Genomic DNA, 72,089 nt, shown 5'->3' with positions numbered 1-72,089 from the left:
GGCACACATAGTCCTTTTACAGGAGTCACACACAACGAGGGAGGAACTAGGGTGCATGCATAAGCGCTGCAGGGGCATCATACAAAGCACTACCTACTCTGTATATCTAAAGGGTACCATGGTCTAGATTAGGCCTGGAGTCCCTTTTCAAGAAACAGACACAATCATAGACAAAGACGGTAGGTACATGCTCCATGAAGGCTGCCTAGACAGCCGGCCCATATTCATAGGGAGCATTTAAACTCCCAGTGTGGATCCAGGAGCCTTTTGGGACACCCTTTCCAGCCAACTAGCACACAAGACGCTGATGCCTGGATACTGGGGGACAACTACAACTGCATATTGGATCCAGACTTAGATAGGTCTCACCCTCCTTTACCGTGCTCCCCCCTTATTCGCAGGCCGATCGCCTTCGGAGGTTGGCATCCCAGGGCCAAACTCTACTTCTTTCATTCAGTACCCCATAACCTCTCTGAACACCTGAACCGCTTCCTCTGCTCCACTTCCTTGGTACCCCTTGTTCGTCAGTCAGACTATTTGGGGCATATTACCTCAGATCACAATGCCCAGGTGGTGGATCTGTGATGGCTGCCCCCACACCATCCAAAACTAACATCCAAAACTAACATGGCGGTTCTCGGGTGACTGCCTGGAAGACCCTGTCTTCCGTGAGGCGCAGAGACTCAAATCCGGTGATATTTTGCTGAAAATCATAATAGGGCCTCTACCTGGACCTTTGAATGGGACGCCTTAAAGATTGTAACAAGGGGTGGCTGTATGCAGGACATTGTGGGCGCTCGCAGGAATTTAGACCAGGAAATACCGGAAGCTGAATGGCTTCCTGCTAAACTGTGGAAAGTGGCAGACCATGACCCCACAACTTTTGCAAAATTTGTAGAAGCAAAAACTAACTACACAGCTCTTCTGGAGGATTTGAGGCGATTTATCTTTACGGCCCACAGAGCCAAAGTACATAGAGAGGGGGATAAATTGGACGGCCTCCTTGACTGGCTGATTAGACAGGAGGCCTCTGTCAGCCCCCTCACAAGCTCAGGTGCCATAGTGCGCAAACAGAGCGAGATACTACAAGCGTTCCATACATACTATTCCTCCATCTACCAAGCACCACTGGACACCTCAGTGGAAGCATTGTGCACGTTTTTGGCTAATTTTAACCATCCACACATGGCCGACATGCTAGAATTTCCCTGGATGCTAAAATCACAACGACTGAGGCAGTGCAGGCAATCCCGGGAACTGGCCTGCAACAAAACTCCAGGCCTGGATGGGTTGACACTAGAGTAGTACACTACTTACTCAATGATCCTAGCTGTCCGTCTCACTGAGATGTTTTAAGCAGCCTCCCACATTGGCAAATTCCTGCAGTCGCTTTGGAAGTCCCTTCTAGGTCCTGTCCCCCAAGCCCAAAAGGGAGCACACACCATTGGGGTCCTACCAACTTATACCCATCATTGGTGCGGATTATAACATTTTGGAAAAGATTCTCACCACGGTCCTCCCAGAGCTTATACGTGCAGACCACAACAGGTTCGGCCCAGGCTGAAGTACATCCCAGAACATAAGGCTCTCTTATACAGGGACGATTCCTGCACCTACCGGCCTCAAATTAAACCTGGCGAAGGTGTTTGATACATTGACGTGGGGATTATCTTTCCCTGGTACTGGCCTGTATTGGCATCATGAAGAGGCTTCTTGCTTATACCCGACTGCTCTACACCAAGCCATCGTATCGGATTCACATGGGTTGAATCGTTTCTGCTCCCTTTATGGTAGGTCGAGGTACCAGGCATGGGTACCTGCTTTCCTCCTGCTCTCTGCCATGGCGATGGAGCCCCTAGCTGTTCGGTAGCGCAGAGAGGGCGGGAGTGGAGTACACCCTGGGAGGACAGGACACAGGCTGTACGTTTATACACAGACTATCTCCTTTTATATCTATGAGATATAACATCTGATCTCTCCCCACACCACGTTTCCCTGACCACATTTGCCGGAGTAGCAGGAATCCAGGTAAACTGGGTAAAATTTGCAATCTATCCCCTTTGCCCCGGTCAGATGCCACAAATTATACACATTGACGAGGGGCAGCTTTGCTGGTGAGGGGAGGCGAACTGCTACCTGGGGGTCCGTCTTTATCATGCCCCAATCGATCTCTACGAGGGGAACCTCCAAAAGGCCCAAGCTGGCATCAGGTCGCAAGTGCACTTTTGGTAACTCTTACCCCTGGCAAAATAGCATTGGCAAAAATGGTAGATGTACCTTGGCTTTTGTACTGCTTTGCAAACCTACGTGTCACCCCACCAAAGTCATTCTTCAATTAATTGAACTCCCTTTTATGTACACTTATCTGGGGTAGCAAACGCCCTTTGAACTTGCATCTCCCAATGGGCAGAGGAGGGCTGAGCGCCTCCTCCTTTAAAGCGTACTATCTGGGAACACAGCTGCAATGGGTGTCGCGCTAGTCTGCTGGACATTACATGGGAGAAAAAAGTGATGAATGAGGGGTCCTGCCGGTGGTCACGATGCAGGGCTTTCTCCTCCCGAAGGTTTTACCCTCGATCCCTTGGCCATTGCAAGTGGTGGTGGCTCACTCCAGCATGGACCAAATACCCCGTCTCGCTTGTGGGATGCCCGTGTATGTTCCTGACTTCCCCCTAATCGGCCTCCAATGTTTCCCGGGTTTCTATTCATCCAGGGACATGAGAACCGCTATGGAAAGGTCGCTTATCACGTAGGATACTTGTTCTCCAATGGTCAGTCCCTCACCGTCGACTTACTGACTTCAGAACACAGCCTTACACCAGGACAGTTCCTTATTCACCGGCAACTTCACATTACTTTCGGATTCTTTAGGGTGTGTCAGAGGTGGAACCTGCCACACACCGGTACTGCAGGCCATGCTTACTGTGGGCGAAGATTGCCACCTGATCACATGGCTGTAAAAGGCCATTTGTGAACTTGCAGATATTCTTCTTACAGCACTGTTGCGAAAATGGGAAGATGACTTTGGGAGGGCACTCCACGATAAGGAATAGGAACAAGTGTTAGAATTCCCCAGCAGGTTTCCTGGAACTCCTTGTATAAAACTATTCAGTTCTATATGATACACAGAGTGTACCTTACCCCTGCCCAATCAAACCTTTACTTATCAGTCGCACAGATCTGCTGTCCACGATGTCATACCCTGACGCAGATCTCACACATATCATATGGTCTTGTCTGGTCATGCAAAGTTATTGACAGTAGGTACACACCACTCTTCGGGAAGTCATGGAACTGCCTGATCTCCACACGTGGGTAGCATGTGCCCTGGGCATCTCTGAGCGCAAGAAACAATGCAAAGTGTGCACATGGTTCATGGCCCTGATGCTCCTTTCTCGCCAAACGTGAGCTCACTGTCCACCGGTGACGGCTTGGCCCGGGGAGATGCACAAGTTGGGGGACAGAGGAGGAGGAGGTCCAACACCTCTGCAAGTAGCCAGTCTCTCCTCAGCATGCTAGCCTTCTCACACAATTCCTGCAAGGGATGGAAAATGAGATTATCTCCCCATGAACTATGCCGGGCAGCCCAGTGGTCCCCACCTAGGATGCGCATGGGTGGGGAATCCCCATCTGGAGACCTAGACTGATACTGTAATTCCTGTCCTCCCCTACTGGCTTATTGTACTGTATATTTGTGAAGCAATCATTTGAAAAAGACTATACAGGAGAAGATAAATCACCTTATAGACTTTGAAATGATCAATCATTCTTATTTGTTGTATATGTGGTGAGCATTTGTTGTTCATATTCATTCATTTTCCCTAGTTTAGGATGGCATCTCTTGGCAGAGGCTGCTTACAGGGAGTGCACACAGCAGAAGGTACACTTTGGGAATTGTAAACAAACATTGTCAGAGATTATGGTATAGGTGTGGCACACTTTTTGGGTCCTTTGCCACCCTTCTTATAATATAGCAGATTATTGTTTGTTCATATGATGTACTGCTAGTGAGCTTCATATTAGAATGTTCATGTGAACTCTTAGAGTAGAATGTCAGCGAAGAGGAAAGAGAAAGCAGTCAACAGTTGTGTTAGAGGACTCTATCTGCAATAGAGCAGTTCTTATCTTAATACTGTGTGAATCGTTCAACAATTTGGCAACGAGGGTGGGATCTCGAAAAAGGAAAGAGTGGGAAATCACCAGAATACATAAAAGAAATGGTATGACAACAAATAGGGAGTGATGAGATGTGAATGGAGCAAAGAACAGTGAGTTGTAACAAATTAACATTTGTGCTAATATTACTTCTGGGAGTTGATGACAAATGTTATCAGACAGAACCATTGTTGTTTATGTACTCTATGATACCCAGCTTCTGAGAAATACAGGGTTACCCGATTGATGCTTAACTTTTAAATTCTAATTAAGCAGGCTACAGTAAATTTGAAATGAACCTACTAATCAAGCAAATCTGCTAAACTACCTACCCTACCAATATGTCTCTTTTTATGAATTATTTTGTATCAATTAGTTTTTACATATGTCTTTGTAACCCAGGGTGTTTGGTTTGCAATGGTTTTATTAACCAAACTATTAAGTATAATTGTATTATATAAATATTAATTCCAGAGGTTAAACCTTCACACGCCAACTTGTAATTCAAAGTCAGTACGGAGGCACAGATTATGCTTCTCATTTCTTTACTGGTAGTTTTTTCAGCAGCCAATAAAAATACAGTAACCAAAAATACTTACTTTCTCATGAGTATACTACATGTCACATGACCAACTATAGCTGTAACCCCTATATAAACACTAGTCTTGATGACAGCTTCCTCTTTCTTTGCTGCTCCACTGCCAGTTTGGTGCATTCCTTTTTTCCTATATTGGTATTTCTGCTGTTTGATTATTTATTGTCTTTTTATGCTGATTGTTATCGTTTCAGCTTGCTGTGTAGCACGTTTCTATTGCTTGGGCCTTTTATGCTGCTTGCTATCGTTTTTCAACTTGCTGTGTAGCGCGCTCCCATTGTTTGTGCGCTTTGCGCTTCTGCGCGTATTTTTCAGCCCAAGTGCATTATTCTGTGCCTCTGCTTCATTGTACTGGTAGCGCTCGTGTCTTGGGAGTGCTCCAGCTCCCCGTTCCTCCGCATTTGCGCCGCCCATGTGTTGTCTTGGTGGAGAGGGAGATTAGGGGGCGAGGAAAGGCATCGCTCCGATGCGTAATCCTCATTCTCTGGTGTCGGGCTGCCGGTACTGCGCATGCCCGGCGGCCATTTTGCCTGTTTATTAAAACGTTTGTCTGGCTTGAGTGAGAGCGAGGGCAGCGCTTTCACTGCTCTTTTTCCCAAAGGCTCCCAGTTACGCCCTTCCTTATTGTTGAGTGGGACTGTATAATGTGTGCATAGGCTCTGCCTAGAGTGGTTCTGGAAAGCCCTCCCTCCACATTTTAATCATTTTTACACCGTTTTTAGGTCTCTCCTAGCTATTGCGTAAGCAATCACTATGCAAGAGATATAGAGGTGCTCCAGGAAAGCCTACCAAGAGGGTTTTGGAATGCGGATTATGAACAGTGCATGTGCTCCGGCCGCGCGCTCGCCATTTAGTCCCCCGCCCCCCCCTCATCAGACTTGAAAGGAAGCCGCTTGCACACCACCATTCCACCATTTGTCTGAGCCTTGCATCACTTTAAAGGCTGCCGCTCCCCCGCTCCCACCCCATCAGACTTCAAAGGAATGTGCTCCCGCCCCCGCCACAGCTGTACCTCTGCCTCAATCTGTTTCTTTTCTATCACCATGTTTCCCTTATCACCGTAGCATTCCACACATTTCCCCCGTTTCATTTCCACCATTTACCTTTGTACCCCGACCATTATGATTTAGTTTTGCCTGCTTCACGTTCTGATTTTCTCTTCGTTCTGCCCATCGTTCACGTTGCCGGATTATTTTTGGGACATCTTGCCTTGTATCGCGTTCTCATCATAATAACCTATTATGCCTGTACCGCCGATTTAGTTTAGATTCAAAATAGTTTCTTTGAAAGTCACTTTGGTGTGCTTGCTGCCGCTTGTTTCTTCGTAGCAACGCAGCCCCTCGCATCTGTAAGATCTGCACGTTGAATCCCGCTTTTGAGTGCCTATGCCTGTACCGCCGATTTAGTTTAGATTCAAAATAGTTTCTTTGAAAGTGTTTATCGTTGAAGCTCTCTTTGGAAGGAGAACTGCCCACTTCAACCTCAAGATATCCCACCCACCACAGCATCTTCTTTAAATGTATTTATTTCACTACACAAGCTCATAACAGGCTTGAGAAACACACACCACACACAGAAGCTCCACGTTGCACACGTGGGCAATCCCACACAAACACCCAAGTCTCCTGAAACACGAATTTCCAGCACGTACACACAACCCATCTCACACAAATGCCGCGTACACAGCTCTCGCCTACGTTCACGCACATATACACACAAGCAGCCTTCCACACATACAAGCACGCGTACACACATGCCCCTCGACATAAAAGAAACACTACACACACACACACAAACTCCCGCTGACAAACTATACACCTAGGCGCATCCTGTTCCGCACACACAAACACACGCCAGCATCTATCTATCCACAGTCACATTTTTCACACAAGTAGTCTCACTTGCGCACACAACGAACACTATGCATAAAAACACCATTAACTCGCTATATAACTTGCTACATAGAAACTCAGGCACACATACCCACGATCCCTATATAGACTAGGCATGGGCGGAAAATCCGTTCCGCTCGCGGATTTTGCGGATTTTCGGGAAATCCGCAATCCGCGAGATTCGCGAATCTCCCGCAAAATCCGCAAATCCGCGAGCAGCGGATTTTGCTCGCACTGCTCGCACTGTTCGCGTGAGTTCGCGCCCCGCGAATAAGTGCAAAATTGCAGAAATACGATCTTAGCAAAACTGAAAGTAACTACTTACCAGGTTCAAAAGTTCAGGCTCATCATTAGTAGCCATTTCCTGTAGTGCTTCCTGAGGGGCCCCTCCAGAGTTCAGTTGCCAGTTGAAACTATTATGTGACCCTGCTCTGAACCTCAGAATAGTTACACATATGCCACAAAGGTCCTGAATTACAGCTAAGGGAGACAAGCAGGAGCCAGGCTGGAAGTTAAAATCCATTAATCAGCCCCTAATTCATTATTGTCAGTTGGGGCAGGGCAGGTGTTGTAACTAATTTTGCAACAATGAAAACACTTAGCAAGTGCAAAAGATCACTAATCAGGGCGCACTAAGGAAGCAGGTGCCAGATAAAAAAATATTCTGTGACACATTAATCAGCCCCAAATTAATTCAGGTCACTTGAGGCAGGGAAGGTGTGCTTTGCTTTGCCGAAAATAATGTGCACTGGACAACCAGAGGGTGTGGTGATGAAACAGAGGGTGGCATGGGTGGGCCAGAGGGTGGCATGAGTAGTCAGAGAGTGGCAGTGGTGACAGAGAGTGGCAGTGATGAAGAAGAGTGTCCCAAACAGGCTGGAGACGTAGAAACAACAAGTTCGCAAAACTTGCGACCCGACAGGTAAGTTCGCAAATTGCGAAATTGTAAAAACCCTCGCGAACTGGCAGAAACACGGGCGAACACAAAAAAAAAAAAATCCGCAAATTCGTGGGAATTTGCGGATTTTGCGGATTGCGAATCCGCAAATCCGCAAAATTCGCGAACGCGAGATCCGCAAAATTCGCTCATCTCTAATATAGACACCCAAACACACGCTTCCAGACACACAAAAAAACACATGCGGACTACCTACATATCCAAACACACACAACACCCCATAGACACACCTGAGCACACCACACGCACACAACATGTGTGTAGACACCTAAGCCCACGTGCAGACACACCCACAAATGCTCCCGCGCACCCCCCACACACACAAACTCTCTTTCAGACATCGAAGCCCACACGCACACACACGCGGACACACAATCCCTAGGAGTGGTTTTGATTTACTTCCGGCTGCGCAGCCTCTCTCTCCGTTGAGCCCTTGTGCAGCAGAACAGCCAGAAGGAGCCTGCCCACTGGAGGAGTTCTCTCCAACTCCACCCTCCAACTCCAACTCCAGGGAAGTTCAAGAAATTGTGGAGCCCCCAGCAATAAGGTGGGCAATTGGTGTGCCTCCAAAACAGGAATCCGTCAGTATAAATTTCAAAGCTGGCCGTAATGAAAACATATCATCCGATTTTTTCGGATTCTCCTCTTTCGCGTGAGCACCAACTTTTTCACTTTTCTTTTCACCCCTTGAAAGTAACCCCCCCTTGTTTTGAAGAAAAAAGTATGTCTTGAACTAAATTATGGATGTTTGCCTATGAATAAATTAATGTTTTCCGGCATAACTATATCAGTGGGTACTGTTTCATTATCAAGGAATGCATTTTGGATGTGTTTCTCTTTCCTATTTTCAGGATTTAATCGTTTTTTGAAGAAAATTATCAGTATCGATTCTAACATTTAATAATATTGTCTAGGACCTATTGTTTTCTGTTCCAATTGATACCCAGGTCATTTGATTTTTTTCTGGGTCACCCCATTTATATTAATGGTGAGACAGGAGTGCACCACTCAGGAAATAAGGCCGTGGTGAGGTCCATGGAAACATTAAAGCGCCATTTATGCAATTATGCCCAGCAGCAGGGCTGGCTCCCTGTTCAGGCAGTAGCCCTACCGCCGGTAGGAAAGGGTCCAAGAATCTCCATGCGGCAGACTTCGCTAAGCTGGCCAAAGCGATGGATAATGACCATGATTATGACACCTCCAACAAGGAGGCAACCATCACTGAGTTACCTCAGGGTGATGGGGATGATACCTCCTCAGACCAAGCATCTGGCCAGGAGGAGGCCCCTAGACCCTCCAAAAAATCAAGGAAAGACCGTTAAGTAGAAGCTCCATCTCAACCCAAACTTCTAACCTTTGAGCCGGAGGAGATAATTCATCCCAACTCCACTGCCTGGCTTCCGCCTCCTGAGGTGGCTGAGTATGTTCAGACTCACCTTCGGTAGACATTCGATAAAGATGTAAGGGCGTGGCTCCAATTTGAGTGCTCAAGGCCTGACCTGACAGATAAGGTGGTGACCACGCTGGAGGTGGATACTTCCATGCTCACATATCTTAAAAAGTATTCCAAGGATCCTAAAAAAGGCATTGACCGGGCATGGAGGTCATCCCAGGATAAACTTTTAGACTTGACAGGTCCCCTCTCTAAGATTTTGGAGTTGGGCTTTCGAGCCAAGGAGTCCTCTATGGTTATTGATACGGAGAAATTGATTGGCTGGGCGCTGAGAGCGATTTGTCAGCTGGGAAATGCAAACTGCGCAATGTCCAGTGAGCGACGTCGCTCTATTCTTTTGAAACTCAATCCCAAATTGGTGGAGCTCGCCTTGTCAGAATCGGGTACCCTGGTCCAGGGTCTGCTCTTCGGCCAACCTTTACTCAAGGAGTTGACGAAGTTTGTCGCCACATTTAGTGGTCTAGATAAGGCTCAGGGATCTCTCAAACTGGTTCTCCGCCCGGTTTTTGGAAGGACCAGGCGATACGTGGGCGGGCGTTCAGCCATGGTTTCAACCAAGGCGCCCCAAGGAGTCAGTACCAACAGCAACGAGGAGGTTAAGAGGACTCAGGTTACAAAAATAACTCCTTCTATCCAACCCGTCGAACCAGAAACAGATTCCGGAAAGGCCAATATGGCGGCAATCAGGACAGTCAACAAGATTCTGGAAATTCAGGTGAGACTGATTCCGTCTACGGAAGTAAGGTTGGGGGGCAGACTACAGTTTTTTCTACACAATTGGTCTATGATCATGCAGGAAGCATGGATCCTAGAGACAGTGCAGGGTTACAAGATAGAGCTTTACAATTTCCCCACACAGGTTTATCTTTCCCACCAGATGTATTTTTCCCATCATGATCAGGCTTTTATCTCCGAAGAAATAGATTATCTCTTAAAGAAAGGGGCCATAATAGTCACGGATCCTTATCCCTGAGGCTTCATCAGCAACATCTTCCAAGTCAAGAAGAAGGGGGGTGGATCCAATCTAGTTTTAAATCTAAAGGATTTCAATGGATGGGTAGTATATCGTCATTTCAAGATGGAGGGCATCCATCTTCTATTCGACCTCCTTCAGGAAGGGGACTGGATGGTCCGTCTGGACCTGAAAGATGCGTATCTGTCTGTTCCCATTTACGAACCGCATTGACGTTATCTTCAGTTCCACTGGCAGGGAGTATGGTACGAGTACAAAGTCCTTCCCTTCGGCCTCTCGTCAGCACCTTGGTGCTTCACGAAACTCCTGTGGCCAGTAGTGGAATCATTGCGAGCACTGGGGGTTTGTCGAATTATATACTTGGACGACATCATCATCATGGCTCGTTGTCCTCAATTAGTGATTACCCACCTGGAATGGGCGATTAGCCTTTTTACAGAGTCTCCGTTTTATTGTAAATCCCCAGAAATCAATCCTAGTTCCAACTCAATCGATCAAATTTTTGGGTTTTTCGATCGACTCACAGAGTTGCCAACTCTTCTTGCCAGCTCAGAAGATCAGGTCTATCAAGAGAGAGTTGAGATTAATTTTGCGCAAGTCGAATGTGTCATGGAGATCTGTAGCCCGGATCGTAGAGTTGTTATCCTCCTCCATTCAGGCGATCTTTCCGGGTCCCCTTCACTGCTGGGCGATTCAACGGCTCAAGATTCAACATCTCCAGAAAGGCCTCGGAAACTCAAATCAGATTCCTCTCTCCGGGGAGGCGAGGTTGGAGATGTTGTGGTGGGTGGACCACATGGAGGCCTGGAATGGTGGAGCCCTCTTCGGATCGACCCCGGATGTGGTGATAGAATCCGATGCCAGCCGGTGGGGATGGGGAGCCCGATGTGGCCAGATTTCCACGGGAGGTCGCTGGTCTCAGGAGGAACTTGCATTGCATATCAATTGCCTGGAACTCCTGGCAGGCTCCTTTGCGATCCGCTGCCTTTCACCCCGAAAGCGAACTGTTGTATCCTGCTTAGCATGGACAACGTGTCAGCGGTACGCTATGTGAACAAGTTGGGAGGACAAAATCCAAGATTTTAGGAGAGATTGCCAAGGATTCTTGTCACTTTTGTCTCCAAAACAAAATTTCGGTGGTAGCAGAGTACCTTTCGGGCTGCAACAACGAGATAGCCAATTGGCACTCCCGTCACCTACGGGATTTCAGCGATTGGAGACTCCATCCTTTGGTTTTCCAGTCTCTGACCCGTCTTTGGGGAACCTGCCTGATAGATCTGGCCTCAACAAGCAACTCCCAGCATTTTACAGCTGCTGTCCGGATCCATGGGTTCTTGCCACAGATGCTTTTCTACAGGACTGGCCAACATCTCTGTGTTATGCCTTCCCGCCATTCATGATGATTCCCAGAGTTCTGGCACGAACCAGGCGTCATCAATCAGAGTTGATTCTTATCACTTCATTATGAAGAGCGCAAGCATGGTTCCCAGTACTTCTGGAGATGCTTTGTGCCCTGCTGATCCTTCTCCCACAACGGTGGAACCTGTTGTTAGACCCTCTGCAGACTCCGCATCCTTTGATAGAATCAGGACAACTCCTGCTGGTAGCCTGGTGGGTTTCAGGGATAGATGTAAGATCCCAAGCCTTTCGCGAGACGCTGACAGATTTATCAGCGAAGAATGGTCATCCAACAGCTACAAGTGATATTCCTTGGTTTGCAAACAATGGTGTAGTTGGTGCTCTCAACAGGATGTGGATCCTGCTACAGCACATGCCTTCTTCATTGTAAACTTTATGGCTTCTATCGCAGCTTTGGGCCTAGCATATAGAAAGGTGAATAGTTTCCGGTCTGCCATCTCAGCAAGTCACGTATCATTGGATGGCAAACCGGCAGGAGAGCATCCTTTGATATGTAAATTGCTCTGGGGTATCTGATTGGTCAAACCCCCTTGTCCCAAGTAATCAGAATTATGGGATGGGTCCTCCATTCTGAGATTCTTGGAGGCTTGGCCTTCCAATAAGTATTTGTCAAGAAAACATATTTCTGCTAAATTGACTATGCTACTCTGCCTAGTATCTTGCAAAAGGGTCTCCGATGTTTGTGTTTTAGATCTTGCAGGTCGTAGGTTTTCCCCAGAAGGTGTAACTTTTGCAATTACAAAATGTACTAAATGTAATACCTCTTCGATAGCTTACCCAGCTTTCCCTAGCAATCCTAAACTCTGTGTAGTACAGTGTAACAAGGACTATGAGGTAAGTACTGCTCAGTTTCGGCAAGACATGAGGGGTCCGTTGTTAATTGTGCTGAAAAAACCCTTTTAGACAGTGACTCCAGCTACCTTGTCTAGATAGGTGCGTTGGCTCATGGGCGAAGCGGGTATCGATGTCTCAAAATTTGGAGCACATTCAGCTCATGGAGCTATGGTATCTAAGGCCTGCCTTCTCTGTAGGGGTCAGCCTAGCGGATATTATGAACGCAGCTGATTGGTCAACTGAAACAATGTTTAAATCCTTTTACTATAAGCCTATTGTGGATGTAGCATCAGTAGTGGTGTCTAAGCTTTAAACAAGCATAATTGGAGCCTCCGGTCCTGACATAGAATTCAAAATTTGGGATCATACGTGACATGAATTTTCAATTCTATTAAGGACACGGAGGCGAGGATTATCCCACCCACAGACATGTATTGCATATTGTGAATTGCATTGTATGTTTTTTTGAGTATCTTCATACTGCATCTATGTTGTTATGTTTCCCTTCTATTTCTGATGTATTTGTGAGATATCAGAGGGCGAACGATGTTACGGTGTTATCCTTTGCATTCCATGTGCTGATCTCAAGTAGAGCACGATGGTCCACGCTTTTGGATGGTCTTCGCGATTTCCAGGAAGTTAATGCGACACGTTGGTTCAGGAACCAAGGGGCTGCAGGTTATCGCTGCTAGAGTAGATTCTTCTACGTTCAAGATGGTTCTTCAGGATTCAGTTGTTGTTTATGGACTTAACTGTTTAATGTTTGTCAAAGAAAGAGGAAGCTGTCATCAAGACTAGTGTTTATATAGGTGTTACTCTCTATGGTTGGCCATGTATCATGAAGTGTACTCATGGGAAATGAAGTATTTTTGGTTACTGTATTTTTATTGGCTGCTGAGAAAATTATCAGTAAAGAAATGAGAAGCATAATCCTCGCCTCCGTGTCATTAATAGAATTGTGAGTTAAATGAAATGAATAGTAATCAAAGTTTTTGCAATCCAGATGGATTGCAAAATCTTCGATTACTATTCATTTCATTAAACTTATAATTTAAAAATCCTCTATTTTTTGAGAGGCGAAGATTGTGCACCGGGGATCCAACCCACTGTGGGCTGGACTACAGATTCAGATTCTCCACGCTCTCGATCAATGAGCGATATCCCAATAGCACATCAAATTCAGATCAACTTCTTAACTAAATATCTAGAAAAATAAGGCTGTGCACATGCACATATTTCTGATTCTTAATAGAATTCAAAATTTACGAACATAAATGACAAGAATTTTCAATACTATTAAGGACACGGAGGAGAGGATTATGCTTCTCAATTCTTTACTATGAAATGCTAAGCAGCCAATTAGATTACAGTAAGAAAAATAACAATACTACAATACCCATGAACACTCTGGGTATCACCTGACAAACCATAGAGAATACCCTACAAAGGGACCATAAGAGAATACTACATCCTCTATCTTTGGTGAGTAACAGTTAATGGAAGAAACACAGTCCAACATTTGAAAAACTTGTAGAACCCAACAGTGCGATAACGGAAGCAGCAGACCAACAGGATGGAACAGAAGAGTCGATGCGTGCATCAGGAAAAGAAACAGGAACCTGTAGGCATCCAAAAGACAGTCCATAGAGGTAGAACAACTCGCCTCACTTAGGATCAGAACCTGAAAAGAAATATAAAGCAATAATACACCATTCCTTCATGGTAGAAAAATAATAGTAAGGGAGGGAAAAGAAGGAATACACCCATAGTACATTGCATGTATATATACAATAAAAGCAGACAATGCAAAAAATCATATGAAATACAGAAGCCATGGGTGGGATAATCCTCGCCTTTGTGTCCTTAATAGAATTGAAAATTCTCGTCATGTATGTTCGCAAATTTTGAATTCTATGTCAGGACCGGAGGCTCTGATTATGCTTGCTCAAAGCTGCACCACCACAACAGATGCAATATCCACAATTGGTTTATAATAAAAAGTCTTAAACATAGAACCAGTTGACCAATCAGCTGTCTTCATAATGTCAATTAAACTCACTCCCATAGAAAAAGCTTTGGAAGCCATAGCTCCACGCGCTGAATGTGCACCAAATGTGGTAACATCAATACCAGCTTCAGTCATGAGCCATCTTACCCATCTTGCCAACGTAGCTGGGATCACTGGGCGAAAAGGCTTTTGCAAAGCAATCAACAATAGACTGTGTATATCTTGTCGAAATGGAGCAGTACTGACCTCATAATCCTGAATACATTGTACCACACAAAGGTTCGGATTATTGGGAAAACTCAGGTAAGTAACAGAGGTAGTATTACACTTAGTACTCCTGGATATAGTAAAAGTAACACCCTCAGGTGAAAAACTACGAACTGCAATATCCAGAGCACGGATATCAGAAACGCATTTGCAAGAAACCAGGCATAATAACATAGTCAATGTTGCCGAAAGCTGTTTGCGGGATAAACAAACATTGGAGGGCCAAGACTCCAAAAATCGGAAAACAATAGAAACATCCCTTAAAGCAATATACTTCGGACAAGGTAGTTTTACCATCCTGATACCCCTGAGTAACTTAGAAACCAAGGGATGCTCACCAGCAGGTTTGCCATTGATTGTTATATGGCCTGCGGAAATGGCAGATCGAAAATTATTAACCGTCCTATAAGCGAGACCAGAAGAAGCAATGGATGCCGGAAATTTTACAATCAAAGAGACATCTGCCGAAGCAAGATCCACCTCCTGTTGATCACACCTACTACACCATCGTTTCCAAGCTGTGGCATAACGTTTGAGTGTATTAGGAGACCAAGCCTCGCTGATAAATCTGGTAGCGTCTCGCGAAAGGCCTTGGATTTGCCAGCGATCCCCGAAACCCGCCATGCAACCAGAAAGAGTTGACCTGACTCTATCAGTGGATGCGGGTTTTTGAGAGGGTCCAGCAATAGATTCCATCGTTGGAGAAGAAGGACCGGCACTGCACACATCATCTCTAGAAGAACTGGGAACCAAGCCTGAGCCCTCCAAAGAGGAGTGATCAGAATTAAGTCTGACAGATAATGCTTCATGCGGGCCAAGACCCAGGGGATCATTACAAGTGGGGGAAAGGCATAACACAGGTGAGACGGCCAGATCTGCAGAAATACATCCGTGGCCAGGGCTTCCGGATCCGGACGCCAACCGAAAAAACAGGGAAGCTGGGTGTTGAGGCGAGATGCAAACAGATCGATCTGCCACTGACCCCATAACCGGGAGAGGTACCTGAACACACGAGGATGAAGCCTCCAATCGCTGAAATCTCGGAGATGGCAAGAATTCCAGTCTGCAATCAGATTGTTGCGACCTGAAATATACTCCACAATCACTGTGATGTTCCTCTGAAGACAAAAGTGCCAAAAATCTTTGGCGATTTCTGCCAGAAGTTTGGACCTCGTCCCCCCTAATTTGTTGACATACCGAACCGCTGCTACATTGTCAATGCGGAGGAGTATGCAACAGTTTGTCATGCACGGAGACAGACAACGATTGGTAAAAGATCCTGCCAGAAGCTCCAGACAATTTATATGGAGAGACAGTTCCTCCAGCGACCACCGGCCTCCCGTGGACATCTGACCACAACGGGCTCCCCATCCCCACCGACTGGCGTCGGATTTTATCATCACTTCCGGGGACACTCCGAACAGGGCTTGCCCATTCCAAGACTCCATGTGTTCCAACCACCACAACATCTCCGCCCTCGCCTCCTCGGAAAGAGGAATCTGATCTGAATATCAGAGGCCTTTCTGGAGATGGCAGATTTTGTGTCGCTGAAGCGCTCGGTAATGGAGAGGACCCGGAAAGATGGCTTGTATCGGGGAAGCTAACAGATCGACAATCCGAGCTACAGACCTCAACGACACAATCTGTTTGTGTAAAATCTCAATTCCCTCTTGATCGATCTGATCTTCTGATTGGGCAAGAGGAGCTGGCAAGAGAGGGAATTGACGAGAAATCCTAGGAATTCCATTGATTGAGAACCAGCCTGGAACCGCCCCCTTTTTTCTGGACCAGAAAGACGTTGCTGGAGAAACCCTGAGGATGACGAGCGGTCCAAACGATGGCCCCTTTTTGCAGAAGAGAGTCTATTTCTGCAGAAATTACAGCTTGATTCTGAAGGGAAAAGACCAGGGGCGCAGGAGGGTGAGGTTGGGTTGGAAAACTGAAAAACTCTATTTTGTAACCTTTGACAGTCTCCAACACCCATGCATCGCTCAAGATCATTTGCTAGTTTGGAAGAAAACATTGAATTCTGACCCCTAAAACAACCACTGAAGCTGATATTAGGCTCAACTGAAGCTGAGGAATCATGATGTCCTCCTTGATTGCCACCATAGCGTCCTTTCTTGAATTGGTTTTGCCCTTTGCGAGAGGGGTGGAAGGAGGATTTATTGTTGTAGCCTGAGTCCTGATTGCCGCCACGAAGGGACTGGTACCCACGCTGGGTGTTTTGGTTAAAGCCACGGCCGAACTATTGTCCCCTATATCGTCCGGCCCGTCCAAAAACCGGAAGAAAAGCCTGTCACAGGGAGGACTGAGCTTTGGAAAAGTACATTGAACGTGGCAACAAATCTAGTCAATTCCTTAAGAAAAGACTGTTCGAAAAACAAACCTTGAGCCAAAGCACCAAATTCAGAAGTGGACAGTTCAGCCAACTTAAGGTCTAACTTCAAAAGAATAGAGCGTCTACGCTCACAGGACATTGCACAATTTGTGTTTCCCACCTGACAAATGGCCCTCTGAGACCACCCTATCAACTCATCGGGATCAATGGCGACGGAGGACTCCTTAGCCCGAAAACCTAAGTCAAAGATCTTGGTGAGAGGACTCAGTAAATTCAGCAATTTATCTTGACAGGAGCGCCAGGCTTTATCAATACATTTTTTAGAGTCTTCAGCTTATTTTTTTAGATAAGGAATCATAGTTGGGTCCACCTCCGGAGTGTCAGCCAATTTGTCTGCTAAATCGGGACGAGGACATTCAGACCGCAGTCAGGTCCGCACCTCTTTGTCGAACGGATGACGAATATGCGTCTGGACATATTCAGCCACCTCCGCAGATGGGAGCCAAGAGGAAGAGTTAGGATGCACAATGTCGGAAGGGTCAAAAGTAAGGAGTTGGGGATGTGTAGGTGCGTCCACAAAATGCTCCTTACGAGCCTTCTTGGAAGGAGGAGGAGAGACGTCATGATCAGCGGCGAGGCAGAAGTAGTGTCACCATTGTCCGCCTGTCGAGATTGAGAGGACAAAACCTCCTTAGAAGACCGACCATAGGCGTGGTCATCAGAGAGAGCCATAGCCAATTTCGCAAAATCACATTTGTGAGGATTCGCACCTTTGGCAACATTAGAAGAACATCCCGAAGACGAACGTAGCCAGCCCTGCTGCAAAGGGTAACTAGAAAGATGACGTTTCAAGGGCTCAATAGCGCGGACCAACGCTTTATTCACAGAGTGTTGAACACCCACGTCAAGAGCCTCAACTAACTCTTGTTCCATGGAGCCAGACGCTCCCTCATCATAAAAATATTCATCCTCATCATAATATTCAGACATAGTGACACTAACAGGTCAGTAACGCCCACAAGAGGATTTAAATACACTGTAGTCAAGAGATATGCCAAAGGCAAATGAGAGGGGGAGTGGCAACCCCAGGCATGCCAAAAATACAGGCACAAAGTGACCAGTATATATAACAATTGAAAGTAGAGGGAAGGGTTGCCAGAACAACCACTCTAGGCAGAGCCTATGCTATTATTATGCAGCCCAAACTCTTAAATGCAAAATGTGGGCGTAATTTGGGGTTCAAGACAGGCTTGTGGGCACTTAGCATTTAAACGCTGCTCCCGCACTCGAAAATGAGATATGCGCACAAAGTAAACACACAAAATGTCCGCCGTGCATGCGCGGTAACGGCTGCCTGCCAGAAACTATGCGAGACAGACTTACGTAGCCCTTTCAGCCCGCACTCCCTCTCCACGGGCGCAAAGCGCCCGAACCGGGGAGGCGGCACACGCGCTCCCAGCAACGATCGTAAAATAAACAAAGGAACGCGACCAGCGCCGCACGGCTATAAAAGCCGAAAGAAAAAGGAATAATGCCACAAGCGCAGCACGGCTGAGCCGAATGAAAAGCCAGGAATCAAGTAGTACCAAAGCAACGCGCAGAGCCTGCAGAGCACCAACACAGGTACAGTCAAAATACGAAACATATGCAGCAATTGATAAATGAATAAAGCGAGCAGCACGCTTTAAGCAAACAGTAATACAAATATGGAAATAGAGCAAAGCACTGGAGCAGCAAAGAAAGAGGATGTAGTATTCTCTTATGGTCCCTTTGTAGGGGATTCTCTATGGTTTGTCAGGTGATACTCAGAGTGTTCATGGGTATTGTAGTATTGTTATTTTTTTTTACTGTAATCTAATTGGCTGCTGAGCATTTCATAGTAAAGAAATGAGAATCATAATCGGAGCCTCCGGTCCTGACATAGAATTGAAAATTCTTATCACTTATGTTCGCAAATTTGGGATTGTTTGCTAGCTTTAAAGCCCTGATGCCTTCAACATTTTGTGTAACGATACATTATGCACTGTATGCGTTGTATGTGCATGTCTTTTCCTTTTAATTAACACATGAAACCCCCAAACTAAACTTTTCCACTGCTTATTCTTGTGCAGGTGTCGACCTAAAAATACCTACCATGTTGGTGAAGTACTGACCACGTGGCCACTACCGTTAAGGGTGATCGTGATACCGATATCAGCGTACACCCTCTGGCATTTCTTTTGCAGGGTTATGAGCGCGTTCTGTTGCACCAGAAAATGTATTCTAAAGTAGTCTAAAATTCGTACGAGAGTCTCTTTGACCGAACTGCACTACTTTTGTAAATGTAATTTAAACTGGCGTTCTGAATCTGGCACAACTAAGCCGCACAGTGAAACCCGACTCGTAGACACGTACTTTGGATCATGTGGCAGCTACACGAAGCCGGTACAAATATAAGAAGCTTTTGCTCAGCCGCAGCGCATCAAGCTTATTGTGTATGGCCCTCGTCAATAGCAAAATGACTATATATTAGATATTTGAAATGTATTTCGAACACGATGTTAAAGTTGGAATTTATTTCGCAGGCAGGTGGCGCACTTGACAAAAAGGTACCGCTCACACGGCAATTTTGCGCGGTTCTAACACTTATGGTGGGCTTCTCACAGCGAAACAATACACACAACGGAGACAATTGTTCACATTACGCCCACGCTTTGCTTTCAGTAAATTAAAATATTCAACAACGTCGCCCTTTATCCTCTTCTTGGACATGAATGACGGACTTCCACTAGCTGGACAGGATACTGCGAGACTGTAGCGGCCCTCTTGAAGTGATAGGTCTAGAGGTAGGTGTAGTGCAAAGCCAGACAGGACAATGAAAAGAGGCACGAAAAAGCTGACGTGGTGCTAATCTTTGCATTTGAACTTGCAAACACTTTATTTTACTTTAATACTGTAGTCAATGGCGCCCTGATACAATATGCAAGAGTTTGTGAATGCCGATCCCAAGCCTGGCCCAATACAAATTCTCACATTAATATGTAGAGTATTTTGAGTTGCTGTTTTTCCCGAGCTGTTCAAAAGCCGCATCGTTTACATTCACATGTACGTAAACTTTGGCATTCGAAAAATGCACCTGATGAGATGAAAGGTGCAAGAAGTTTTTTGGAATCACAGGGAAATAATTGTTTACGGTATTTTATTTAAAAAATGTATTCCTCGAGACTTCAAAAATATTTTTTTTAACTGTTGTGTTTTCTAAAACTTACTTTCAAGTAAATATACCAATCACAATTTTCAAGATGGCCACTGTGCTTACTTGTGCTCAGTGATAGTGCGTCCTGCGTACATTCTTTTCGTCTGCGGATTTGAAGCAGTCTCGGGCTCCTAGTTTTTTGTCCTGAGCTGCGACGTCAGGGTAGCACTTTATCCAATTCAAAAAATAACCACTTTTCAACATTGCTTACAAATACTTTGTGGGAATTAAAACGTTCTCCAATTCCACTAAACGATTCCACTGTTGATGACGCTATAAGGGACACCGAGAAGCAAATCATCCAATGGGCGGCTGAAGCAAATGGCGAAACGTTGGCGGGTGTTGGCTTAATTCTCGCCTCCGATTGGCTGGTGTCCTCCCCCACCCATAAAAGGATATTTACACCGGGTTGAGATAGCGTCAGAAATAGAAGGCGCAGAAGGAGGCAGAGCGGGTAGAGCTCTGATACACTCCCAGTTCCACTTGAAAGAAGCTGTGGCTGTCCGCCACCGCTGACTTGTTTACCAACTGCATAGAACAGAGGAGCAACCTCATATGCGTCATACCTGCGCTCATCATTAAAATAACTGGAATTAAAGGAATCCCTTATTCACTGTTTATCAGCCTCGTGACCGGCAAGAAGGCGTGTTACAAGACTGCGTGGGCTTCCTGTACTGGACAAGTGTGTGTAGAGGTCGGACGTTCTTGTTACCGTGAAGCAGTTCCAAGTTAATACTGTGTGTGTTCGTTCTCGTAGTCTTCGGTGTCTGGTTGATTCAGAGTTTACTTGTGCATTCTGTGACGTTCGGTGCAGAAAACCTGCCTCCCACAGAGACACGCGTCATTTTCTGCGCTGCTGTGTATCAGGGCTACGCCTTCCAGTGCATCTAAACCTGAGCTCCATTCAGCGGCCCTCTCAAGTGCTGAGCTGCTCACCCGGCAAGCATGGCGATGGATTTCTTGGCTGGCTGTGCAGGAGGTAAGGGCTGCGCTGCAGCGTTGTGTACGCTTCTCTCATATTGGCAGCAAAAGAAGGCGTTTATGGACTATTCTGGATGTGTGCAAGTATTTGCAGCGTTTGGCGTCCTGTATACATTCCGACACACGTACTATATACGTTGTTTTTCTTCGATTTTATTCAAATACATGTTGTGCTGACATGGAGCTAAACCTGGCCCTTTTGCACCAGGTATGATGATGTTTCATCCTCTTGATTTTTTATGCTATATGTCGTGCTCAATTCTCGTTCGTTCCTCCTTTAGGACGCATGGCCTTGGTGAGAGTTATGCAAAAATCAGTATTACTGGAGAGTAAACCAGAGACTCGGAACTGCCTCTTAAAACACTCCACTATTGTACTGGGTCATATGTATATTTTTAGTAGTTTATAACGCGTTGGAAATTGTGTATTGTACTGAGCCACCTTGAGTTTACTGCTCATCAGCGTGGTTAAATGCTGTGCTTAATTTACTGACATGCTGTCCCCACTAATACTTCCTGAGCAGCATTGTTTTTGTGCGAAATGGTCACCAGGCCTGGGATGGTAGTGGTATACGTGGCTGTCCAGTAGCAACGTGATTACTTTAGGCAGTGGGAGATAGTACAGCACCCCAAGGAGACTAATCGGGGATTGAGTAGTTTATGATCCATTTCGTTGCTCGATTGCTTTTGATGTATAGAAGCAAATATGCATTCACATTTGTTGTAGAAGCTTCACTTTTTGAAGCAGTGGTGTTATATTGCTGTACAGCACTGTTGTGTGCCTCCGCTGAGCTGCCAAGCACATGAACACAGTTGTTGTACAGCTATCCACCTTTCAACAATTACGGAGGGGTTTGGATCACGCTATCACTCGTTGGTAAACTTTATAATAAGTGGCAGATGATCATCCATCTCCATGACAAACATTGGGGTCCAACTTCTGAGTGCTAGACCTTCTTTCATAGCCCCACCCCATTGGCGATACTCCAAAAGATGTATTCCCACTCTGTTAATAGGAGGACGCCGATCATGTGCCAACTTCTGAAAGATAGCATTTATTCTTTTAATGAGTTGACGTAACTCTTTGGGGTGGTTTTTGGACTGCCACCCCCCTCAGACACTTGCAAATAGCGGGAGAGCTACCACCTCCCTCACCAATCTACTGCATACAGCCTTGGTCTTCCATCTACTTTGTCAAGAGCTTGATTGTGGAATTCAAAACTCGTGTTTGTATAACTAATCCCTTGGGGACAGATGTGTGTTGTTTCAGTGCACCTTCTCTTCCCCATTGTGGTTGGCCCGCTCAACTCCTAGCTGGATGCCTGCATGGTGGGTTGTTATGTTAGTGTTCTGGAGTGGATGGTAGCCTTCACTATACATTTTAAACATGCAGGGGGGTTCTCGTTCACATTGATAATTGTTAGGTTAGAGCAAGTATGTTTTTATCCATTTCCAAAACACTGTGGTATAGTTACTACACCTCCATTTCCTCCACCAAGTCCCGTAGGCTCTCAGTGCCTTTTCTAATCTATAGGTCTTGCAGATGTGACTTGTTTTCCTCGCTTCAACTCTTTTAGGTTACCACGCTTACAAAACCCAATTAGGGATTCCTGGCAAATTAACCACTTCTTTCTAGTTGGCCGTATTATATTCCACAATCCTTTTGACACTGCTTGTAGTGCTTCAACGACTTGATTAGTCTCCTGGAGACTGGTAGCCTTCCATTCATCTCATTACCAGTGGAGATGGGTGGTAATACAACCTACACTTTATCGGCTGGTTTGAAAATGAAATGGTTATTGTAATGTAATTTCTTTCAACTTATCTGTATCAAATTGAACAGTAGTATCGTTTGTACATACCATACCTCCTTTGTCTTTCTCTGTTGGTATTGCTCCTACCTCAACATCATCTCCTACGCTGACGACACCCAGCTGATCCTCTCCCTCACCAACGACCCCTCCACCACCAGAACCAGCCTACACGAAGGGATGAAAGATGTCGCCGAGTGGATGAAGAACAGCCGCCTGAAACTGAACTCAGATAAGACGGAAGTCCTCATCCTGGGATCATCGCCCTCCGCCTGGGATGACTCCTGGTGGCCCCCTGCCCTGGGCACCACTCCCAAGCCAACGGACCACGCACGTAACCTGGGCTTCATCCTGGACTCCACCCTCTCGATGACCAGACAAGTCAACGCCGTCTCATCATCATGCTTCAACACCCTGCGCATGCTCCGAAAGATCTTCCGATGGATCCCCACCGAAACCAGGAAGACTGTCACCCAGGCCCTCGTCACCAGTCGTCTGGACTACCGGAACACCCTCTACGCCGGAACCACAGCCAAACTCCAGAAAAGACTCAAGCGCATCCAGAACGCCCCAGCCCACTCATCCTGGACATCCCGCGCCGCAGCCACATCTCTGCCCACCTGAAAGACCTGCACTGGCTCCCCTTCAGCAAGAGGATCCTGTTCAGACTCCTCACCCACGCACACAAGGCCCTCCACGACATGGGTCTGGAGTACCTCAACAGCCGCCTCACCTTCTACACACCCACCCGCCAGCTCAGATCCGCCAGCCTCGCCCTGGCCTCCGTCCCAAGAATTTGGAAATCCACCATCGGAGGAAGATCCTTCTACCTGGCAGCCAAGACATGGAACTCCCTCCCCACTCACCTTCGGCTGACCCAGGATCACCTCTCCTTCAGGAAACAACTCAAGACCTGGCTGTTCGAGCAGTAGCCCCCCCCCTCCCCAGTGCCTTGAGACCCTTATGGGTGAGTAGCGCGCTATACAAATTTTGTGATTGATTGATTGACCTTAATTCCACCGATTACTTGAAGACCTATTCCTGGCTGAAATGCATACTTGTTGCCAGCCCCCTGGAGGTGATTGAGTGGTTTCCACTGACCTGGCCACTCATTGCGTCTGGTTGGCGAACTACATTGACTTGACCAAATGTTCTGATTTAGCAGTTCTGATTCTATCTACTTCCCACACACTTTGGGTCCTCTGGCCAGCCTTTCCATTGGTCTGTGAGGACAGCCGACAGGCATACATCTACTTCAGTGGATTTTAAGAGTTGGTTGGTAGCCCCCATTCACTTCATCAATCACTTTGAGATTGCTGGTAGACCCACTTCAACAAGAACCGGGAAATGGCTGGTAAGTTTGCATCCTTTTTTCCACCTCACTGGAGCCAACTGAATGTCTTCCACACCTGTCGTCCGATTATGGCAGACATGTTTGTCTCGTTCCCACTAATATATTTGAGTTTTATATATATATATTATAAAATATATATGACCCCCTGCCATATGTTTATAGGGATATTGCAAGTCACTAGGAGTTCCAATACTATCTAGAGGAACGAGGCCGAAGGCAGCGTTCTTTTATATGGTTATCAATCTCCAAGGTGACTTGCAGTATCCTTATAATGTACCCCAGGGGGTACTTTATACCATATAACGCATGGTCACATCATCACCTTTCTCATAACCCACTTAAACCCTTGGTGTGTAGTTCCTTCATATGAAAGAGCGACAGATTTGCAAAGACTAAGAATAAAAAGTAAAGCCTCTAGTGAAAAATGAACTCCTCAAAAAACCTGTTAGTTATTTGTTGGAAGCAGATATTAGAAGTAAAAAAAAAATAACACCGTAGCACGGAACTTGCAGAAAGATTCTAGAGTTTCTCTAAGGGGTGCAAAAAATAAACACATTCTCTCTGCTTGTCATTGTAAGCCATTAAAATACAGCGAAAGAAAAGCCACGTTCCCTTTTTCATTGCTAAACAGCTGCTTCAATTATATATGACTACCAATTTGACACCTTCTCTCTATCTCCGTTGACAAAGTCATTCCTTCCACTGACCTATTAATCTCCCCCACTTCTTTAGAGTAGTTGTTAAAAATTCTTTGTTTGGGGGGCCACTGACTTCTAAGAAAGGTGTGACAGACTAGCGCCTCCTGGAAAATAGGATTCTGGTAACTTTTTTCTGCATGGGTAGTTTATTGTCTGGTAGCCAGCTTCTACTGCACTTTCATTTACATACTCTACACCGTATGAGCACCCACCCTATCCTTGTTTGGTATGGGTTGCCTGCTCTTGATTTTTTTTTTTTTTTTTTTTTATGAATTCTCTATTTCCTTTGTATCTGGCAGGAAGGCCATAAGCAACTTATGTATGTAGTTAGACAGCCATTATATAGTTGTGTGACCTATTGAGAAGGCATTGGCAGTAAACCAAACACTTCTATTTCACTTTCTGCTGATGACCTTATCTTAAACAATCTGTTCATTTTTGTTATGGGTGGGGGGGGGGGTGTTTGCATTTGGTGCTGTATGTGTCAGCTTTGAAGCAACCCAATGTTTTAGTTTTGTTTACTTCAACTATTTGTCTAGAACTCCCATGCAGGTTGTGAGGTGCTAAAGAGAGCCCGAACTTATCTAAGTTTGTTATTACAGAATTTGAATTCCTTTCTTTATCTCAATAGAAGCAGTATCTTTGAACAGGAATCTCACCTACACTTGTTGATGTAACTCACAGGTCCACATTAGCCACCGTGTTCGAGGTTATTAAGATTGAGATACCTTGGTTAGACGAGTTTGACGACTTAACGTGAGACTGGTGTGATTGGTTGAAACAGCACTGTGCAGTGCTGGGTTTAAGGAAAACCCTGCAATTTAGGGTGACTTACGGCCAGATTAATGAAACGAAAATCGACTCGCAAAGGGCCAGATTCTGAGAATCTGGTCCTTTGTAAGCGCAATTTTTGCATTTGGGATTCATCATCCCAAATTCAAAAATCCCTATTATATAAATCGCAAATTTGCGAGCAATTGCATTTAAGGAATCTCTATTTGAGATTCCTTAAATACAATTCATGACACATTTAAAAAATGCGAATTTGCAATTTTGGGCCGCTATTTACCGCGAGGTCAAACCTCGTGGTAAATAGCGGAAACTTAGAAAAATGCACACACACGTGTCCTTGGGACACGTAACACCAGCGTCCAATGTCATTTCAGGGGTGCAACAGGGTGTCCTTTGGACACCCCTGCACCCTTGAAATCGCAAAGTCAAAATGCGAATCGCTAATAGCGATTCGCACATTGATATGTCATCCCATTCATTCCTATGGGCATTTAGGAGACTGGGGAGTTATTCCTTATTTGCGATTAGCAATTAGATAATCGCAAATAAGGAAGCTGTAGGAATCGCAAAAAAAATTGCGATTTGTACATTAATCCCTTTTTGCGAGTCTGTAATAGCGATTCCTTAATAATCGCAATTACTGACTCGCAAAACGGGACTTTGATGAAGCTAGCTATTCTATCGTTTTGAGGGTCATTGCAGCAGTTTCTCGCATCACATCTGCTACAGCCTTTCTCCATATGTTGCCCTACATCGTGTAAAGAAGGTCCATCATATACATTAGATCTTTGGCATTTTCGTTAAACAACAATCGATTTATTAGTCCATGTATGTACATTGTATTCTGGCACGCGCTATGATGGAGATGATGTAAACTAAGAGCCCGTCTCTCCTTTCCCCCGTTTACTAGCCTTGTTGACTTGAGTGGCGCTGGTAATTTTGTTTTGCGTGCTATTTACCATTGATGGAAAGTTATCTTGCACGCCCTCCAAAATGACGAATCAGAACGGGCGTTTGAATCTGTCGAACGGCACCAAGTGGGGATTTCCTGATGTATATGTATAGTTTTTGCACACCCACCAAACCGGCCAATAAGAAGAGCTTTCTCGTATTTGCAACGCGCGAGCCAATGAGCGCAGCGAAGCTTGGTTTTCGAGTATCTAAGGTCTTATTTTTTTTTTTAAGTTGGAAGGCAGCCATGTGTTCTTTCCGTTTTAAATGAAATGGGAGTTCTCTTTCAACCACTTTATCTACATCTTTCAAGATACGTCATTTAAGAAAACTGCTGAGCACATATGTTTTTAGTAGCGTTTGTTTACCACGTGCTTGGTTGGTGTTCGTTTCGACTGTAGAGGAAGTCTTTTTATAGATCGCTTGTTTTGATCAGACAATTGGCACACATCCCAACCATTCCTGTAGGAATAAATAATGTAACCATAATAGAAGGAACATGTTTTTCAAGAGTTTGCGAGGGGGAAAGGGGGTGAACTGAAAAGGATAACCTTTACAAAGTTGCACACTTGCAACAAATGACATGTTTTAACTAGCTTACCCACTGCTTAAAAGAAGGTTATGTTGGCTTCGTTTTATCCGGCTTGTGTCGCTAATGTGCTTCATTTTTTACAATCTCTTTATTTCCAGGTGCTGCAGGTGTACTTGTGGGGCATCCATTTGACACTGTGAAGGTAGGTTCACTTTAGTATATTTGCCCATTGTTTAATGTTCTTCCAAACACGTGTAATCCTTGAGCAATTGTGTAGTTTTAAAATGAGTTTCGTAGCACCAGGTTGCTATATCTGTAAGCACTTGGAAACTGAGGTGACTTGCACTGGGGTCTTACACTCAACGAACCATTTGAAGTATCAGGAATCTGAAACCGCATTTCTGCGTATTATGCCAACACTGTTTGCGTATTGCTCATTAAGTGGAGTATACTGTTAGCGTTTTAGCAAGGTCTCGCCTTAATCAATCAAGTAAGCCCCAGGCTGTTTTGGATGTTTAGGCTGACATTCAGGTGTTGGCCAGGTTTCTTAAGCAAGAAGTCGCTCAGCCAGAGCCGTTTGAGCACAGTTGTTGTTGGTTCACTATTGGCCTGCAAGTGCCTGCTTTCATCTCTATGGGCAAAGTGAACTCACTCTTACAGGTAGATTCAGGAAAGAAAAATCGGCTCGCAAAGGGCCAGATTCTGCGAATCTGGCCCTTTGCGAGCGCAATTTTTGCATTTGGGATTCATCATCCCAAATGCAAAAATTGGTAATTGCGAAATCGCATATTTGCGAGGAATTGCATTTAAGGAATCTCTATTTGAGGGTTTGTACAGTAATAGAGGTGTTCACACAGTCTAATTTTTTAATTGTCTGTGAACAGAAATACTGAATATTCTAGGTCTTCAAAGTTATGAGCCATTTTATAATGGCATAATGCACTTCTATTTTAAACATAGTGGTGATTTGTAGCGCTTACTGCTGTTAGCATTTAATTTGTTGCTCTGTGATTTACTTTCAGCAGGTCCTGGAGCAAATAATGCTCACTAAACCATGTCCTTGATTGGTTGTGTCATTTATCACAAAATGTACTAGTGCGCAGTTATGCCAGGCAGGATTAGACAGGCCTTTTAAACCACCTGGCATTTCCTACGTTGGGGGCTTGGATGCCGCTCTTGAAAAACTAAGGCTGCTCCTGCCCTTGTCACTTTTCCTAGTTCCACGAGGTTGATTAAGTGCAGTAGACCTGAGGAGGCTTCAAGAGAAAGTGAGGGAAGAGGAAGGAAGAAAGTAATCAGGGTGACCGAGAATAGATTGATGGAAAGAGTGAGCTAGCGCAAGAAGATTAAGGGAGCAGGCTAGTTTGAGCATTTGTGCCAGGGCTGCTCTGCTCTCTTGCTGTACTTAATTTTTCAATGCAAGGATTAGGAAGCCAGTCTTGCTTTAGAAGACCTCACTTTACGCCTATGCACAGTGTAGCACATTTATGGCATAGAGAAAAGTTAGTTTCCAATAAGTGGTACTTCTTCAAAAAGAATAGACATACTCCGAAATGGAAGATACATGTACAAACCATGAAGAACCTAGCACATTGAAAATCAATGATCAGTTCAGGAGTGTTCTGGCACTTTGAGGTAAGTAACCATGCCAGGATAGATTTTAATTCTTGGAACTGTATGGGAAATGATCACAATACTTGAATACTGTGCCTGGCTGTACCTTCGAGGAAAACTACAGTTTACATTCCTCTGCTAAGTCACTGAAGGCCACAGTGCATTTCTGCTGCCAGGCACCCATTTCTGGGTAGTAAAGCAGGGGCGTCTAAGACAACTTGAAGGGGCTTAGGAGTTTCTGCAGAACATGTAGCAATAATTGTAAACCTCAACAGGACATGAATCGATGTCAAAAGTGAAAACTGCCTGCATGTCACTGGGCATGTCCTCCCCATGATAAGTTACTCCAAACTCTGTCCAATTCCTGAGTTTGGAATTTAGTTAAGGTTGCCAAGAAGAATAGAATTGGTACACCGATAAATTACCACGACGGCTTGATTTCAAAGTGAACAGTTGGCCATAGATGCATAATTCAAAGTGTTCCAGACTTTACTTATACTGGCCCCTCAATTGATAGTACCCAAAGTCTCTGCACACAAGGGGTGCAACATATTATTCTTCATGATGATAAATTAATGGAGGCAAATGTTTACTTCATTTGTTTTACTGAATGCCAAGGGACTTGGTGTTGATTGTGAGAGCATCAACAGTATTTCAGAGTGGCACACCATGGGTCGCGGCTTGGCACCTTCTTTATGTAGGTGTGTGGGACTTGGTCCAGTGGTCAATGCGGGATGCAAATATGCCAGGCAGGCTTTGCTCTTGGGATTATTTGAACTCTTTGGGAGTTTTGTCGTTATGGACAGCCTCTTCAGCCCTCAGCTGTGTGTGTGTGTGTGTGTGTGTGTATATATATATATAAATATATATATATATCAAGCATGTCATGTGATCAAGGCCGGGGTAACCTGCTTGAAAAGCGTCATGTTGGTGGAAAATAAAACTGCACTTTAAAAGAAACTACCTTTTGTTGCGCTCCGTTCCTGATTTGAGGCGCTGGGTGGAGGTTTTGCCCTGCTATGCTGCTTCACAATGACTTGGTTGTCATATATATATATATATATCTATCCTCGCGCTTTGTCAGACTAGATTTTCCACGATTCTTCGCTCAAATGCAATGGTTTTTCTGAAATATCCTTCAACTACTTCAAAATCCTAAATTAAATGTTTACAATGTATGAACCAATAATAGGCAGTCGTAAAGACTGTTAAAGTAAATCAGTTGGTTAGCAAAAATAAAGATATTGACAAACTGTGGTTTGGTTGGTGGCTTTTTTTTTTTTTTTAAATATACTGGATACCATCCTAGAGATACAGTGTGCGCTGTGTCAGGTGCTCGTGCTGTGAAGTTAAACTTATTAACCAAGAACATGAAAATATGTACCTGCAAGTGGTGCTGTGGATTATTTTGTGCTAGAAAACTGTGTGTGTATGTATGTGTATATATATAATATATACTTTACACTCTAGTAGCTGAGCTTCCAAGGGTCATACTTGGGATAATCAATACATTTGTAGATCATTACTGAAAAGGGAGCCGTTGATTTAAAAAAAAAAAAAAAATAATTCCCCATCAAAGGGAAAAGTATTCGGCAGAGCCAATCGCGTTTGCTGTAGACTGGTATTGGAAATGAATAAAGATCAAAAGGTCGATTGCCAGTTGGTTTAAACCAGAATTTTAGCATGCACAAAGCACTTTCAGGTGTGATGTACTGAGAACCATTTGTCTGGGCTGCTACTGAAACCATGTGTCGCTGTGGTTTGTATTGTAATTGCATTTCTATAGTGCTTACTACCCCTGACAAGGCGTCAAACGCTTTTTGGCGAGTAGCACGCTACTCCGGGACCCATAGAGGATTAGTGTTGAATTAGTATAGTGAAACATGCAAGTACATTTTTAGTGGTGGATATGTTAGTCAGTTATTTGGATTCAGAAGGACGGAAAAGGAAAAAAGTTTGCATTTATATAGCGCTTCTTACCCCTGATGGGGTGTTGAAGGGCTTTTTTTGGTGAGTATCATGCTACTACGGAAACCCAGAAAGGAGTAGTGGTGAATTAGTATGGTGAAATATAAAAGTAATTTGAGTGGTGAATATTAGTCAGTTATTTGGAGTGAGAAGGATAGCGGAGGGATAGATGGGAAAGAAAGGTTTGCATTCATATAGCGCCTGTTACCCCTGATGGGTTGTTGAAGCGCTTTTCTGGCGAGTATCAGGCTACTCAGGAACCCATAAAGGATTAGTGCTGAAAATTAGTATAGTGAAATATGAAGTGGTTTGAGTGGTGGATATGTTAGTTGGTTATTTGGATTGAGAAGGGCTGGGTAGGGGTAAAAATGGGGAAACTGTTTGCATTTATATAGCGTTTGTAACCCTGATGAGGTGTTGAAACGCTTTGTTGGCGAGTAGCACGCTACTCTGGAACCCAAAAAGGATTAGTGGTGAATAAGTATAGTGTAACATGAAATTAAAGAAGTGCACATGTTAGTCTGTTATTTTGATTGAAATGGATAGTGGCGGGATAGCGTGAAGGATTTCTTTTTTTTAGGTCATAGCAGTAGGAGGAGGCTTTTGGTTAATTAAAAAGGGTTTTTGGAGGGGAAAAGTCGAGGGGAGAGTTTAGAAAGGTTTGTTTTGGGCGATTGATATAGTAAAAGTGGTGTCAGATGATGCAAGGAGGGGTAGAGAAGGAGAGAGTCAAAGGGTTATTTTGGAGAATATAGTAGTGGTATGGGGTTTGAGATAAATGAGGTGGGTGTAGAGGATATACTGATAGCTGTATAGAGTGACAGGTAGGGTAGTGCATTTTAAAGAGTAGTTGAAAGAAGTTTGAGATGTCAGAAAGTTGGACTGGAAGATATATTGAGAGAAGTATAGGCTGAGAAATAGGGTAGTGCATTGGAAATGCCAAATTAGAAGAAAGTGATAAATATATGTAGAACCATAAGTACATTGAACGTATATAGATGCAGAAAGGAGGTATGTACATGCAGATTTAAGATATTGATAGAGGTACAGGATGAGAAATAGGGTAGTGCATTGGATATGCTGCTTCAGGAGAAAAGTAACAGACACAGATCCAAGTACATGGAGGTACATAGATGCACAATGGAAGCAAATGCATGTAGACCAAAGATGATTTTTTTATAACAACATAATTATGCTACATGTTTATACAAAGTAATACACAAAGATAGGTACATATCTATAGTGAAAATAAATGCTTATATACAAAGGGACACATACGTAGGGTGGGTATTAATGAATGGGAAAATGGGCAGATTTTCTGGCCCAGGCCCCGACCTGTCTCGCACAGGCTCAAACAGGCACTCACCCTTGTCCTCAACGCCTTAAGCCTTGGCTGTTTACAGCCTGAGTAGTCAGGTGACCCCTTCAGCCAATGGGAACTCTAGCCCTAACGCTATCCAATCACAGCACTAGCCCTAACATCTAGAACCAATAGGAGACCAGGACCTTACAGCCAATCTTAGCCCTAGTCCAAGCACCCAATCAGTTTGAAAAACCCTGATCTCTACGTCCAATAGAGGCCCTAGCCCTACCAGTAGTCCCAACCCTAGTCCAAGCAACTAATGGCACAGGAAGCCCTAGTCTCTACTTCCAATAGAAAGCCTAACCCTACTCTTAGTCCCACAACTAGTCCAGCAACCAATAACACCAATTGCTACTTCCAATTAAAGGCCTAATCCTAGCCCTAGTCCCAACAACCAATAACAGGAAGCCCTAGTCCCTACTTCCAATAGAAATCCTAACCCTAGCCTTAGTCCCAACCCTACATTGATTGAATCACAGACCCAGAAACCAATAGAAATCCTAACCCTAGCCTTAGTCCCAACCATACATTGATTGAATCACAGACCCAGAAACCAATCAGAACCCTCAAATACTCAACCAATAAGGACACTAACCCCAATCCAATAGAAACATCAGCTACAACCACCAATCAGTGTACACATGTACCAAACAATACCAGCCTATATAACGTTCCAGCTACCTCAAACGCGGTTTGCTGGCCAGGGAGTTTGAAGCTGCTCCTCTATTCAGAAATCTTCTAGGAGACAGACGGGCTCAATCCACTCTTTGGCATTCTGCAGGTGAGGCCCTAACAAACTTGTCCCCTAACAACATTATTTGTATAAAGCTTTATTCCCTCTTGTGGCCAAAAAACGAAGTGCACAGTCCCTATTAAACACAGTTTAAACAGCTTACAGCAGATTACTGCTGTCTCCAGAGGGAAGGGGGCTGGTTTCACTGACTTGTTAACACAAAATGGTCGCTGGGGATGCACTGCGTAACATACAGGTCTTAGCCCAGAGCACAGGAGACATTTGGAGGGGAAAACTGATAGTCCCGAGGCATGAGAGGGCAAAACTACAGAGTTTGAACTGCAAATCCCACAATTCAACAGGTTAAATGGAAGCAGTCACCGGGCAGGAAAAACCACAAGTTTAAACACAAAAACATGGGATAAATTATGCAATCACTGGCAGATTAAAACTACAATTTTAAACTAACAACCACAGGCAAAGACCAGTAAAGAAATCTAAAAAGAACAAAATAAGATGATGCACTCACAGGTAATGAAAATCGCTTTTTAAACTTTTTTAGGAAAGAGACAGCACTAGTCTGCCTCCTTACCACTACTGGACTTTGCTCACTGCAATCTGTGCGCTGGTAGGCTGCAACTCACAAGATGGAGGTGAATGATTTGGGGTGCACCCATCTTGGTGCTTGAAGTTGCTTGCTTACTAGTGCAGGTTTGCTGTATCTTGGGTAATGCAGGAAGGCCCCTGTCTTGTTGCAAGTTGGTTCAAGCCTTAGAAGTAGTTTAAGAGTAATTTTAATTTTGACCATGACAACTGGTGCTTTTTTTCCTTTCTCCTTCCCAAAGAGAAATGGTGCTTAAAACCAGTGCAACTTAATGGAATTATTTTTTAAGAGTTAGGTTACAGGTCTTGGTCTTTTGGTACCCCTATGCAGCAATGAGCTAATTGCCCTAGTGCTTTCACAGTTGCCAGTATGGCCATAGATTATACAAAAAACCTCTGCCAGACTGTATTAACCTTACTTCTACTGAGGCACCAGTGTGCTACTAGCTGTAGATGACCTGGGAGTCCTTTTAAGTTTGAGTGCTCTTGTTCTGCAGACGTTCCTAGTCCCTTCTTTATCGTTACCATGCTGGGTAAGAGATTGGCATTCTGCCTACCTTCTTCCCTACATGGATTTGGAAGGTACACACTTACTCAGGATTTATTACATTGTGACTATTGCAAATTTCGAAGGTCAGCTGGCGATGTACCACTTTTACACCTTGCCAGATATCCTCCTTAATTGACCTACCTTTTACACATATTTGGCCATGTGCAGGCCTATGTGGTTGAGAGTCTAGTGACCCATAGTAGACTTGGGTCACTATGAAGTTCACATACAGTTAGTTGCTGTGGCATGAACAAAGCATGGCAAGAAAATATTCATGTTAAACTCAGCCTTCTCTAAACCAGCAGCAAAAGTAAAATTATATAGCTCTTACTATCCACACCGACGTTTTGAAACATTTTACCACGAGCAGCAAGCATGCTGCTCTACAATCCAAGGAAAGTGGTTAGTTTAGTGTTATTACAATTCATGTTATGTGCTCAAGCAAACCATTCCACCCATTCACTCCAGTTGCTTTGTGGTAGATTAAATTAATAGGAATGCTCCAAAAGAAGGGATAGCAAGGCTTACAGAGGGGTCCTACCTAATTTCCAGGACCTGGTAATTAACTATTTATATAGAAGGGGGGGGGGGGGAGGTACAGGCCCTTCCCCATCTCCAAGACATATTACCTCAGGAGATGGGGTCCCTAGGGCCTATTAAGGACTGGGGTGGGGGGGCTGCATGGCCCTCCTTTTTATAATTGAATTATAAATACCGGCGTTACTCCGGTAAGGCTGCTTGATACACTCTCCCGCGTTTCTTATAATATAACTTTTAAACATTTTAACTTTGCGCATTTTGCACTACTGACCTAGAATCCTCCTGACACACCTGCGCATTGTCTCGCTCCTCTGCTGGCTTCCCTGCCCCGGTCCACCACGGCTGAGTGCCGTTTGAGTGGAGGGCATATCAGGAAGCAGCAGGGCCACTCGCTGGGCTCGTCTGGTCTCAGAGAGGGCGGAGCTACGCTCCCATGCTCTCCCCGTTATTAGACCGATGTGCCAGCGGACGCACCTAAGGCAAGCCTGTCTGCGCGCGAATGGCCGGGGCCAGGGGCCAGAACCCCTGCTTCTGACAAATCAGCTTTAAGCACTGTTCTCCGATATATGAGAGAAGCACTTTTAATTCTCCCTCAGAATGCAGTTAATTATAACACACAGTGCTCAAGAGCTCACCCAGGGCACACAGAGCGCCCGCTCTCTTGCCTTGGCTGCAAACGGTGCAGTATGAGTCAAAATGACCGGCCTCCGGCAGAAACAGACTTGTGCAAACTGTCATGCATTTACTTGAGCGCCAGGTTGGTACCAAAGCACTTCCTTGACATTTGGGACATCCATAAGGAGATGAACCCTGACCTTGTCTTCATCACTAAAACTTGCCTGGACGGAAACAACTCCCCAGACATCGCAAATGCCCTACCGGCCAACTACAAAATAGTAAACAAGATAGACCCGGTCGGAAGGGAGGAGGGGTGGCAATCCTGTTTAAAGACTACCTGACCTGCCTGCATGTCCTAGTGGCAAAACAGGGTGAGCTCGAAATACTACCCTTCCAGCTACTCAATAATGGTCTCACCATACTCCCTGGCGCTGTGATCTATAATCCTCCTGGTCACCAAGTTGAATACCATGCTACTCACCCAACTTTTCCCGAACTATATAGTAATAGGGGATTTTAATGTTCACTTTGAAAAGGCAACTAGCCATGCTGCTTCACAACTGGAGAGTGATGTGCAGATCCTCCAACTTAAGCAATGAATCAAGGGGCTCACCCATACAGCAGGGCATACTCTTGACTTACTATATTCAAATATTGAGTCCACACTCATGCAAGAGATAAAACCACTACCATGGACAGACCATTCACTTATATCTTTCTCACTGGGTCTGCCGGTCAACCCAACAAAACTCTGTAAGCCCCAGCAGGTAGCTAATAGAGCCTGGAGACTAGTTACTCAAACATATTTTCGGTCTCACTTTACCCCCCACATCACACAGACCCTGAGTGATCTCCCAGTGAACATGGGAGCAGTTAACCTTGAGACAGAAGTTAGAACAACACTGGATCAATTCGCACCTAAGCTAAAACCGAAGCGATCACAAAGACCTATCACTGAGAAGTGGTACACACCCCAACTCAAGGTATTCAAATGAAAGTGTCAAATCATCGAACACCAGTGGAGATTGGCCAAGCAGGAAACAGACAGATTACGGTACAAGTCCGAACTTAAGACCTACAACCATACGATAAGTAATGAAAAGAAGACCAAATTTGCACAAAAAATCAATGAAAATAGTAACTCCGCAAAGGATATATAAAGTAGTTAAGGAACTTAGGAAACCAGCTAGCATGTCCCAAACACCAGCAACTTCTTCCTGGAGAAAATAAGCAAAATATACTCCACCTTTAGTCCGATCACCAAAACAGAGTCCAAGGACTGGAAACACCGGAATCCACACCCAGAAGCTCCATCAAAGATGAGCAAAGTCTACAGAGATCGAAGTCTTAAAAGTAATGGGTGAAGTGAAGTCAGGATCCCTTCTAGACCCTTGCCCCCACTTTATCATTACAGAGATTGCTGCAGTCCTATACCCCTACGTCACGCAGCTCCTAAATAACTCTCCTAACGCCGCCCCCTTTCCTCATATCTGGAAACAGGCGGTAGTGACCCCCCTGCTGAAAAAAGCTGGTACAGACGTTCTTAACCCTGAAAATTATCGGCCAATCTCTCAACTCCCATACCTCTCCAGTTCTAGAGAGGTTGGTGAATAGACAATTATCAAACTTCCTAGAGTCTAACGATCTACTGGACCCCACACAAACTGGCTTCAGGGCAACCAACAGCACAGAGGCAACGCGGCTGACAGTGCTGGATAATATCAGATCACGGACCGACCAGGGTGGAGCGGTAGCCCTGATACTGTTGGACCTGTCAGCAGCGTTCAACAGGGTCTCACACAACAGAATGTTGGAAATTCTTTATGAAAAGGAAATCCATTCTAAAACTTTGGAATGGCTTAGCTTGTTTCTATGCAATAGAACAGAAACAGTTCAACTAGGTCATTTCCTATCTAAACCTAGCGCAATCAGCTGTGGTGTCCTGCAGGGGGCATCTCAAAGTCCCACACTAGTCAACGCCTATGTGTCCTCTTTGGTAAAATTAGTAGAAAATGGGGACTCAGTATTTGCTCCTATGCAGACGACAAACAGCTGATGGTAGCTCTGAGGAAAGACCTGAGGTTACCAAAATATAACTGCACAACTGCCTCTCAGAGATGGCACAATGGATGTCTGAGCATTGTTTGAACCTGCATGCAGGGAAATCTGAAATCCAGCTCTTTGGAGGTGCCAACCTAATCTGGGACGCCTCATGGTGGCCCCAAACCCAGGGAGAAGCCCCAGCTCCCAAGCAATGTGCAAGAAACCTGGGCATCCTTATTGACCCCACCCTTTTAATGAAGTACCATGTGTGGGCCCTCTGTGGAAAGGGCTTTGCGACTGAAGCTGCTAACCAGACTCTTCCCCTAGTTCCCACTGGACTGCAGAAAAACTGTTACAAAAGCCTTGCTTATAAGTCAGCTAGATTACAGAAACACCTTATTTGTAGGCATGACCAAGCTTCTCTTCACACGGCTACAAGTGCTTTAAAATGCCGCAGTCAAACTAGTGTGCAATAAAAGCAGACTGAGCTCCGCATCAATGTGCTTGAAAAATCTTCACTGGTTACCTATGTGACAGAGCAGTATTCAAACTACTCAGCCATGCATATAAAGCGCTGCACCAAAGTGGCCCCAGAATACTACAGGAAAAAATTGAGTTCTATGTCCCCACAAGGAGCCTACGGTCACTCTACCAAGCACTGGCCAGTACAAAGCGTATCAAAGTAAGGACAGGAGAGCACTCTTTTTCATACCCGGCGGCTAGGAAATGGAACCAATTCCCCTTAGACCTATGCCTCACGACCAACTACCTAGTGTTCCGAAAAAAACTTAAAACTTATCTTTTCCCTAAGGACTAACGCCCACCTGATTTTTCCACCCCACCAGCAGCCCAGCCACGACCTCTCTCTATTCAGCGCCGTGATATCCCTTGGGATGAAAGATGTGCTCTAAAAATAAATAAATAAATTGAAGCTGAAGGCAGGTGCATTCTGTGAGATATGGCAGCTGAGATCATCTGTACCTATGCTGAGCCACGGAGATTGGGAGAACCATACTATGGTACAGGAGTGAGGGATGGGGCCCAAAAGCAACTGAATTTTTGTATGAACTCTGCAGAGCTGGTCTGGCCTCTGTGTCAATCCCATGCATGCCTCCCTCTCCACCCTGATTGGTTGGGGATAATATACTGTCCTATGCTGTTTAGCCTGAAGATACAAAGAGTTACACCTTGCATTACCTGCGCAGACACTCAACAGTGATGAAAGACTAGGTGAGCTGGCCAACACAGTCCTGTAATATGCCGATCAGTTGAAAATACTGTAGCACTACAGACTGCTCACGGGTGTCGGGGCACAGAAATCCCTGGTGTCCGCTTACCTACTCAAAGCAATATTTTTTTAATAATGCTCTGCCCTAAAAATAAAAGAACACGCAAGCTCGCACTTAGTAGTACTGATCTGATAAGTGGTGCAGAAACAGTCAAGAGAAATGAAGTGGAGATTGGAAGAGCAAACTAGAAAATGCATGAGATGAGGACCACGACCATCAAATTGCAGGAGACTGCTTGATATTTGGAAGAGCTAAATTAAGACCTAGATTGGCGCTCCAGCCAAAACAGTTGATGAATTTTGGATTTCCTGGTAGCATGGCTGGCCAATCAGTTGTTCTTGAGATTAAAATGATACCTGAAAACGTTGCTACGCAAGTACCACTCCATAATGTTGGCTATTGATGAAGCCCATTTATGCTCCCTCTTAAATCAAAAAACACAACAGGAGTGGATCTAATCAGTAAGGCTGAGCCTACTCAAATGTAATAACATAGAAAAATGCCAGTACTGATACTTTAATCAAAAGACCTAATCTATCCAAAAGGCATAGACGACTGTACAATGCATCCGGTGCTATTTAATAGCTTTTTTTTATTTGAAAAAATTCATTTTCAGATCATTTGAAATTTCAACACATTTAAAACAGGAAATATTATATTATTCTGATATAGTGGCCACAAATAGTTCTATAACTTCCAATTGTACAGTGCTTGGAGACCTAAACCTCCACTTAGATAACACTGGCTGTGAGATCTTGAGCAATTGTTTAATGGCTTTAGCAGCAATTCAACTAACCCAACTGGGTAAAGCCCCTACTCACACACTTGGCCACCTACTTGACCCCGTATTTTCCAACATGGATAAATTAATTACAGGAGATCCTTATGAGATTACTTGGTCTGACCATAATATAATACCATTCAAAATACGAACCTCTAAAACGAATAAAAGTACTTTTAATAACAGTAACCCAAAACGTATAAAAGCCTGTCAAAATCTTCTAACTAATACCATCCCTGATATATCAGGCGACATAGATGACAATAGCTTTCAGAAATGGTCTAGAAACACTGCAGATACACTAGTTCCTCTTAGACAGGGTGCTGATCCTAGGAAAGGAGTGTAAGCACCATGGTTCTCTCCAGAACTTGGAGAATAAAAAAAAATGAGCTAAAAAACTGCATATGGAGATAAAACTATAACATAATGGAAAATGAATAAGAAAACCGTTTGCTGCACAGAACCCTGCACCAAATTGTAAACTGCATTGACTGAAACCATTGTGATGCTGGTTCTTGCCAATGCTTTTGAAATTAACACCACCTTGGCAGTCATTTCTAAATTAGACCGGCGGTAACTCTGTCTGGGCGAGAAGTAATTTTCTCTGTCTACCTGACAGAGAAACAGCCCCCCCAGCATTATCTAAATTGGGCTCATAGTCCTTTAAGTCCCAGCTCACCACAGCAGTACACTTTTAACCCCTTTGATGCTCATGACGAGCTCAGCTCGTCATGAGTTACGCCTGTCGTAAGCTCATGACGAGCTGAGCTCGCCATGTAACGCAGGGTTTTTTAAAACTCGGCGCACAGCGGGGAAACGGCCCGCCCGCATGAGGTTAAAACACCTCATTAGAGGCACTTAAACGCTCAGGATGTCAGGCAGAAGCCAGCTGTAAAGTCTAGTCCAGGCTGAGTTGCCACTGTTCATCCCAGCAGTTGCTGAAAAGACCATCCTTTAACTGGAACACGAGGACGGGCATATGACCCTTTAAGTCCACTTCTATAATTGTTTAATTTATTTTTAGGTCTCGACCTCTGCCAATGCGCTTGCGCATTGCAGATGTCGAGATCTATAGGAGTTGAAACAAACTCTTTGAATAAGCGCGGATTACGTGCAGTTCATGTGATGCGCGTGCACGTCAAACCCATCAGCCTCGCACCAGACTTCAATGGAATGCCTTGTTCCCTCCCGCTCGCTCGCTCCCCCCACTCACTCGCTCCCCTGCTCCCCCATCACAACCATTACACTTTGTGCCTTGCATTTCCCCCCTCCCCCCCCCCCCCCCCCCCCCCCCACCAGATTACAAAGGAATGCCTCCAGCTCACCCGCCCCCTGACTCACCAGATGTTTGTTTTGTCTCTTTTCTCAGTTGGCGCTTGGCAGCTAACATGATTTTACATTTGGACCGAGCGTTACTCATTTGCAATATTTATTTGGGCTATTTTAACCTTAAAATATAGCTTTGTTTACCCCAATAACCTTTATTTGCCAAGGAATACTTGGAACTTATAAAGAAATGTTCGCCATTCTTTTCGGCTATTAGTTTTGGAAAAAAAGCACTGCGTTGACCTATAACGTTGTTGAATTGGGAGAGGAATCATTTTAGCCAGACATGATTTTATACTTTCAGTTGGTACTCAAGTCATTACGCGTGTAATCTAGTAAGGCCCATGTTTTCGCGTGCCAGTAATAAATATACCTCTACAAAAACAATGGCTCCTGTGGAAAATTACTCCAATAATATGGTAATATTACTGCACAATGGCAATGTGGGTGATTTGAAATCAGACGAAAGGCAAGTAAGTGGTGTATACACTGAAAGAATATATTTGAATACCAGCCAAATTAAATACTGATTTTACACATATAAACAATATACACATATATATACACTTATACAAATTGAAAACAGTGAATTTGTGTCCCAAGTGAATATTTTAAACAAATAACACAACTTATTTACACCATTTCATACAAAGAAAAGGGAGTGACATAGGGTTTCTATTGTGAATTCGTTTTTTGGAAAGAAAAGAAAAGAGGCGACCTATTGGTTAGTTTCAAGATTAATATTCAAGTTGACCAGTAATGCCAACTTAAAAAACGGTCTGCTTCTTTACAAGTTGTCGACGACGTTTCAACCTAGTATGGATAGACGGTCTCTTCGGACTGACTGTATATGGGGCACCTAAAAAATAATAAGGTTTAAATAAAGATTTTTAGACCTATGGACCACCACATCTATAGGGAACTATATATAAATTCGAGGAAAGGTTTAAAATACCTGCTCAATGCTGGTAAATATGTATACAAAAACAGTGACACCGTGATGAAGGTGAATGAAAGCAACTTACAGAGATCCCAGCCGGGACCTAATTATAATAAAAAAGGACGGGTCAGTAACTAAGGATACGGTCAACTGCAAGATATGCACATGTGCATAGAGATGGCAATCCGAACTCACCCCTGTCGTGGCTCAATTTGGTGTACTCGTAGTGCTTTGTTACCAATTTATGAAACTTGTCCACGGTTCAAAAAACCTATCAATGCAAGAATAATGTAACAATGACATTAACTCTATATTCCGCCATAGAGTACTCACCGCCGATCGTTTAAAATTAGGGTACTAACATCTGCACACTTAATGGTGCTATAGATGAATCAATATTCAACGCCAGAAGGTGGCCGAGGTCTGTGGGGCTCAGGCAATGCTGGCTCTGGAATTGAACAAAATAGACCCGTTTCAGATTCGAACGCTCAAATTATGCTTAAAACAGCTTGTTAAAACCGGTCCCCTCATGTGAATTCTCACCTTAGTGCGACTTCTAAACTCCGGACAATCCCGTGAGTAATGGTGGTGTCTGCACGATGGCAGGGCTTACTGATCGGCAGTGCGGTGAGCTGCAGACATGGCTGAGGAGCTAATATAGACTCTACGCTCGATTTAAAGGTTCTACCGTGCAAGCGTATATGTGGAACCATTTTCGAAGGGCCTTATATTCCCCTGTCTTTCTAATTACCCCTATATATATATACAACAGGGATTTCTTCTTCTATCAAAATATATTAAAGCTTACAGAATTTATTTTTCTCTCTAGTAGTGCAATTACTAAAAAGTGGCGCTAGGAAGATTCGAACCCGTGTATTGAGAACTCCGTCATGTTAAAAGTCAGACCGCGTTAGTCCTGTGAGCTACTCGGACCGCTAATCATGAACATTGCCAGAATAGTATTAGAGAGAGAAAACGTGAGAGAGCAAGCAAGCAGTCGATACTTGTGCATACTGGGAAAGCCATTTTGTTAGACCATACAGAATTGGTTCCATCAAACATAGACAATACTCAATAAGGAGCCATTTCTATATGGGCAACTACAATCCGTACAATCAACTCAGGAAGTACAAAACATCTTAATGCATTTACAAGGTTCTTGTCATACATTACACATATGCATAACCAGATACATATGATCACTCAAGCATTCCAACGAGAGATGTTATCTCAATTATCTAACAGAAGCGCATTGTTTAGGGCAGATATATAACAGATAAAGATGTCAAACATTCAATGAGGTGACGAAACCACGCCATTCCTCCGCCGAATTTAATCCCTCCTCTTATCGAGTTGACGCGATCTATCCATCGACACTCTAATCTTTGGAGTATCTGAGACAAGTCCCCTCCTCTTATTGGAACCTTTGCCTTATCAATGACTTGCCATGTTAGTTGGTCTGCCTTGTGTGATTTTTCTTCATAATGTTGCACCAAAGGAGCATTCAGAACAGAGTTCCTAATTCTGCTCCGATGCTGCCCTATGCGTGTCTTAATCGCCTGTTGAGTCTGTCCAATGTAGGGCAATGTTTTCGCGTGCCAGTAATAAATATACAACAGCACTGTGAAAGCCTCCATCAGAAAAGGCACAGAGAAGGCTTAATGCGAGGACAAGCACTAACATGAGTTAGTTTAACCCTTGATGTGTGGTGCTTGGCAGGGCTGCAGATTTAGACGGAGTATCCTAAAATATTCACCGGACCTCCGTCACACGTCAGGCGGGCGCACATAGATAAAGAGTTCGTCCATTGTCAGCAGAGCTGTAATTTTACTTGCAGAACCCACACATTAGGAGTCAGGGGGAGAGGAATGAAGTCACAAGGAGGCGGAGTCATGAAAAGCGAGTCGATCAACTCGTACATTATTATTTTTAAAACTCAGTGGTAAAGAAATTTAGCATCAAAGACGTATGTGAGAGTAAATTTAATTTATCTGTTCTGGCGTGCTTAATTGGTCGGAAATATGTTGCAAAATATCTTAATGCAGTGAAGGCACCTTCTGCAGAAATCTTCGTTTAACCATCAGTTTTCTGGGGATAATGATGGTGAGATAATTCTGGTGGCTAATGCGCTTGCTAGAGATTGCTGTGTTTTTGTCTAATCACAGTTTTCACTCAAAGCAGCATAGAGATTCTGCTGCAAAGCACATCTGTAACATTCGGATCACAGATTTGCATTTTATGTAGAAAGTGATTTGCTGCTTTTGACAGAGGTCCTTTTGTAACTTACAATTCATAAATTGGTAGCAAACCCTCTTATATAGCTTAATGAGCTATGGGCAGGTATCCAAGAACTCCATGCAAACCGCAGGCAAAGGTTTAGAACCTTATTTTTTCTCAATCTGTCAATATTCTAAGATTGCTGAAAACGACTCCACTCCTTTGCGCTGTAATAAAGTCCTATTAGTTCAGACAAACTTGACCATTGTGTTGCAATTTTAAATTCCAACTTTGTTTCTTCAGACAGTGCACTCTTAACATGCCGACCAGTAAAGACAATATGCAACTGCTACACCTTGTAGCCCCTATTGTCTCACATCACATTTCCTGAACATTCATTTACGCATTTGTATCATTTATTGTCTCTGAGTAATGTGTGTCTGTGATGTAAAATGCTCTGACATTCTACACTGGGATGAGTGAAGTTATAAAAGAATGCAATAAAAAAAAGGAATATGTGCTATACAAATCGTTATTTCTTTAATCAATGATACAGACCGATACAGCTGACATTCGTACAGTGGCTTGAACACAGTGACACACCTGCCTCCAAATCTAAGTTTCTCTTTAAACGTTGTGAAGTGATAAGAAGCTGTGTGCCATCATATCCCTCCCTTGCACTGGCATGTAGGTGTGAGGCTCTACATACTCTCATCCATTGATACTGGGATAAAGCGAGGGCGGGTGGCCTTTAAATGAGGCGTTTGCTTTGGGACTCCATGAATCTGATCCATTTGATGATATTAGACTGTTTGAAGAACTATACTGAATATTGTAACATCACCACAAGAAACTGATCACTGCTGCACGCCTCACACTGCTGCACGCCTCACACTGCTGCACGCCTCACACTGCTGCACGCCTCACACTGCGGCACGCCTCACACTGCTGCACGCCTCACACTGCTGCACACCTCACACTGCTGCATTACTCACACTGCTGCACGCCTCACAACACCACCGCATCGCTCTGGGACACCACCGCATCGCTCTGGGACACCACCGCATCGCTCTGGGACACCACCGCATCGCTCTGGGACACCACCGCATCGCTCTGGGACACCACCGCATCGCTCTGGGACACCACCGCATCGCTCTGGGACACCACCGCATCACTCTGGGACACCACCGCATCATCACTCAGCACCACAACAGCATCACTCAGCACCACCACAGCAGTGCCCTTGCTTGCTACCAACAATAATTGCCATAGCCAATAGGACTTGCATTTGGAAAGTGTAAGCTATTGGCTTTGTGAATAACCATGCTATTAATGTATAGATTTTCAAAGCCAACACATATTTAAAAAATGGTCATTTACAGTACCAATAGCTCACACTTTCCTAATGCGAGACCTATTGCATTGCAAATGCTTGTTTTTCTAGCTAGTCCCATTCCTGAGATATTGCATTTGCAACCTGGTTTTCTACATAAGATCGCTAGAGCTGCCACAGTAAAAAATAGCTCTTGGGGTCTAGACTCTATAAAAACATGTTAATATTATATTTCTACGTACTTTTAAATTCCATGCACCCTGCCTTGTTGGCTACAAGGCCTTCTTAGGGGTCACTTATTAATATTTAAAAGGGAAGTTTTGACCTGTCTAAAGTGCTTATTTTGACAGGTCAAATTGCAATTTGTACACTGCTACAGCAATGCTAAAATTATAATAGTAGGCCTGAAGGTTGTTTTCACTGCCACTGTGTTAGATGGCACAATAGGTGCTGAAGTCCACTAGTGGCATTTATCTTACAGGCCCTGGGTACAAACTGTACCATATACTAGGGACTTGTATTCAAGTTAAATATACCAATTGCGTGTATGCCAATTTGTCCATTTGTAATAATAGATGCTCTGATCCTGAAAATATGGAATCACTTCAATCATGCACTGAAATCACCCTACTCCTATTGCATGAGGATTGCATAGGGCATTCAGGAACAGCATCTTGTGGACTTCTTGAAGTCTGTGGAATGCATCCATAATTCGTTAACTGTTTTACAGGGTCGCCTCGCAGTCACATGAAGCACAAGCTACTGGTTTCAGGGGTAACTATTCGTACTACCTTGGGCATACTCCTGTGAAGTGAGGGTCAACCAGAGGGCTCCTATTGTTGAAAATGTGATACTTACTTCAGTTCTGGGCAGTCCATCTTTATCATTGCTCTTCTTTTTGGCAGCTTCTTGAAAGCTAGTAATTTAGGGCCATACTGGTATTTTTGTTTCTGGTCTTCTCTACCATGATACAGCTAGGAACGGAGTTTTGGTTTCACTGTGAGCAAGGGAGGGCTAAAGGTGCTTGTCCAGCCAAAGGGAGGGCTAAAGGTGCTTGTCCAGCCAAAGGGAGGGCTAAAGGTGCTTGCCCAACCAAGGAAAACAAATCTAGTTTCCAGGATTTGGGCGCAGGCTATCATGACTCTGAAAGCATGGACAACTAGATTAGCCGACAGTGTAACCACTATCTTGTCCCAAACAAATACAAGTCACCCCGCATTGTCGCCTATTTAAAATATATAGATCTATAGATACATCTATATATTTATACTTGTACTTAAGTTTCCAACACTAATCTGATGTTGGAGACACTGAAGCGCACTTGTGGCATCTCAATACGTTTATTTGCCAAAACAAAAAGTACAGAACAGACCCGTTTCGGCGTCTCCATGTCAGTGTAACCAGCGTCAGTTAATCATTTAAATAGCATTGCATTTCATTTCTTATTCGTCATGATTAAACAAAGGATGGTTTACTTCAATCATTGAGCACAGACTTGTTGTTACATGACTGCCTTCTTACAGTGTACTGGATAACATACACATGCAACCTACATTCAATATACCGAAACCACTAATACTTGTACGTCATTCTAATTAACCGTGAAATGTTAACTCTTGTTTCATTATAAAGATAAACTCATACATTCAAATGAAAATTTATGTAATAAACACTTGACACGTTATGGTTGCCAGTGCGCTCCTCTATTAATGTGGCTATTAGCACAAAATCACTGGGGTTGCTAGCCTGAACCTACACTGGCTCACACTACTAGAATTATTCTAGCGTACAGTGTTATAGCAGCCAGCCATTTTGCCCTACATGGGATCATATTCCTTGTAATCCATATTCCCATCTCAACATTATTCGTTACTAATGAATACCGGGTCTGACGTTGTCTGAAAAGGTCACATTACCTAGGCATGCTCCTATTATGCCCTGTATGGGCTAAAACCTATTATCATTACCCCTTGATTTCCCTATCTCCACACTTACCATTGTTAATGGACCACGGGTCTGGTGTGGCTGTTAGAGAAGGTCACATTCCTTAGGCATGCACTTATTACGCCCTGTATGGGCTTGAAATGGGTGAACTGGCAAGCTCATCTATTTATCTCAAAGAAACTCTATTCTGTTACTTATGTTCATAAAAGACTCGGATTAATACAATACCGTCATAGCACAAAATTTAATAACAAAGTCATGATCGATAGTCCAAGAGGGAGATTTGTGTAGGTGTGTGTGTGTGTGATATCCGTGCTCGTGCCCCAGCCGTGCAAACGTTACATTTTAACCCACATGTAATGCTTGTACCTCACCATTGATGTGACAGATGAGACCACAAATTGCATCCCTGGTGCCATTACATATCACCCCACCATTTTCAACAGTATAACTTTGAATGCAGGCTGATGTTTTTGTCTGGGGGGATATATTTATCTTTGTGTGAGTTTTTTCACCCTTCTTTTTTTATTTTTGATGAGTCCTGTTACCTATTGGTATAGCTAGTAAGATTAAGCATTGCATTTGGGGTGTTGCTGCCATCCTAAGTCACCAAAAGGCCTGGTTTTAAGGTACAGTTGAGTGCCATGCTTAATTTTAGCCTGTGTTTTCGGTGCTCAGTACCAGCACTTATTTTTTAATATCAGCACATATTTAAGGCAATCTACCACATGGTAGTGCTGTCAGTCTATTTCTTGAAAGAAAAAAAAGAGCAGATGAGCTAAGTGTTTAACAATTACGTACACAATTAAAAATAATAATGCATGGGTACTTGGGTTTTTCTTCAAGATCTAGGTCCCCTAGTACATTCCAAATTGTACCATTTACAGGACTGGTGTGGCAAATAGGTATCATTGGTACTGATTTACACATAAAAGTTTCTCTATTGTTGACGTAAGAACCGCGTTTACCGATTAGACATACATGAAGTTGTGTTCTTGGGCGAGTAGGGCTGTTGTGAGGCTAGCTCGCAAAAGCCTGTTTTCAGTAATTTTTCAGGAAGTCCTATTTCCTTAGACTGGTAGGCAGTTACAAGGGCCACCTCACATGTAATCTGTAAGCATTAACCTAGATGTCCGCTAAAAAGCAGATGCAGCATTTCTCAGTCTTCTGAAAGCTGCTCACTAGTCTGAAACAGCTTGAACTATCGCCAGACGTCGAGCAGTCTTTGATGGCAGAGTCCTTTCCAGCTCACACAGTGTAGAGTTACTTCGTTGCACTAATGCTATGCTGTTATCCAAGGTCTCCTTCTGTTGCAGTCCTCATGCATCTAAACTGGGTTCAGGCCTGCCTCCCATATATTGGACGAAAGGTGACGATTTGTGCAGGTGACATGCGAGTGGTGTGTTCAAGAATGTGGCTTGGTCAGCAATTGTGGTTGCAACTTATCTCCAGGTTGTCCGGACGCCATCGTTCCAGTACTTTGATTGTAGAAATCTTTTATTTATATCTGGCGTCACCCATTTAGATGAATGCAAGCAGCCCTTGGCTAAAATCTCAGTACCTGATACAGAGTTAGTTGTAAACCCAAGCTACAGGTATATATAAGGTTTCTAGAACCTGAACATGGAAGGTAACTTGGGGACACAAGCTTACTGCAGATACAGCATTTTTTAAACTTCTAACTGTGGGCTAGGGGTCGTCTACTTTTTTATACTCAACTGTGAGATCATCAACTTGTGTTCCTTGTCCCTGTAAAATGTGCTCTTGTTATCAGGCCGTTTACGTGCCACTCTTCAACCCCAAAAAACCTGAAAGTGGCCCTGTGAAAATATCGTGTGATTCGCTGGTGCCAACTGACTGGTCAAGCTCTAATCCGGACAGCAGTCATATGCTGGCAGTGTGTGGTTAGATGACATTTGTCGGTAAGTAGCTTTTCTTGATAACGTAATGGCACAGAGCGATTTTTCTTTTCATTTATCATATATAGCAATTAAAAATGTATTTAGGCAATCATAAATATGAGAACCTCGTTAGAATTGGTATGACCCCACATGCAGTGTACGTAATGTCAATCTATAGTATTATTTATGGTGAGAAGTGGATCAGGGGTGGTGTCTGTCAATTTAATTACTGTTGTAGAAAATTGAAAAAAAATAATTGTTGATCCTTATCCAGTGAAATGGAAAAAGTTCAGTTATGTATTTATTGCATGTTTGTCAACATTTAAATTGGCTAAATCTGTTAAAAAAAAACCTTGCATCTGTTTGACAGCTCCCAGCATCCCTACTGTTCATTCAGGTCTGATTGTTTGCTTGTTAAACTTGTTACGGTTTGCATGTCAACGTAGTGATCAACAGAAGCTGGACGACCACTGAAATGAAACCTCAAAGTGTATTCAACAAATGTATGTTGACCTAGGCATTTTCTGAAATCCACTACTGGTGATGCTTTATCAGAGTACAAAGTCGGGTTGGCATGAGAAGGATATTAAGTTACTTGACTTATTTTAAATTCTTTTTTCGAGAATATATCCCTGCTCATACTTGGTCTACAGCGACTTGGTCAACACAATGTGAACCCATAGCTCAGATTATTAGCCCTCTTTTCACAAATTGTTGATTTAATGTGTACGAATGTACTGTTTCGTTTAACTGTTTACTTTCCGAGCTAGGGTCTGTCTTCATTAATAGCAAAAGTGTTACTTTGTTGTAGATGAGAGATAAGCCTCTTCACGGGAGACTTACCTCGTAAGTATAGACCAGGTGAATACTTCAATTTCTCTGTCCCATTTATTTTCGAAATGTCTGTACCGTTCTGACTCTTTAAAAACTTAATTCAATATATACAGTTTTTTTTAATGGAACCCGTATATGATTGCACATTGTCCTTTCATTGTTCATTGTAGTGTGTTTTTCAGAAGGCAAATGTTGATAGAGTACATTATTTACAATCACAGAACAATACTTGTACTCAAGTAACCAGTTTTCCATCACACTTCATGGCATGTACAACTGGTTGTTTCAGGACTTTGCGTCATTGTGTAGGTTGAAACTAAAGCTTGAGTTGACCTCTTCCCAATTACCATTTGTGGTGTCATTTTAATCTGCAGGATTCTTGCCACTGGTCACTGAACAAATGTATATGAAATGCCAAGCCCTGCGTCCAAAGGAAACTGTAGCACAATCACAATAACTAACCTCAACGTTTTAACTTTCCTATATGTCTCCATGACTTGGCCCTCCTCAGTATCTCAAAACATCATGAATTCCAGATGGAGCAACAATAAAGTCTTGTATTGCCTGATTTGAAAACTAAGGGCCAAACAAATTAGTTTATTACAGAACAGAGGGGAAAATGACACTTATGACACCAGGATACCAATATTGATGCCACAGGAGTAGACCAGGCATATGGGTAGTTCCCCGGCTCCTCTGGTTCCCCTTTCTGATGCATGTCTTTATTTTGTTTATATTCCGGTTTGCTGCAGGCTTCAATCCGCTGGCTTATAAACAGTAAGTAGGAAGGGTAAATTATTGCAGAGCTTCATTGAGGGGAAGGAAGCAGTAGTCCATGGTTTCTTAGTTTAACTGTTCAGTAAAGAAGTAAAATTATTTTTAACCAGTTGTAGTGAACAAATGATAATTACTGTGAAAAAGCATCAGCCGTTGCATCTTCTGGTAGAAAGCAGATGTAGGCATACCAAGGTTAAGAACACATGATCCCTTTGTGCTGTGTACAGGCAGACCATAAGCTGAATCCATATTTTGGCCATTTCATAGGCCATGCACAGGTAGAATATGGGAGTTCAAAATCTGGTTCAAGTCAGAAAGTTTTGTTCTTGCCTATTTTTATTTTTTTTTATCAATTTTGCTTAGCAAAGAAAAACCACACTAGTGAAGTGCAATTCCCTACAACAGATTTAAATAACATAACACAGTATCACCTAAATCTACCTCTTGGATATCCCATTCCTTCCTGGGGACCAAACCCCTAAATTATTATCAAGGTCATGACTGATAGCCTGCAAACTAGATAGTTGACAGGTATCAACATACTGACCCTTTGATCCTATATAATGTCAACATATGTCACCCACGGAAATGGGCCATAGCTCCAGTAGCATTTTGCCTACAGTCTACAAAAATCGAAATCTCTCAAGCAAGGTTGATTGGCCAACATCACCCCCAAAACTATCCACCCACCCCCCTTTAAATAGTAAATGTTTACTTCTCATATCGTTCAGAAGTATTTCCATGGTGTTTCATACTATTGAAGCAAGCGGGAAGCGGTCTGGCTTCATCCATTTCATAGCTATGGGTATTTTTGCCACCTCCAAGCAGAGCCAGATCAGGATTCTATCACTCTTAGTAAGTACCTCGAGTCTTGACATCCTTAAGCCCTGTAATATCATTGGAAGGTCATCTGCTAGGTGATAGATCAGCATCATTGTATCTTTTACATCAGGCTCAACACCCCTATATAGAAAAAGGCTCATATTTAGGCATGGTCTCAAGATGTGCCGTTAGTCAATTGTCTGGTTGCATCCTCTCCAGCAACCAGGACTAGTCAAAGGAAACCGTGTCATTTTGATGGGGTGTAATATCTGTCATACATTAGTTTGTAGTGGACTTTTCTATTTTGGATACATGTAGAGCATCTCGCCACATTCCTCCCTAGTCTTTTCCTACCTTTAACTGTGTTTTCCCTTTCTAAGATCTTTTCTTATATGGCCTGGGAGAAAATCTAGTCACTTTTAAAAAATGGCATGTATCCTTCCAAAAAGATTGTTAGCACCCTCTGCGGTTTGTATAAACGTCTCAAAAAATGTAGCCATCGTCGCAGCTACAAACCTGAAGCTTAGCACCAAAGTTCTAAACTGTATGTTTTAAATTTTAAAAATGTTCAAACCGTTTTCTTCAATACCTTGAAAGATTTTGCTAATTGTTCTACAGCTGCCCTTTATTAAAGGGCAAAAGGGCCAGGACACAAGCCTTTTGTGACTTTACTGTAACAATGTATTAGTGTAAAGGATCAGGAAAATGTGACCCTTCTCCCACCCCCTTTTAAGCACTATTTCACAGCCTAAGGACCGTATTCAATGGAGTTGTAGGATATGCATTGCATGCTCAAAAATTCCTGTCTGGTCATACTAAATTCCAGGGAAGCTCATCCGTCCCTGCTCCATGTATACCCTGTTTTTCTGCTAATTATTTAACAGTGATACCATAATTACTAACTGATCAGAGTAGCAGTAGAGCGAGAAGTTTATTAAGGCATGGTCTCTTCACTGCTTGCGTTTTTCCAAATGAGCTATCGGAACTCTTGAGCATGAGCACATCGCCATGAAAATTATCTGTCTCAACTCGTCAAAGAAGTTGTGGTTAATCTTGAATAGGAATGCCTGCTTTAAATAAATGACTTCTGAAAAAGTGTTTGTTTTTTCTATATTGGTTCTGCTAATACAATAGAGGAAAAGTGGGGGCACTTGTTTTTAAATCCTTTTGTTGTGCCTCCAGAAGGGGTAGGCAAGTACTTTTATAAAGAACTTCCCGGCCAGATGTCAGTCTGATCATGAGACATGCAATTTATTACATTCCCTACTTGGGTTGGCTTCTCTGCAATTTGTTCACCGCTTTCCCGCACCAATATAATAGATAACATTGTGTATTTGGACATGTTATAAATCTGCTACACCTTCAAAACAAAATGGCTTTCTCACCAGTTATAAGATGGAGTTGCGGAAGGACAGTTGTCTGCTTGGCAGAACAGAATTAAATTCCTTTGTCACCCAGGTGGCTAATATAACTCACTAGGTGTTCTATACATATGGCGAATAATAAAGGGGATAAGACATTCCTGCCTCCAGAAAGCCTTGACATCCTTCCATTCAGTTCGAAGCTGCCAAAAAGTAAAACCCAGTTCACCATTAACATGTTCTAAATATGGAGCTTATTCTTAAAAAAAGGACCCTATCCAAGATCCTGCAATCCATTTGATCTAAAGCCCTTTTCACATTGAGTGATATGAGCACTGCAGTTCTGTGACATTGCCTAATTTTCAAGTGCACCACCTTCTAATGTTGCTGTGCGTTTGCTTTCCTTTAATAATCCAGGTTCATTTGAATGACCCAGATCTGCAAAGATCAGTTCATATCGATTTTCCTAACATCTTGCAATATAGTTTTGTGTCCACGTTAATTAACATGATCCGCCTACAAGAGGAGCATAATTTCCGATCTTTACCTGGTTTCAGGATAGGGTCACACATGGTATTTGTGATGCACCATTCGTTGACAAACTAAATTAAGAAATGTATTGGCTTTGGACCCAGAGCAACAGACAAGTTTTTAAATGGGAGTTGGAAAGCCATCTGCTGCAGGCATATTTCATGTTTTAATTAAAGAAATCACTTGAAACCCTTCTTCCAGAGTATTTTGCTTCTTAATTAAGGCAATGGCTGCAGGAGGGATTTTGGGGATTGCAATTTAGAAATATATGCTTCTTATTGTACGTGGGAGGGCAGATCTGCAATATATACATCTTGGTAGAGAAATCTAAATTTCTTTAATGTGCCAAATGAGCTCTCCATTATTATCTACAATTGCCATGCAAGAAATGGCCCCTCTTTATCATCAAATTCATAAAAGAATTTCCTCCGCAGAACTAGAGAAATCGGTCCTCCTAGTTATGATGGCCCCTGATGGACTTCTAAAGTATGTTTACTGTGTGTTTTCCCTTTTTCGGGGTTGGCGGCGGGTAGAGCGGTATGAAGAACATTTGCCTAATCTGCCTCGGTTCACTTTATCTCTTTCTCTAACTTTACTGTTTCCTGTCTGAGCCACTTTCGCAAACTTGTCACTGTTGAAGATTTGCCTTTCATTACTTCCTTCAAGACATCCCCCCCTACACGAGCATCAAGCACCCCCCTTGAAATTAATCTTTGATATAATGCCACCAGTTTCCTCCTAAATACAGTATCTTACAGTAAAGAGGGATACAATTTCTATATAGAGGTTATTAGAATACCACAACCCAGTTCCAATGTGCTGATATTGGGGCATGATCAGATATTGTGACACTCCAAATAGGAGATTCCTTCTTGTAGGATACTAAAATGTTTACTAAAAATGTAATCCATGCAGGAAAAAATGCAGAGAGCTTGAGAGAGAAATTTACATTTATTATTTTCTATATTGAGTTCCCTCAATCAATCAATCCATCAGAACATTTGTAGAGCACGCTACTCACCCATGAGGGTCTCCAGGCTCTATGGGTGGGGGTAGGCAGCAACTGGTCGCAGAGCCATGTCTTGAGGCGTCTCCTGAAGTTCCGCAGGTCCTGGGTCTTATGTAGTTGGGCGGGGAGAGTGTTCTATGTCTTTGCGGCGAGGTGGGAGAAGGATCTGCCGCCGGTGGTCGTTCGGCAGATGTATGGGACTGTGGCAATGGCGAGGTTGGCGGAGCGCAGTTGGCGGTTCGGGGTGTAGAAAGACAGTCGTTTTTTTGAGGCATGCTGGTCCGGCGCTGTTGGGTGCTTTGTGCGCGTGGGTTAGGAGTTTGAAAGCGATCCTCTTGTTGACCGAGAGCCAATTCTGGTCTCGTAGGTGGGTGGTGCTGTGGCGGGGGAGTCGGAGGATGAGGCGTGTGGATGCTGGAGTCTCTTCTGAAGTGTAGCCATGGTTCCTGTGTAGATCGCATTGCCGAAGTCCATCATGCTGCTGACAAGTGACTGGGTGGCCGTTCTCCAGGTTTCGGTGGGGATCCATCTGTAGATCTTATGGAGCACTCTGAGGGTTTTGAAGCAGGAGGAGGAGACAGCCTTGACTTGCTGGGTCATGGCGAGCGTTGAGTCAAGGATGAACCCCAGATTGCGTGCGTGGTTTGTGGGTGTCGGGGCAGTTCCCAGTTCGGTAGTCCCATGCAGAGGGGGTGGAGCCAAAAATGAGAACCTCCGTCTTGTCCGAGTTCAGTTTCAGGCGGCTGGTCTTCATCCATTCTGCGAGGGCTTCATTCCTACGTGGAGGTTGGATTTGGCGATGGCCGGGTCTTTGGTGAGGGAGAGGATCAGCTGTGTGTTGTTGGCGTATGAGATGATGTTTAGGTGGTGATGTCGGACGATGTTGCCGAGTGGTGCCATGTAGATGTTAAAGAGGGTTGGGCTGAGGGATGATCCTTTGGGTATGCCGCAGGTGATCGCGGTGGCTTCGGATCGATACGGGGAGGCAGACTCTCAGGGTTCTGCTGGTGAGGAAGGAGGTGAGCCAGACCAGGGTTTTGCCTCGGATCCCTGTGTCGTGGAGGCATGTGCGAAGGGTGTGATGGCAGACTGTGTCCAAAGTGGTTGAGAGGTCCAGGAGGATGAGGGCCGCCGTCTCGCCCTTGTCTAGTATAGTCTTGATGTCCGTGGCGCTGATGAGGGCGGTCTCTGTGCTGTGGTTGCTGCTGAAACCGGATTGGGAGGAGTCCAGGATGTTGTTTTCCTCCAGGAAGAGGGTCAGTTGTCTGTTGGCGGTCTTCTCCGTTACTTTTGCCAGGAACGGGAGCAGGGAGATGGGTCGGAAGTTCTAGAGGTGCTTTGGGTCTGCCTTGGGTTTCTTGAGGAGGGCGTTGATTTTGGCGTGTTTCCAGCTCTCTGAGAAGGTGGAGGTCTCGAAGGAGCTGTTGATGATCTTTCGAAGTTGGGGTCCGATGATGGTGCTTGCCTTAGGCCCAGGCAGAACAATTCAGTTTTCACACATTTAGAAAAAGTGACAGCCACTCTGTTTCTACCTGATCTACCTTTGGTTCAACTCTTCCATGGGCACATCTGCAGCCACACACAGATGGGCTTTGAATGTCATCTGGGTGTGGTCCTTGCTGAGGAGGTCGTATCTACCAACTGTTTTTTCTTAAAGAATAATCTGTGTAATCTAGGAGGACCCACCCCTCTGGTCGGAGGCCTGTCACTGCTGAGGTTCAATCCTTGGGATAACTGGGGCATTCATTGTGGAGCTATGGATTCAGAGGAGCTCCTCTAGAGAGACCATCTGCATCGGAGACCATTTCTTCTTATGTCTCTCAGCTATTATTCAAACCGGTTTTCTTCAGTGGAAAAGTGTACATTTGGGGTAGGGTTTGACCTATCTTTTTCCTCTTCCTTGTTGTGTTTTTGATGGGATCTGATTTTGCCCCGCCTCACGGTAATCATTTTGCTCATCCTCTAGACCTTTCCAGAGTGTATTTTAATAGGCATGTTCCAGAATAAATCCAGTGTTTGTCATTGCTAAAAATTCTTGTTTCTTTATTGTATTGCAAGTGTAGTAATCTTGATTTGTCTGCTTCTGTAGGGTGTATCTAATATTTTCTTGGAAGATGCCATCCTTGTCAAAATATTATTCTATCAGCTGTACGGAGAGAAAGTAAAATTTTTGTATGTGTATCAATAATGGTTTGAAATTTACATAGTTACAAACATTACATATATTTTGGAATGCAAACCGTTCAAAAGTGTGGCTCAATGATTAGAGCGGCAGAGGTCTAGCCCGGGACCAGGGTTCAATTCCCCGCCTCGGCGGGTCTTGGGCTAAAAATTCCACGGACCTGATAATTCTCGCCTCGGTGCCTATTCCAATCATGGAGTCCCACTCTGCAACTCTGGGCAATAGCTTGCTTAATCTCCACAACGGCCCCCACAACGCTAAGGATGCCTGGCCTCCACCTTGGGGGTGCCCAGGAGTGAACGCCTCGCAGGGAAAGCCAGGATGGGTTCCACAGCGGTATTCGTACAAGCGCCTTGAGACCCCTTGCGGATGAGTAGTGCGCTATACAAGTATCAATTTACATTTTAATTACCAATTTACCTGGAATTGAAGACCACTCTGAAATTGTGCCAGTTGAACAGAACCAAATGTTCACTATCCAATGGTCCAAAAAATCCTTAACTACTTTTTCATTGGACATTTAAAATCCAATTTACCATCCATACTCCTCCTGAATTAATATCGAAAAGCGTGCTGTCCTGGTCAACAACCTGGGAGTCCTCATCCATGTAGTCTTCTGTAGTCCAACACCTGCTCTCTGCTAGAACAGAGCTTTATCTTGTAAATGCTTTTTAGAGCTTTTTGTGTAAAGCGCATATTTAATGTGATTGTCCATCTGGTGTTGAACATATTGATAGTACAAATCGTTTCTAACTTAGTCATATAGCACCTATTGAGCACTCCTGCAGAGACTTGTAAAGACGTATCTTTGATGCTACTACATTAGTGTTAATTTGAACGAGTCAAGCCAGCATTAGTGTTGCAACTTGCAGTGCAGTTAAGATTGGTTCTAGGTGATTTCATAAAAGTATGTTCACCATCACATACTTCGCTATTGATTTTCCATTTTTAGGCATAAGGGCACCACAATATCACCATGGGCACAAATGCAATTGCAGGTTATAAGAATGCGGTCCACACCAAAGAGGCAGGTTTCGGGAACAATCACGGCTCTACTTCCAGATTCATGACTTGGTAGCCTTCCTTCATTTCTCCTGGCTGAGCCTGCTACTTTTTCCCCCGAATAAATGAGGTTCAGACCAGCATTTGTTGTGGGGGTGTGGAGGCCAGTGTTTAGAAAAAAAATGGTGTATACTGCAAGTGTAGACCATGATCATCTGCGCCTCTACAACTTAAGCTGATTTCTGTTCCCCTGACCCCCTCCAAGGGCAAAATGGGGCTGTTAAGATATTTAACGTGGGTAAATGATTACCACTTCCCCCGCCAATACAAAAACGTAATAGATTGTCAAAGGCTGGTAAAACTGCACCTCTGAGTTTGAGGTCAGCAGTAGAACAGTTTTATTCAATGCTTTTTAAACCATATAGTCAAAAAAATATATATATATATGACGACATGGGGGAATAAATGTGTACAAATGGACAATTTTTTAAATGGTTAACTTGCACTTCAACGGAGAGATCAGACCCTGTCGCTTTTCTGATCACATGGCTTAAAGATTTACTATCGGCGGCCAAATTCTCAAACTGCTTTATAATTGAGCGGGCCCATAGAATGCCCAGTAGGCAACCACTGCCTGGGGCGCCCCGGAGACGGATGAGAAATGTTTAATTTTCAAGATCGAGACCTAATACTCTGGGAATGGAGAAAGCGTGGCTAACTCAAATATTTCAATACCAAGATAATGGCATTCCTAGATTACTCCAGTGAAGTGCAATCACTCTGGTGCACGTTCGAATCGGTCAAGACAAAACTAAGAGCCCTCAGAATCCAGTAAATGCTGCTCTTTCCCGCAATACTGAAAGTACTCTCAAGTCAAATCATAGTTTTCCGAGACAACCGAAGAGGCTTGGGTATGGATTGAGGAGCTGCCCTCACAGAGAAGCCGTCGCTGGACAGGAGGTCTCCACTTTTGGGCACCCCCACAAAAATGGGCCTTAGGCAGAGGAGAGATAACAAGTTCCCTGACCACTGAGACTCTGGGGGCCTGGGCAGGGACCCCCTTTCACACATCATCCCGTTGGAGAGTGGACTAAGGGGGGAGGGGAAGCAAATTGCACTGTCTGAGGGATTGTTCACGTTTTTTGCCTGACACCCGGAACAACTCACAAGCAGCCTATGGTGCAGAATTGGGGAATTGGAGGAAGGGGGTACACGCAGGAGGGGCAGCCAAGCCCAAATACATGGAACAATTGCGGGAAAGAGCTATTTGTGCTGACCTGGAATGTCAATGGTATGGGGAATAAGGTTAAGAGGGGGCTAGTTATCCAATACCTCAAAAGGCTTAAACTAGATATAGTTCTCGCTGTGCCTTTTTGAGGAGGGGACCATATACCATGCTAGCCCACGTGGATTTCACAACTGGGTCAATGGGAGTTGCCATACTGATCAGGAAAATGCCTTTCCAAACAACCAAGATCTGGGTAGATCCCAATGGCACGTATGTTGCAGTACAGGGAACGTGGGGCTGGAGGGAACTCGCCCTGATCGGTGCACATGCTTCGCCACAATTACAGAGCCAAACACTTTTCAAACTGGCCAAGATACTCCTTGGGTTTGGCCCTTCCAAACATCTACTGGGTGGTGACTTTAACGATGTACATGGCCCACACATTGACCGAGCTAAGATAAGTGAGGGGAGGGGCCATGCATACCTACCCCACTGGCTGAGTTTGTAGGCTCTCTCGGATTAACTGATCTTTGACGTAGACAAAACCCCAAGATGCATAGTTACTCCTACTTCTCAAGGGCCCACAGAGTCTTCTCAAGGATTGAAAAAGCAGAGTATTTAGCTAGGGGCTTATCTGACCACTCACCTCTGCGGCTGACGGAAGGGGGGTAGCTGCAATCCCAGGCGTGAGTGGAGGCTGCCGACATGACCGCCCAGTAGCCAGGGAGTTCCGGATAGCCACAGAGCTATACTTTCGTGAAAACAAGGGCACTGTGCCCTCGACAGTTACGTTATGGGAGGCATGCAAGGCGGTGTTGCGAGTCAGAGCGCAAAATATAATAGCCCACAAGCGGAAAGAAGAAACACACTAGGTTGAGGCCTTAGAACAGAAGCTCCTTGACCGACACATTACTCCTGACTCAGGTGCTCATTTGCTTCTCCAGATCGCGGTACTCTAAGTGAGTACCGGGCAGTGGTGGTGCGAGAAGTACGAATCCAACCTGTGGCTATACAACATCGACTCTACAAGTGGGGAGACAGAGTCGGGAAACACCTAGCTTGGCTAGGCAACAGGGAGAGAGAGGTGTGGTGGAGAGTCACAAAGGCGGGGCAGTTCACACGACTGCACAGGTGGTTGCTGACGCGTTCGCTCTTTACTACAGGGCCCTCTGAGGACAGACCCCTAGCAGATGAGACACAAATACACAACTACCTACATACCATAGAAATCCCCATGGTCACGCACGAGAACCAAACGGCCTTTGATAACGACCTTACACTACAAGGAGTGACCGGCGTGATATCCAGGCAGAAATCCGGAAGTTCTCTGGGCCCAAATGGATTACCATCAGAATTTTTTTAACGTAATGCCAATCTACTTGCCCTGCAACTTTGAACATGTTCAATGCAGCATTGGGAGAAGGAATGCTGCCTCCCGACCTATGTTAGGCCATCATTGTGGTGGTTCATAATCCCGGAAAGCGCCTCACAAACTGGAGTTCGTACTGCCAGATATCGCTACTTAATGTGGAAACCAAAATACTGACCTCTTTTCTGGCTTCCGGCTTGCTCACAGCGATTACTTCCCAGATCCACTGCGACCAGGGTTTTATGCCCAAACGCGCCACATGCTTCAATCTCCGCCGCTTGGCTAGAAATGGTGAGACAGGCTGGCCCCTCGCATCCTCCTCTCCATATATCCTGAGAAAGCCTTCAACATGGTGGACTGGCCCTAAATGCGCCAGGTCCTGTTGAAGTTTGGATTTGGACCTGCCTTTATGGCATGGCTAGAACCGCTATACACTAACCCCAGGGCTAGAGTGCTCGTCAATGGCGAGACGTCTGCAGACTTTCCGGTAAAGAGAGGCACTAGACTGTGATACCTGTTGTGCCTGCTATTATTTGCACTGGTACTGGAGCCGCTTGCATGTCTAATTAGGACACATCCAGGATTAAGCGGTGTTAGCGACGACACCGGGCATCTCGGGGTTGAAAGAATCTCTTTGTATGCGGACAACATTCTACTGTACATTAGTGACCCCAATGTGGCACTACAGTTGATACTGCAGCTATTTGGATAATATGGTGACTACTCTGGATACCACATTAATTGGAACAAATCTAGTCTTTACCCGGTGGGGGCCTCGCTTGATACTGACAACCTACCAGGACAATTTATGGTGGTCAGAGAGGGCTTTCAATATTTGGGGCTCTATATCTCCAAGGACGATGCAGTGTGCAAAATGATAACACTCCTGAAGCTACTGTACATATTACAAAACACATACTGTCGAATTCCAGAGACAATCTTCACCACTATCCTTGCCAAACTACGCACACTCCTCTGGGACGGAAGTCACCCACGAATAGCACTATCCACACTGCAGTGTAACCAATACAATGAAGGTATAGCCTTACCGGACATACAATCATACTACAGGGCAGCCTACTTGATAGTTATCGATGAATGGGGACACATGCCCGGAGACCATGCCACCCACACCTTGGAAAGGTTTCAGTTTCGACATCACTGACACCTGCACTATTTATACGAGTCAGGGGAACTGGAAGACTACTGCCTGCCACTCAAAGAATCATAGAGGCATGAAAGAGGACCGCACATCAAATTAAATGGGATAAAAAAAAAATGACCAATGAGACACCGCTTTGGGAGGGGGCAAGACTACCAGAGATAACTAGGCTCCAGGGCTTCAAAGGGTGGGACACCGTGGGGATCTCCGGACTGGGCGACATACTCCAAGAAGGGACCATCTCCTTATGGCACTCCAAAGCGTTTTCCAACGAAGCAGTTTCCAAAGATATAAATATCTGCAGTTACAACACACTTGGAAAGCTGAAGTGTTCGACTCCACGATGCTCCCCGAATTCACTTGAAGGCAGACTACTGCAGGAAGAAATCCCAGACAAAGTGGTCTCATGGACCTGGAAAACACTAATCCATAATATCCCAGGGCAGTTGGGCGCCCTTAGAGCTAGGTGGGAAATTAGGACAGGACAGCTACCAGACATAAACTGAGAAAAGGCCCTGATGGACCCGAGGGATGTCTCAATCAAGCTGCGACTGATGCAGTACAAAATCCTGCTTGGAGTATACTTTGACAGGGCACGCCTCCATACTATGGGGAAAGTGGACACTCTCAATTGCCTGATATGTAAAGTTGAACACAGTACATACATGCACACTTTGCGAGAGTGCCCTCATATAAGTATATATTGGGATCCGATATTGGGGGAGCTGAGTGCGATACTGGGGGCCAAGAGAGACATAGCCAAACACTGGGGAGCTCCTGATCTTCCACACTCGCAGAATGGAGGGCGGGTATGGATTTATATATGGTCGCAGAGCGGGTGGCCAATAAGGTCCAGGGTTGCCCCAAAAAGTTCACCAGAATCTGGGCCCCATGGATGAGACACTATGGTCTAGAGATGGAAAATGAGGGCAGCAATAACAACCACGCACCGGAGTGAGTCAGAGACACGGGAGGGGAGGAGATCTGAGTCCACGCCCCCGGCCGAAATCCATACAGCAGAGTGGGGGAGGCGGGATACTCTTTACTCTTCTAACTGCACCTGGATATCACCCTAAGAAAGATACACCTTTATTACTACCCCTCACTAATGCTATAATGTGTATTAGAAAAGCAAAACCACAGTGTGTAATGTATACACTCCAGTGTACTGGCTACTTTTATGTTAATAAAAACTGTTTTTTTTTTCATAAATGGTTGCCTTTTAATCTATAGAAATGCTAACAATCACTTTATGCATGTGCTAGATGTGTAATGCAACCATGTCTGAGCTGCAGATGTTATATCGTTTTGTTCACTTAAAGCTCAAGTGTTTAGAAATTACATTTTGTTTTTGTATTATCAATGGTTAATTTATGTGGTAGCATTTCATTAATTGATCACGTTTCCCATAGGTGCGCTTGCAAGTTCAGAATTCTGCCAAGCCTCTCTACCGTGGCACCTACCATTGTTTTCAGTCTATCATAAGGCAAGAAACTGTAAGTAACAAATATGTGCTGACATCGTTATAAATGAACCTTCGAATTTAATAACACTTCAGTATGTGCAAATGTTATCAGCCTAGCTCAAGCACTGTGACTTTCTGATCTCTTGCTTTGGATGCCTCAATCTCCGCAATACCCCTTCCTCGGCCACTCCGCATGAAACCCTTACATAAAACCTCTACTAAAGTAACCTATCTGCATGCCTCATTCCTTAATAATTACAGGGATGTGTCTAGACTATTTGTTGGCTCTAAACAATTTAAGTGAGCCGCTTACCTTTTACCCATTCTATTTTGTTGACTTGAGAAACCTTTGTGACCTTGTGCCAGTAGGTTTTCATCCATGTAGTGGTATGGAACTGGAGAACGTTCCAAAATTCAGGCTGACTCTGCTACCTACTCCTTTGCTAATGCCTTTATACAACATAGTCGTAGCACTGGTCCTGAAAGTAATAAAGAGTACCAAAAAAAATTGGTAGTAAATTAAAATACCCAGTGCTACGACTATGTTGTTGAGGTAATAGGGTTAAGATGTGGTTTAATAGGTATCTGAGTCAATTCTCTAGCTTTTGAAGATTATGATACCCGAGGCCCTTTTCCATCTTGGAGTTGGGCTGAATAGTTCGTTTGAAAAGATGAGTCCTTGATACCAATGTATCTTGCTTAAATGTCAATGGTTATGTTTCTCCTTTCACTTCACATCAAAGTGCAGATGTATGTATAGACCACTTCTCAAAAATGGGGTTGTCTCTGACAACACTGACTTAAACATGAACTCCACCTGACCTCTGGTACACTACATATTCGACCGCCACCCGCATATCCCAGGCCATATCCGGCAAATAATGTTTCACACAATAAGAGTGTTTAGTAAACTGCAAGATTGTGAGTGGGTGTGGTTAAATGGCAGAGGCTTTTTACACAGCTCAAAAACTTTTTTCCAAGATAAAATGTGTGCAAATTGTTTTTACTAGGATGCTTTTTTTTTTTACACAAGACATAGATTGATAATAACGCCCCCAACATTAATGTGAAAGGTGTCCCTATTTTTCACCACAGAGACGGTCAATCTGTGAATGGATTTTTGCTTATGCCATCCTGTTCTCCACATCCACTAAATTTACAGCGAATAATATCTGTGAAATCCTCCAATTTGTCATTTGTGAGGGCCCGTTTTGATCTAAAAAAACGTTTTAATGGTTGTTGCATGAAACAAACCCATTTCTGTGCAACTTGTAATAGACTCTCCCACATCAATCACATTCAAAAGAAATGATAAACGGTATTCACAAGAATCTGTTTGAGAATTATTCCAGGCCATCAGGGCAAAAATAATAGAGCTGTCTCTATCAAGGAGCCACCAGAAAGGCAGGATTGCAGTGTATGTAAATGTGTTCTTTTGTACTTTAGGACAAAAACTTGATGGGGCACGACATGGCCATACTTGTGTATAAGGGCGCAACCCAAAATTCAGGGGGGGGAGGGCTAACACTCTCAGCCAGGGATGGCCATAGCACTGGTCGCTTACAGTGCAATAGTATTTTTGGCACCCCCTCCCCCATTTCCTCCTTCTCCATGATTTCCCTCACTACCACTCACCAACAGTGCACCTCATTCTCTACAGCACCTTTCTGACAAACATATATTTTTCTTATAGCACTACTAGTTTAATCAGACTTTGTAGCAGGCACATTATCCCTCTGCGCTGTGTGGGTGGCAGGAGTGCCCATGTGAGTGCACAGTGAGCAATTCATCAGTGTGAGAGTGAGGTGAGAGAAGTGACTGCAGGGTGAGTGAGGTGACTAGATGTATTTGGGTGCGGATGTAAGTTGAGAGAGGGATGAATGAATGTATGGTTAGTGATTGGCTTGCTTGAGTGACATTGCAGATTGAGCAGAGTTGGGGACAGGTTTGTGAAGTGTCACATGAGTGCAGGTTGAGTAGTGTGCTCGTTTGACTGCAGGAAAGGTACAGGGCAAACAGTGCAAGTGCATTGTGAGCGCAGAGTGATCACTCTGAGTGTAGGTTGAGCTGGTGAATGCTGTGAGTGCATGGGGATCAATGTGAGGGCATTGTGATCGCTGTGAGTGCAGGGTTAGCGTGAAAGTGTAGGGCGAGAATGAGGAGAGAGTTGTCTGAATACAGGGTGCATTCTCAGACACTTGAGGTAACTCAGCATGTTATTGATAGCGGTGAAGGGTTTCCGACTTAAGTTAAACTATTGCTATTATGGCATTAACCAGGGATTGAGGGTGGAGGAAATAATGTGCTGATCTTGCAACAAACGTTCAGTTTTATGATTAGGGTTGCCAGTTCATTATTTTGATGTCCAAGGCGGTACACAAATAAGCAGTCACCTAAAGCTGTATTTTCAGTACTTAATCTGTGCGTACTTTGAACAGCAAATATAAATAGAAAGCACTTTTAATTTTGTTCTAGGGCTGCCTGAATGATCCTTGACAGATAATTAAAGGGAACAAAGACAGAAAAGTCACATTACAAATGTATACAAACTTCTTTATCCATAACCTGTATTTAGTGTTAAGACAAGTAATTTGCAGGCTCTTTAAACCACACATGGCATTTTTTTTGGCAATTTGAAGCCATTTTAGCACTCTGGACGTTGTGCTCCTGCCTGTGTAATTTTAAAAGAAACGTGCGCTCCTTTCTGGGAACAGGAGGGGGTCTAATTCCTAGGACTGAAATTATTCAGCTGTAGTGAGAGGCAAGGAGTCTCCTGTGCTATGAAACAAACACGAAGGAACAGACAGTCCACATTGGACTGTCTGTTCGTTCCCTTTCGGTTTTAGCAAAGGAGACTCCTTGTCTCCCACTGCAGTAAAAGCATTTAGAAATTAACCAGCTCATAAGAAAAGAGATTGGACACTTTGAGCCAGGGCTCTGTTCTGGAAGGTTATTTCTCCTTCTGTGACTTTGGTAGTTTTATCGGAATCAAGGTTTGCTGTGCTTAGAGAACGACAGAGGTACCTCCTGCAATTGTCTTTTATTATGAATTTGTAAAATTCTTCCTGCATGCTGTCAACAAATTGTTCTGCTGTGCTCAGCCAGTGATAAGTTGTTGCTGTTTTTATGTTATCCAGAAAAAAAGATCTCTAAAGCTTGTGTCTCATTGCAGGTTACTATGCAAAAGCAATATACCGGAATGTACATCAGTTACACATATCTGGTGTTTGAAATTACTTATGGATGTACATTCAGTGCCATGATTGCTTTGGTTGTGCCCCCATGTTCTGAATTTTTACTACGTTACTTCGCTAGTCTAAGTAATAAGATCTGGAAGATGATTAGACTGCTTTAGGACGGTTAGCGTGTGGAATTAAAAAAGAATGAGCACTTTGTGCCCCATTGATTTCCCCTCCCTCCAACCCTCCGTTACTGCTGAACCCCCGGCAAATTCCGCCCCCACCCCCTTCCAAAAAGCCCTCTTATCTGACGTAGATTTTCCTTCATAGCCAGGCGACGGAAAAACTCCGGAAACAAAGAAGAAAAGGCAGCAAGCAGTGGAATGCAGGAACTTTAAGCACGCACATTTTGCGGCACTTCCCACAATCTGCTGTTGTCCCATCATTGGTGGAACGTCGGTGGTGACGTTCCTACCAGCTGATTAGCTGCTGCTGCTCCGGAGGTCTCCTATCAAAAATCCCCATTTGAAATGGGTGACGTCTTGCTATCGTAGCACAGTACAAGATAAACAAAGGTAGGGTTTTACAGTGTAGTGCACGCCCCCATATGCAGCACTCCCCCCCTCGGGGCCTGTGGATTGAAGAACTCTGGCCTAAGCCAATAAAAATATCCTCCATTGAAGGGTCTTTCGTAGAACTTTGTAAATCTTTTCTGAATACCCACGACACTTAAGTATTTTTCTGATTTTGTTGAATTAATCCAGGTATGATTAAAATGGGAATTATTTGTTGTTCTTTTTGTCAATTACAATTATAATTATGTTCTTCTTTTTATCTTTCGTTTAGGCCTTTGGACTGTACAAGGGAATTGGATCACCCATGATGGGATTAACCTTCATTAACGCTCTCGTGTTCGGTGTCCAAGGAAATGTCATTCGTCGTCTTGAGAATGACACTCCACTTAATCAATTTCTCGCAGGGGCAGCAGCAGGAGCAATGCAGTGTGTAATCTGTTGTCCAATGGAGTTGGCTAAAACAAGAATGCAGCTCCAGGGCACCGGCGAATACAAATCTAAGTCTAAAAATTATAAAAATTCCCTTGATTGCCTGGTTAAAATCCATCGAAAAGAGGGGCTGCGGGGAGTGAACCGAGGCATGGTTACTACTTTCCTAAGGGAAACACCAAGTTTTGGATTTTACTTCCTTACATATGACTGCCTAACCAGATATTTAAGTTGCGAACCTAATGACCGCTACATGATTCCCAAATTATTGTTGGCTGGAGGAATGTCTGGAATTGTCTCATGGCTGTCAACCTACCCAATCGATGTTATTAAGTCCAGACTTCAGGCCGATGGAGTTGGGGGTGTCAATAATTATGATGGAATTCTTGACTGCATAAAAAAGAGTTATCAGGTGGAAGGATGGCGTGTATTCACAAGAGGTCTCACTTCAACTCTTCTACGAGCTTTCCCAGTTAATGCTGCAACTTTTGCCACAGTCACGCTTTTTCTGATGTACATGAGGGCTGGGGAGAACATGCCTGAATGTGAAGCAGGTCCTGCAATACAGCAGCCTTCGAGCCTGTGAACTTGTTTCGGTTGTCTCAAGACTTTCAGACTTTGTCCATGCCGTGAGCTGTAAAGTTTTTGGTTTTACTGACATTCGATCAGTAGAAACATTGTATAAATGTATTGCCTTGTACAATGACATAATGAATTTCTGAAAATCCAAATAATGTGAGGACTACCGTTTCAACAAACCCCCAGTTTTAGGTGTACTGTATGAACAATGCTGTGGGTCTCCATGACGGTGCTGGAACATTAGACTGCTCTTAATCCCATAGTATTGACCTAACTACTGATCACAGTGATCAAATCACGGTGAAGATGGATAACGTTTCAGTTTGGGAGGACTGTTACATATTGTTGCATCTAAGATGGAACTTTGCTCCTCATTGAATGTGGTTTTATGTATTTTTGATTAGATCTACATTGCTGCTTTTGAGACTTGAGACAAAAAATTTCCCCATGCTAAACGTTTTTGATTCTACTTGCTTGCCTCCTGGACCTCCATTGTGCCTCTTGTTATTTATGCAAAGGCCGTTCTGCTTTTTTGAGGTTGATCTGCACAACTTGACCGAATGTGTTCCGCTCTTGATCTACTGTCAACCTGATGCAAGGTTTAAAAGGGAATCATTTGAACCCCTTTGCCTTAATGCGTTTGAGGATGTATCCCTTTAATAATCATGGTGAGAGGAGAAAGATACAACGAGCAATTTTTTTAAACTCCTTTTGTGTAAAAAAAAAAAAAAAAACCAGTGTGCAAAAAATGGTTAGTGTTTTGAAATATCAAAATCGTATTGAAAAGCCACATTTGCCTGGCTGTAAAAAGAGAAAAATTCAGACGGTTGTATTTGGGTCCTGCCCCTTTTGGGTTTAATTCTAGTTCTATCCTTTTTACATTTCTCAAAAATACAAATGGTTTCCCTGATCTCAATATGTGCATGTAGAAAGCCCGTAAATACAATCAGTTTGTCATTCTGCACTATATTCTGCTGCTGAGCACCCTCCGTTAATGGTAAGGAATGGTTATCTTTCATCGAGATTCAGCCGACATTATTTATTCAAAGGCAGTGTTGGTCGATAAAGGAGCAAGGTTTCTTATTTTTTTTTATTCCAAACTGCATAGTAAGTACGCCGAAAACTATTTTATTTATATATTTATAGTGCTGCAGGGTTAAATATGACTTATTTTAAATGCAGCACTTTTAAACTATACTTACATGGGGTTTGCAGATTCTAATGTATGTGCTCAAACATTTTTAAATCCCTAATGTCATATGGTATTATGCGTAGTGATCCATTGAGTAGGAATTGCAGCCCGTGTCGTCTGCTTTAGCTGAGCATCTTGAAAGTTGCGCTATTTGCACATTATGGAAAATCCACGTATTTTTGTCTGGTTCGCTCCAGTTTAAAGTAGTTCTCAATACCTTTGGGGCAAAACCTACACCAGTTTAATTTCTGATAACCTGTGAGCCCGAGAAAACATTTATCACTCCAGAGAATGTCTCATTGCATCCCGTGGCTTAAAGAAGCAATTGGATCTAAAGGCAATTTGAATGTTTTTAAATGGTTAAAGACTGTGAGCAATGAAACGTCACATTTGGCTGCTATAAATTTCAAATGTAAGACCACAGATTTCAACATTTGGAATTTATTTCTATCTCTTATGGATAGGTGCAATATATATCATGGGTGTGTGTATGTAAATATATATATATATATTTGTATTGTGCAAGTATTTTCTTCAGAGAAATATTATTCCATTGTACGAGAATTTACAAGATAAATCTGTAAATGTTGCTATACCTTCAGCTTACAATATACATGTTTGAACATACTTGCTTAAAGTAGTGCCTGTAAAGCTGAATAGGTGATGCTTTTCAGATTGAAGTTGTGACGCATCTTTGTAGAACACACTGTAATGGCTGTAAATAAGCAGACAAAAGGGAAATAAAAGTCGTCCTACTTTTTATAAAGGACTTCACTGTTTTTGTTTTTTCATAGAGGGTATATTTTCTTTGGGGGAGGAGATGTTTTGTGGCATACAATAGATATTGAGGCGATTTTCTAACAGTTGATGGTACTACCTAAATCTGTCTAGCCTTGATTTTAAGGGAGTACTACATAGGATGAACAACATACCATGAGCAAAGGATTGGAGGTGATATTTGAAATCTAGAGAGAGGGTGAGCCATTTCTTTGAGAACAAGTTTTATTGTATTTCATAATTTAGTTGCAGAATACACCGTAGGCTCTTAAGAGCAGTACTCACCCAAAGATACTGGGATGTTTAGATTACCACCTTTGAGCCAGAATAAATACAAACAATTCCATCCCCCCGCATATTGTTTAAGTAGGAGTAGTTTCTTACCTGTAACTCCAGTTCTGTAGTGGGGGTATCTCTTTTTATAGTCCTAATCTGTGAATAGTCCCGCCCATGTGCATGAACCCCGAAGCAATCAAAATAGTCTCTTAAGTAGTCTTCTTCTGCAGTCCTGCATAGACACTTGAGAGAAAATGAAAGACAAATAATGCAGCCTAAAATTAACAAGGCTACATTGGCCAGCACTTCATCCTGAAGTGAAAAAGGATAGCCAAATAATATAGAAATGTACACATTTTACATAGTTTCTCACTTGGAGAAACTCTCCTTCACAAAAATCCTTTATCATGATCGAGAGGAAGGGTTGGACAGACAAGCCTCATAGGCTGTCATTATGTGTTTGGAAAAGGATACCGTGCCTTTAAGGAACCCTCCAGAGACCCTCGGTATTCCATGATGCACAGCCAATGGAAAGTTACTTTCAGTTCTTTTTGAAGGACTCTTAGAGCCAGGCCTGTAGCTTCTAGGAAAAACAGTTCTTCCACCGGGGAGGAGGGCGGGTCGCGTATGACTGTAACAGAGATACCCCGACTACAGAACTGGAGTTACAGGTAAGAAACTACTCCTGTAGTAGGGGATCTCTGTTTATAGTCCTAATCTGTGAATAGAATGGCAAGCCCATCCCAACAACCAAATCCAGCAGTGGAAGATAACTAAAAGGAAAATCCGTACTGAGCAAATAAATTCCTCAGCGAAGCTTGCCCAACTTGCGCATCTGTCCTGGCATCAGAATCCAGGCAGCAATGCTTCGCAAATGTGTGGACAGACTTCCACTTAGCTGCCCTACAGATGTCTGCAATGGGAACGTTGCTTAGCTAAGCCGAATGTTGCCGCTTTGCCCTTTGTCAAATGATCCTTAGGCTTACACCCTCGAGTCTTGTTAGCCTTCTGGTAACTTAGTTATATGCAGGACACAATCCATCTAGATATGGACTGTTTGGAGGTGGCAAGGTCAGTCCTGACTGAACCGTAATTCACAAACAACTGATCTGACCTACGAATGTCTAATGTGATCGTCTGGTTGACATGGAAATCAGATATCACTTTAGGGAGAAACTTAGGGTGAGTCCTCATGACTACCTTGGAAGCATGAAATACAGTGTAGGGCTCCTGACAACAGAGCCTGAATCTCACTCACCCTGCGAGCCGATGTTATAGCCACAAGGAAAGCCGCCTTCTAGGACAAATGCTGCAGAGAAGCCTTAGAAATAGGCTTAAAAGGCTCCTTCATCAACCTCGACAGCACCACATTCAGCTCCCACGAAGGCGAAGGACACCTAACTGGGGGAAATACCTTCTTCAAACCCTCCAAAAAATCTTTAATTACAGGTATCTGGAAAAAGGGCATTTCCTATACGCAGTTAATGCTGCGAGGTGAACCTTAATAGAATAGAAATTAAGGCCAGATTTCGCCAAATGCAGATGGTATGGAAGGATGACCTCTTCCTTGCAGGAGGTAGGGACAGCATTCTTGGACTTGCACCAGATGCAGAACCTTTTCCACTTGTAGGCCTAGGAGGTCCTAGTGGATGGCCTCTTAGCCTCCTTGAGAATTCCCATGCAGTTGTCAGGCAAATTCAAGTGTCCATACTGTACTATCTCAGGAGCCATGCTGCCAAATTCAACGATGAGAGGTTGGGGTGCACCATCTGCACCCCGAACTTCGTTAGAAAGTCTGCCGACATGGAAGCCGCAGATGTGGTTGGAGAGACCGGTGGAGCAGGTCTGTGAACCACCACTGTCTAGGCCACTCCGGAACAATGAGGATCATTCTCGCTTTGGATTGAGATAGCTTGATGAGCACTGCCGGAATCAGGGGAATGGGTGGAAAAGTGTACAGAAAGCTTTTCGGCCAACTGATCCTTAGTGCATTCCCCAGAGTCCTGGGTTGGTAAAACCTGGAGGCGAAGTCTCGGCAATTGCTGTTTTCGGCGGTGGCGAACAGATCTATTTCTGGAGTGCCCCATCTTGCCAAGTTGTTTCCTAGCACCTCGTCGTTTACGACCCACTTGTTTTCCTGAACAAGCCTGCCGAGTGCATCTGTCTGAGCACTCTGCACACCTAGAAGATGGGTAGCTGTGATCGACAGTCCTCTGGCTAGCAGCCAGTGCCAGATCGCTTGGTCTTCCTGAGACAGTGTGCGCAATCTTGAGACCCCCTGCTTTTTGAGGGAATACATTGTGTTCGTATTGTCCATCTGTACAAGCAG

The 72,089-nt window shown here is 43.9% G+C and overlaps 1 protein-coding gene across 1 annotated transcript; it reads left to right on the top strand.

Annotated features, from left to right (window-relative positions):
• The first annotated feature begins 20,302 nt into the window (after positions 1-20,302).
• SLC25A29 (solute carrier family 25 member 29) lies at positions 20,303-69,467 on the top strand. The gene is made up of 4 exons (XM_086937806.1): positions 20,303-21,109; positions 27,407-27,450; positions 62,701-62,784; positions 66,779-69,467. The coding sequence occupies exons 1-4, from the start codon at positions 21,076-21,078 to the stop codon at positions 67,520-67,522; spliced, it is 906 nt and encodes a 301-aa protein (XP_086793932.1). The 5' UTR covers positions 20,303-21,075; the 3' UTR covers positions 67,523-69,467.
• Positions 69,468-72,089: the final 2,622 nt, after the last annotated feature.

The sequence above is a fragment of the Lissotriton vulgaris genome, chromosome 9 (assembly GCF_964263255.1).
Source record: "Lissotriton vulgaris chromosome 9, aLisVul1.2, whole genome shotgun sequence".
Classification (NCBI taxonomy): Eukaryota; Metazoa; Chordata; class Amphibia; order Caudata; family Salamandridae; genus Lissotriton; species Lissotriton vulgaris.
The sequence above is the reverse complement of the archived record's forward strand: the minus strand, read 5'-3'. Positions and strand labels throughout refer to the sequence as shown.

Bases quoted from the DNA above. Each gene is read 5' to 3' on its own strand.
- SLC25A29 (XM_086937806.1), top strand. From the start codon at position 21,076: ATGGCGATGGATTTCTTGGCTGGCTGTGCAGGAG. The intron at 21,110-27,406 runs GTAAGGGCTGCG...CTTTATTTCCAG, and splicing joins CTTGGCTGGCTGTGCAGGAG to GTGCTGCAGGTGTACTTGTG. The intron at 62,785-66,778 runs GTAAGTAACAAA...TCTTTCGTTTAG, and splicing joins CTATCATAAGGCAAGAAACT to GCCTTTGGACTGTACAAGGG.